Source organism: Hemibagrus wyckioides, linkage group LG16 (assembly GCF_019097595.1).
Source record: "Hemibagrus wyckioides isolate EC202008001 linkage group LG16, SWU_Hwy_1.0, whole genome shotgun sequence".
NCBI classification, from domain to species: domain Eukaryota; kingdom Metazoa; phylum Chordata; class Actinopteri; order Siluriformes; family Bagridae; genus Hemibagrus; species Hemibagrus wyckioides.
This window is the reverse complement of record NC_080725.1, coordinates 2,478,815-2,550,903: the sequence shown is the minus strand read 5'-3', so window position 1 is coordinate 2,550,903 and position 72,089 is coordinate 2,478,815. Positions and strand designations below refer to the sequence as shown.

At 38.7% G+C, this 72,089-nt stretch overlaps 2 protein-coding genes across 2 annotated transcripts; both read right to left on the bottom strand.

Annotated features, from left to right (window-relative positions):
- Nucleotides 1-20,348: 20,348 nt before the first annotated feature.
- inpp5kb (inositol polyphosphate-5-phosphatase Kb) lies at nucleotides 20,349-32,138 on the bottom strand. Its single transcript, XM_058411385.1, has 11 exons — nucleotides 32,045-32,138; nucleotides 31,447-31,555; nucleotides 30,442-30,558; nucleotides 30,147-30,322; nucleotides 29,626-29,737; nucleotides 29,370-29,479; nucleotides 25,378-25,585; nucleotides 25,021-25,158; nucleotides 24,765-24,848; nucleotides 24,576-24,680; nucleotides 20,349-22,667 (listed from the first exon to the last, which is right to left on the bottom strand). The coding sequence occupies exons 2-11, from the start codon at nucleotides 31,519-31,521 to the stop codon at nucleotides 22,596-22,598; spliced, it is 1,197 nt and encodes a 398-aa protein (XP_058267368.1). The 5' UTR covers nucleotides 31,522-31,555; nucleotides 32,045-32,138; the 3' UTR covers nucleotides 20,349-22,595.
- A 6,228-nt stretch (nucleotides 32,139-38,366) lies between these two features.
- pitpnab (phosphatidylinositol transfer protein, alpha b) lies at nucleotides 38,367-71,775 on the bottom strand. Its single transcript, XM_058412734.1, has 11 exons — nucleotides 71,582-71,775; nucleotides 68,229-68,259; nucleotides 55,956-56,101; nucleotides 55,699-55,790; nucleotides 55,189-55,196; nucleotides 55,006-55,080; nucleotides 54,821-54,904; nucleotides 53,028-53,105; nucleotides 52,832-52,942; nucleotides 50,238-50,360; nucleotides 38,367-41,111 (listed from the first exon to the last, which is right to left on the bottom strand). The coding sequence occupies exons 1-11, from the start codon at nucleotides 71,596-71,598 to the stop codon at nucleotides 41,064-41,066; spliced, it is 813 nt and encodes a 270-aa protein (XP_058268717.1). The 5' UTR covers nucleotides 71,599-71,775; the 3' UTR covers nucleotides 38,367-41,063.
- Between the last annotated feature and the right edge of the window lie 314 nt (nucleotides 71,776-72,089).

The following is a 72,089-nucleotide window of genomic DNA, read 5'->3' as shown; positions in this document are numbered from 1 at the left end:
CTTCCAGACCTCCACCGGGATGTTGTCTGGACCAACTGCCTTTCCACTTTTCATCCGCTTCAAAGCCTTCCTGACTTCATCCTTTCTAATCTTATCTACTTCCTGTTCCACAGAGTTCACCCCTTCTACTCTTTTTTCCCTCTCATTTCCCTCATTCATCAGCTCTTCAAAGTACTCCTTCCATCTCCTCTGTTCACTTTCCTCACTTGTGAGCACCTTTCCATCTCTATCCTTAATAACTCTAACTTGCTGCACATCCTCCCCATCTCGAATCCTCTGCCTAGCTAACCTGTACAAGTCCTTCTCTCCTTCTCTAGTGTCTAACCTAGTGTACAACTCATCATACGCCTTCTGCTTGGCCTTAGACGCCTCCCTCTTCACTCTGTGCTGTAACTCCTTGTATTCCTGTCTATTCTCTTCATTCCTGTCCATGTCCCACTTCTTCCTGGCTAACCTCTTCCTGTGAATACTATCCTGAACTTCCTCATTCCACCACCAAGTCTTCTTATCTTCTTTCCTCCTTCCAGATGACACACCCAGCACCTTTCTTCTCGTCTCCCTGATCACTTCTGCTGTAGTTTCCCAGTCATCTGGCAACACTACCTGACCACCCAGAGCCTGCCTCAACTTCTGTCTAAATTCCTCACAACATTCCTCCTTTTTCAGTTTCCACCACTTGGTTTTCTTCTCCATCTCTATCTTTGACCTCTTCTTCTTACAGACCATCAGATTCATCCTATACACCACCATCCTATGCTGTCTGGCTACACTCTCTCCCACTACCACTTTACAGTCACTAATCTCTTTCAGATTGCCTCTTCTACATAGGATGTAGTCTACCTGTGTGCTCCTGCCTCCACTCTTGTAGATCACTCTATGCTCCTCCCTCTTCTGAAAATAAGTGTTAACCACAGCCATGTCCATCCTCCTAGCAAAGTCCACTACCATCTGTCCTTCAAGGTTCCTTTCCATAACTCCAAATTTGCTCATCACCTCCTCATCACCCGTGTTCCCCTCACCAACATGTCCATTAAAATCTGCTCCTATCACCACTCTCTCACCCGTGGGAATACTCTCTATCACCTCATCTAATTCACTCCAGAATCTCTCTTTCTCCTCTAACTCACAACCTACCTGTGGGGCATTCCTCACAAACTCCTCCTTCAGGACCACACCTACCCTATTTATCTTACTATCCACACCATAATAAAGCAGCTTGAATCCTTCTCCTATCCTATGAGCAGCCTTCCACCTGGTCTCCTGTACACACAGTATATCCACCTTCCTTCTCTCCATCATATCAGCCAGCTCTCTACATTTCCCTGTCATAGTACCAACATTCAGAGTTCCTATTTTCAGTCCTACACTCTTACGTTTCCTCTTCTCTCTCTGTCTACACACTCTCCTCCCTCCTCTACTTCCTCGAACAGTAGCCCAATTTCCACCGGCGCCCTGAAGGTCAATGGCGCCGACAGCGGTCATTGTTAACCCAGGCCTTGACCGATCCGGTATGAAATTCAGAGTACTGACGATTCGCATGATTAAATTTGCCAATGTTTTACGCCGAATGCCCTTCCTGACGCAACCCTCTCTATTTATCCAGGCTTGAGACTGGTACAGAAGTCACTGGACTGTGACCCCCATGGCTAGATTATGCTCCTGTCTCATAACCATACAAAAAAACTTGATGGGTTTTTTAAAAATTCAGTTTTATTTTATTTTACAATGACAGTTTGGGGGATTTGATGTTATTGAACATGGCTCAAAACAATGTTTATTTAACCGTACTTTACATTGATTATGCTTTCTTTCTGCTTTGTGATTTATATTACTTTAAAAAGTGTGGTATCAAATGCAACAGAAATCCAACAGGTATGCTACTTATAAACTTTCTTAACTGTGCTTTATGGACAAGGTAGCTGTTTGCTATTTCATATTATAAGATTTAAGAGAGTTACATACACCAATCAGCCATAACATTATGAGCAGTGAGAGGTGAAGTGAATAAGACTGATGATCTCCTCATCATGGCACCTGTTAGTGGGTGGGATATATTAGGCAGCAAGTCAACATTTTGTCCTCAAAGTTGATGTGTTAGAAGCAGGAAAAATGGACAAGCATAAGGATTTTGAGAGTTTGACGAAGGGCCAAATTGTGATGGCTAGACCACTGCCCCTGTGGGGTGTTCCCGGTCTGCAGTGGTCAGTATGTATGTGGTCCAAGGAAGGAACAGTGGTGAACCGGAGACAGGGTCATGGGTGGTCAAGGCTCATTGATGCACGCGGGGAGTGAAGGCTGGCCCGTGTGATCCGATCCAAGAGACGAGCTACTGTTGCTCAAATTGCTGAAAAAGTTAATGCTGGTTCTGATAGAAAGGTGTCAGAATACACAGTGCAGGACGGGTCAGGGCTGTTTTGGCAGCAAAAGAGGGACCAACACAATATTAGGCATAATGTTATGCCTGATTAGTGTATGTCAGGTATCACCCCATAGATGTGTCCCCAGCAGCTTGCGTTGTTGCTGGCTGAAACGAACCCTTGTTAATTACGATGTTCATCCCTCTCAGAGCTGCTGCATGGATGAGGAATGAGCTGTCTGAGAAAGACAGACAAACTGCTGTGGTAATTATAATTATGCCCTCATTATTAAAGTCTGATGAAAGACAGTAGCAGTTATTAAACCTATAATTATGTGTTTGCCGCTTATGCTTTTGAAGTCTCTTGTAAGGGAAGTAATGATGAATGAAAGTAGTGATACATTTGAATAATAATAATCATCATTATATGTCAGTCTAAAGGTGATGGAGCTCTTCGGTTGTTGTTCTGCTAAAATATCATTTCTTGTAGTTAAAAGATCCAGCTAAATTCAGGCGAGGTGCAGTGCAGCTGACGTTCATAATTTTAATTCAAGAACCTTGAAGATCTGTCCACATTAATTAGAAGTAATTTGATATTGTTTTCAATTAGTCTCTCCAGTTAAAAATAGGGATTTGGAGAAAACTGCAAGTAATCAACTGCATATATATATATATATATATATATATATATAAAGCACAGTTCTGCATTTAGTCAAATTATGGGCAATGGTGTACTGAAATAATTTATCATTTGGTATGTGGTTTGGGACATGAGCCAAGAAAAAGATGTTTGTTTCAGCTTCCTAGGTATACATCAATTTTATGTCTTTTAGAACAGACATTTTGTGTTGACATATAATGTAATACTCCTGTCTGTGAATGACCTATTAGTTCCTCAGGAGCTCTTGGTTCCATGATGGCACTTGACTAAAAACAGTTGTTTAAAAAAAAAGGACATTATTTACATTTACATTATTTAATGTCACTCAAATGAGGATGAGATTCCCTTCTTCTTCATATCATCTCATCCTCACCACTATCACCTCAGCCTTGCTCAACAGGGATACATGTTAGAAATGAATAATAATTTAATTTGAAACTTTTTACTCATTTTTATTCCATGCAGCTTTGGGACAATGTCCATTGTTAAAAGTGCAATACAAACATATTTAATTGAATTTGTGGCATTGTATGTAATTATCACTATTACCTATATTATCGTTATCTCTGTATTAGTATTATAGCAACGTTATGAAAATAAAAAATGAGCATCACATTTGCCTTTCAGCTATTGGTATGCAGATAGCAGGATCTGTTTGCATACCTACTCACCTACTCTGCCATGTAATTATGTTCAGTCTGTACAGTACAGTTCCACAAAACTAAACACTAAGGATTCATTTTGCCTTGCTTGCCAGGATCCACAGTAAGCTCAGAGTCAAGTTGGCTGATACTTTAACTTTTTACTTTCTTCAGGCAATGCAGAACTTGATCTATATCTGAAAGTATGCATCTAGTCAGAAGCTGTTGCCATTAGAACGTATAGTCAATTAGCCACCAAAATTCTGTCACTGATGCACAGTATCATGGTATATACACCGATCAGGCATAATATTCTGAGCAGTGACAGGTGAAGTGAATAACACTGATTATCCAAAGTGTGCCAAATTGTGGACAAATTGTGATGGCTAGACCACTGGATCAGAGCATCTCCAAAACTGCAGCTCTTGTGGAGTGTTCCCGGTCTGCAGTGGTCAGTACCTATCAAAAGTGGTCCAAGGAAGGAACAGTGGTGAACCAGCGACAGATTCGCATGACTGCGACAGTCATGGGTGGTCAAATCTTGTTGATGCACATGGGGAGCGAAGGCTGGACCGTGTGATCCGATCCAACAGACGAGCTACTGTTGCTCAAATTACTGAAGAAGTTAATGCTGGTTCTGATAAAAAAAGGTGTCAGAATACACAGTGCAGGACGGGTCAGGGCTGTTTTGGCAGCAAAAGGGGGACCATCACCATATTAGGCAGGTGGTCATGATGTTACGCCTGATCGGTGTACACATGAACCCTAACGATCATTCTTTTTGTTCTAACACCATCTTCACCCCATTTCCTCAAGCATTAACACTGTCTCCACCTCGTTCCCACGTGCCCTAACACTGTCCCATCACATACTTCTACTGTCAGGACATCACTGTCAGCAAACTCAGTTTCCCAGAACCAAAAGGGCTGCTATGGACTAAGACAAGATTGGCTCTTTGTATGTGGCACATTTATAGTCACCTGATTTCTAAACCATGCACCATGCAGCTGTCACTGATCATTACTGGCACTACATAATGGACTTTTACACACACTATCACCACGAATAAATGCTCGGTTTGTGTACTCATGTGCACTTTACCAAGCCTTGTATCACTGTGTTCGCTGTTCTGTTCTGTTTTTGTTTTTTTCTTGACCTTTGCTAGCTTTTTGACCTTGTGTTTTGTCTAAGCCCTGGTTATCCTATTTGTACTCGTCTGACCTAGACTGTGTTTGTGACCCTGTTCTTGCCTTGAGTATTAGAATTGTTCGCCTTGTATTCCAGTTAAAAATCAGCCTCAACCTGCGGCTACAACTGTCTCAGCCTCCTACCTTTTGACATGAACAATATCTAAAATATGTAATTATCATTATGCATCAGTTATCATGTATATCCTCATCGTCATGACTAACACGTCAGACTTTCTGTGTGAAATACACTCTGAATCTCATTAAAGTAAAAAGACTAAAAGAACTGCACTGGTGTTTGGCAATTATATGACAAACTTTGAAGATGAAACCAAACATCTCAATAAAGGCAGGGCATGCGGCATTTATTTCTGTTCTCTATCTATGTTCTCTAACTGTTTTACTAGGGTAGTAAATGTAACATGCAGATATTGCAACTGAAGATCAAATTACTATAAACATGTGGTACCACTGAACATGATGTGATCATTTTTCATAAATGGCTTGGCATATTTCAAACACTTGACATATTTAAATCATCACAAAACATTCCATCTGATAGTAGATATTATTTAATGCTATATAAGTGTCACTTATCTTACAGAAATGTAACTGAAGTATAATTTCACTTTATCGGGCAAAGGTGCTCTAGTAAAAGAAAATGAAGCTAATTGTGTGTTTCAGTGACTTAAATTGCTACATAGTGCATTAACTTACTATATTAAGTCTCTGTTATCTTGAGAATTTGTCTCTTGGAAGAGGTAAGATGATTGATTGAGAATAAACATACAATCTTGAACACATCCCTGTTAACCTTAGCCATGTTTGGTGCTATGATAAGCCGTTTGAGTCTGCATTTAGAGATGTCATAGAGATGTGGACCCACTGACCTTGAAATGAATACAAAAATAAATAAAATAAATGGACCAGAAGATATCACACTCCTGATTGTGTTCACCATTCACAAGTTGTCTCGATGGTTCTCTAGTCCTGGATGCTGGCTGTGTTACAAAAACCCATGTGTAGATTATTTATTTCTGTGTGGAGTTTATGTGCATGTCCATGTAGGTTGCTGTCTGATAGACTGGCATGTTATCATGGATTTATTTCCAGCTCACAGTCAGCGCTCTAGGACCTAAGTGAAAAGCGGTTATTGAAAACATGAGTGAGCTGGTTTCTACAAGAAATAATTAGAAAATAATTGACCAATGCACTTCAGTTTCATTTGGATTGCTTTACGATTCAGATAATACACCCTGGCAAAATCAGCTGGTTGCATGCAGGGGCTTCATGTAAATGTATTTGACTGGGAAAACGAGGAACATTTATAAATGAGTTATTTGTATCAGTGCTATAGTCGTTGCCAGCTCTATACACTTCATGCATTCAGTCACAGATACAAAGATACAAGGAAGTGTCATTACATAGTGATTAAATCTCTAGTGATTAAAGTGTTACGAACCAGGCCAAGAACAAAGTAAAGTTATCTAATAAACAGAGCCTGCATGATAACAAGGAAGAAAAACAGATGCAGTAATGCATGTCATCTTTGCATTCTAATTATTGCATGTGCCACCTGACACACCAGGGCTAATTTGGAAAGATGTAGCAAGCAGGAATGAAGGCTGTTCAGGCTTTCTCCTTAGCCACAATATGAATATTTGTTCTGTTTCTTTTCAAAAAAAAAGAAATTTTATGCTGTGATATAAATAGGATCGGCTTGTCACATTCACCTTTAAGAATTGTCAGCTGTAATTTTGATGGAAGAAGGTAGTTTCAGTTTATTATAAACTCTCAAGTCTTGCGTCTATAAATATGCGCCGAATGCATCGGTGGAATGTGTTTCATAAAACTAACAGCACCATTTGTGTCAAAGGCAGATATAGGTAATTAACTTTTCCAAAACAACTTGTCTATTTAGATACTTAGGGTGTTTTTTTTTTGTTGTTGTGGTTGTTTTGTTTATTTTTTCCAGCTCACTTTACAAGTGTTTAGCTTCAATTTTATGCTCAATCATGAAATTATTTTTTGGTGTCTATTTCGCCCTAAATAACCCAAAGAATTCTTGTCACCATCCATTATGTTATTAATTCCCAGTGTAATGCATATCTTGCTGTGGCGTGTTACTGTACATCACTTAATACTACTCACCAGCTGTCTCATAAATCTATGCACACATCCTCAAGAACATTTAGAGATCCTCCCCGTCAAGTATGTCTTCTTCCATGGTGAATATGTTTTCAGTTTGCATAACTTATCCTTTTAACATTTCCAAGGCAAGATCCTTACATCAAATGCAAAGAACAATGATTGAGAGAACAGGAACCTGAGGCTGTCATTTGAAATTGTCAACAGTTTGGTGAGTCTGTGCCCATGGTAGCCTCAAATTCCTGTTCTTGTCTCACAGGAGTGGCACCAAATGTGATCTTCTGCTGTTGTAGGCCATCCACCTCAAGCTTCGAAGTTTTGAGATGCTTTTCTGCTCTTTCAGTTAGTATATCTGCCCATTTTCCTCTGACCTCAACAATTATCACCAAGGCATTTCCACCCACAGAACTGGATTCCTCTCCAGTTTTTTTCCCCCTCCTGTCGCCCTCACAAACAAGGTGATGATACACAAACAAACCCAGACAGACCAGTACTCAGATATAAGTCTTAGTGGGGCACAGAAAAACTTCTGGAACATGATGTTATGTAGTAAGGTGAACTGTTTTGTTGTTGTTGTTTTATCCCATTTGACAGTTATTCATTTTGTTTTTAATAAATATAGTTCTATTTCTCAAAATATAACCAAACTAGAAGCCTAATTTGAAGCACCAGGTCCCAAGCAGTTAATATTTTTGCTGTAAATCCCTGCATGAAAGTAAAAACTCTCCCACTCATGCAGTTTTGTTGTGTCCCGTGGGATCCCAGTCTACACCTCTAGTGTCAACCTTTGTGGCAAGCTTTGATTAAAACTAATTAATAGTATTTTTATCTGTGTTCATTAATTATGGTGTTAAGAGGCAAATGTGCTTGATCAGAAGTCCAGTAAGTATGAGCAAAAAGATAGGTCGACAAGGAATTTGGTGATCATTTATTTAATGAGGCTTGGTGTTCATCAACAGACAGAGACACAGGCTATGAAGTATAGTGTGCTGGTTCTTTGGGCATAGACTCTCTTGTGACATAAGATTAACATATCTGTTGAGCTCGGCCTATGAATCACTTTGCAGGTACCATTCAGGTAGGATTAATTGTTGAACGGTATACATGCTTCAGCTTTTATTCCTGCCCACTTGTCTGTGTAAGAATATGAGAGAGTTTGTGAGTTCATGTGAGCTTATTTAGGCTGTGATGACTACTTGCAAAACAAAAGTTTTGTTCTACAAAATTGCACACAAACATGTTTGACGTTTTTTTTTTTTAAGTGGGTTTAATGTTTTTGCGGTAGCAAGGAGATCCAGGGTGCCCCATCTCCCACTTCCTTTTTCTATTTTTGTTCATCACCATTAAAGACCAAACCAGATGCAAACAAGACAGCAGGTTTGTATATATATTCCTTAAATTATCTTTAACCTCTCTCTCTCTCTCTCTCTCTCTCTCTCTCTCGCGCTCGCTCTTTCACCCTCCCTCAGAAATAGAAAAAGCAAACCGGAATGAGAATGAGAAGGCTTGAGGTATCTGGTGCATGTGAGATTACATGTAAATGCGTAAGAGGATTGAAAAATTATGGCTTTTAGATCTTTTTCTGATGAGCTTGTGGTTGATCGCTGCAGCACTTCTGACAATTGCACCACAACGAGGGGGGATAAAAGAAGAAGAAAAGAAAAACACAGAACACAGAAGCTGTAGCTGGTTGATCAAAGGAATGAAAGAAGTTCTTTTGCTCCCTTCTGTCTGAATCTATAAAAACATCTCAAAGCGAAGTAATAAATTAATGACAAACTAACTGAAATACCTGGAAACCATTCCCACGGCCTGAATGGCAGCTGTTCATACATCATATATGGATCATACAGGTGTGCTTTAGTAGAACAGTTCAATTTTTAATTCAGAGTGAAGGGAAGGTTTTGCTTAACACCTGTCAAGGAAAATGCTCAGATCTATGCTGAAGGACATTGAAAGTGGTAGGTGAACAACTCAGATGAAGAATTCCTGTGCAGTAAGCACAAATGACTTTGAGTATAAATATAGAATTCACCCAAACTGTTCCTTGAAGAAGTGAATTTCTGAGCTGGTTTATGCATTTTTTAATATTCTCTAAGATTCTGAAGTCTTTTATATATGTATAAGTATGTGCGCACAGGTTGGTGGAGAAAAGAGGAGAGCCCAGTCCTGTACTAGAACCAATGTGTGTAATGTTCTTAATGTCCGTGATTAATTACACCTTGCTCACTGGTGACTGTGAAGTTGGTAATGGTTTGCGCTGTGCGATTATTTACTGATTAGTCCACTAAAGGTTGCTTATGCACAGAATCAATGAGCCTGTTGACTGTACTTTGGCTTAGGTGCCTTTTTAACAGATCTGGCTAATCACAGCAGGCATTTTAATTAAACAAATGTAACTCTAGCTAAATGCCTACACATTCATCTTGAAGACACTCTAGAACACATTCAGTCCCCACTCTGTCTGTGGAACGATATACATATTCCATTCAGTTTCAATAAAATCGGATTTATATAATAAAGGATATTGTCATTAGGAAGTTTTTCTGAGATCCTGCTATGGATTTTGGTTTATCCAAAAACCTGAAAACCAGAGGTGACAATGGCGAGGACAAACTACCTGAGATGAAATGAGGAAGAAACCTTGAGAGCAAACAGACTCACACTCATCCTTTTCTGGGTGACACCAGATAGTGCAAGACTGGATAGTTTTTATTTATCCACAACTGCATGCTCTAGTGTTTTTAGCTTTAACTCTATGTTGTCTAAGTAACATTATCTACTGAAGAGACTCGAGATTTCCTAACTAAAATATCTGGATTATCCAAATAGCAATAAAATGCTTCTTATGACTGCCTAGTGACATTAAGAACAGAATTTTCTTGCATACTCTCTTGCATAATCTTAAAGAATATTAAATAAGTTATAGAAAAGATGGATGTTAGATGCAGAAAATGTGTGGTCTGTAAAAAAAAAGAAAAAAGAGTAAACGTGCAGTTGTATGTGTAATGCAGTGCTGTGCAACATCAAGCTGAGGTAGTTGCAATAAAATAGTTAACGTATAATACATATTTATAAATATGGCATAATACAGCTATATTAAATGGAATATGGGTGTTGTGCTGCTGATCATTCTCTTTGCGCTTTCCTAACCACAACAGAAACAAGAGTCAATTGTTCAAATGGCTGAGGTTCTTCCTTGCCTTTGGCTGTAGATAAACTGCAGGTCAGGAAGCTCTTTAGAGCTCACCTATCCTGCTTGGTGTTGTTCACAAATGAGGCTGTGATGCTTCCCATAAGGATGCTCTTGAGTGTGCAGGTGTAGAAGTTCCTTAGCACTTTAGGGCATTTTAAAATTTCTTTAGCATCTATGATGGTAAAGATATTGCTGACCCTTCACTAGGACCCAGACAGGTACTGTGTGATATGGACAACAAGGTACAGGAAACCGTCTATTCGCTTCACTCGGGCACCGTTAATGTTAAGGTGGTGAAGGTCTCCTGTTTCATGATGAAGTTCATTATCAACTCCTTTGTCATGAGGCAGAAGTTTTAATGGCACCAGTCCTCCATGCTTTTAATTTCCTCCAAGTAAGCCTTCTGATCTTTATCAGAGATCAGACCCACTACTACAGTGTCATCAGTAAATTTGACAATGGTGGTAGAGTTGGAAGTGGCCACAGTTGAGCAATTGGGACAGTTTGCAATCTGTAATGGGTCAAGTGTGTCAGGTAATGAAGAGGTTATGAAAGCTCTAACCAGTTTTACAAAGCATTTTGTCACAACTGATGTCAGGGCTTCTGAGGGATAGTCACTGAGACAGGTGGGCTAGGGTTTATTTGAAACAGGAATGATAGTGGACTGTTTAAAGCATGTGGGAATTTGGCATTAAATATAAGCAGAACGAATTAGGCATTATAGGTAGCGTGAAAGAGTGCTGCAGAAGGTTATACCCACCCACACCTTAAGAGAAAACCAATTAACAAAAGGCTTGATTAAACAGGTTTCAGCCTAAACTGAACACAAATTGCACCATAATAGTGGGCCCTGCTATAGTCCTTATTATTCTAGTTACTAACAGAGCCTGCATTTTCTGATTGAAGACCAAAAGTTTGCCCAGGTATTAAGTGTAAAATTAAGTGTTCTGCATCATTACTATTTTTATATGTATTATTTATAGTCCACAGAGAATTTTACTGTCACCCAGCAGATTGTGGATAATAAAGGGGTGATGTAATCAAAACGTCTGATTTTGATTTTGCTTAATGCTGCATTCTGGGCTAACAGGAGCTTGTTCATGCTAGTTGAACATCTGTATAGCAAAGCATTACAGTTGTGTAATCCAGAGGTAATCATGAACTATTTTGTGTGTTATGCAGTATGTTACAGTATGTTTATTATAGTATTATTTATAATAATCTGAGATGAAAGAGGCTGTACTGGTATTATTAATTATGTGAGCTTCAAATGAAAGACAGCAGTCAATAAAACCACATGTCTTTTACATAAACTTAAAGTCTACATTTAGCTACCTGTGGTCCTAGCAGAACTACTTCTGAATTGAACAAGAAGGCATTACTCAGCAACCATCCATCCATCTGATGTCCTTTACAAATTCCTCAGATTTCTCCTTTATTGAGGAATGTGTGCCCCGTTTGTTATGTCATCTGGCTTTGCTGAAACTCAGCTGTGTGTCTTCAGCATAGCAGTAGAAGAGAGAATGATGGTTTAAAATTCGTTAAAATTTGTTTCCGGGGCTAGCATATATAAATTAAAGCACAATGGGCCTAGAACAAAGCCCTGTGGAGCACCACACTTTAGTATGCATGGAGGAACAACCATTTGCATCTGAATACAATCAGCCAGACCTGAGCCCAGAAAGAAACATTCCCTTAAGTCCAACGTTTTTAAGTTTATTTAAAAATTATTGTGATCTAAGGTATCAAAGCTGCACTAAGGTCCAGCAAAACTCTGTTCAGAAGCCAGTAGTAGGTTATTTACCACTATAACCAGTACTGACTCACCACTGTGATTCGGCCTAAATTCTGACTGAATAATTTCAGGAATGTTACATCAATATATGCAAGTATATTGGCATATATTAAGGCCAAGAAATATGTTGATCTAGCAGTGCTAAGAGCCTTTGTACAGCCGAGATGGCTTTTCTTCCACGAGTCGAGAATAAAATGGTCTTGTGTATTAATAATGTCCCCTAAATTTCTGCTTTTTTCTCTGGAAACAACCAAGTTGGAGACAAAATTGGCAATTCCATGTAGAAATTCAGAACTGGCTGTGTGTAAATACTAATTAGTGACTGAATACTAACTAATGTTTTAGTACACCTATTTTTTGGCTATGGATTTTATGTCAGTATAAAGAATATAAATGAATTAAATTCATATCCAAATTTTTGTGTGGTGCTTAGAATATTGTTATAAATAACTGATGCTTCTTCATCTGCCAGTTTGATAAGGACAGTGTATATATTGCTGTACACCAGCTTTCCAAAATCTGGTCATGTTTCCATAGGAACCCTGTAAATCTGCCATCATTGGATCAGCAATCATCTCTTGCTGGTGTCAGAAGCTCGGGTGAAATGGTTCATTGGCATGGGCTGCAGGGATGGAAGACCTTGTGGATTCCAGCCTGGTTAATGAAGTCATCCAGAAGTTCCCTGAGGAAATCAGCATCTACCTGCTCCACAGAAGTGCCCCTTCCCACCCATCTCCACACACACTCTGGACTATTCAGGAAACTTGGGCCCATACATAAATTTTTTTTGTTGTTTCTGTTGCTGTTGTTAAAAAAAACTGTTTAGTACATAGTCTGTACCACATCCAATCAATGCCTGGCTTCCAGTGCTTTTAGCAGACCCAGTACAGCACAAACCCTCGCTTTTACGCTTTTTGACATACAGTATGGTCACCAGGGTCAATAAAGAAGATGGCATTGTCTAACTACAATCGTCTAGATTGCTCGCTGTTTCATAAAATCTGGCTAGTTGGTGAGTTTAAACATCTAATGACCAAAAAATTGCAGTACTATATTTCTTTCTCTTATTTTTATTTTTGCCTTGCATTAACTTATTAAAAATATATACAGAATATTCATTAATATAGAATTGGTCATGTTTGGTGTATATTCTCAAAACTTCGAACAGACAGCATTTTAGCTCAGCAAAAAACTTATAGTGAGCAAAGTGACCAGTGAATATATGGGTCACAACAGGAGTCCAGACTTAATTACTGCTTGGAATGTTTAATGCTGTTTTGCTTCAACAGAACACTAAAAATGCAAAGTGGCACCAAAAACACAAACATTACACAGAAATAATTATTTATTAAATCAGCGAAACCATCATCTCTTTTGGAATTGCTCTAAAAAGTTTGCGAGATATCTAAGCGGTTCCTGGTGAACTACATAACTTTTTTGTTGTTAACGGCAAACAGTAATGTAAACGCAGAATAAATTCCAGTCATGTTACTGAATTTGGTGTCATCAGTAGTAAGAAATCAAAAATATAATAATAATTCAAATAATAGTTCAGAGATTGAGAAGAGCATTGAGGGCAAATATTGCTTGCTTGTTTTGAACAATTATTAAGAAATTTTACTTGTTCACATTAGCTGCCTAGCTAGCAGACTATGGGTATTATTAGCTTTTTTGTGTTTGTTTTTAATAGCGGCTGTTTGTCTGGCTTGCTGTCCTAGTTATCTAAGCCTCTTCTGTGTCTGCTGAGTCAATCATAATTCATGTGTATTTTTCTGTAGTCTTGTGCTCCACTCAACAAGTTGATGGTGAGTGGTTTTGGTCTGCTCTTATCCCTCAGATTTTTGTTTATACATGACTGCTCTGAGCCCCTGCTTCTGACATACTGTACTTGTGTTTGCTTGACCCGTTGGTCTGTGTCTCTAGAGCACAGTGTTCATTGTGATGGTGTTTCTGTAATACTGAGGAGACTACCAGAAAAGAAACACATACTAACAATCGTCCAAAGACATTCTGTTGTGAATTCTTGAATAGTGGCTGGAGGTGTATCAACTCTGGTGCTCAGAATTACTGTATCATATTAATCTGGACAGAGGACTGCAAATATTATAAAATATTCATTAGCTCAGTAGAAACACTATAATGCTGGGCAAAGTTTTACATTTTTACTATTTTTTTATGTGTTTCAGATACAATTCCCTTCTGGGTTCATGCCATGTTTCCAACAACATAAAAGTTGTGTTAAACCACTTCTCTCTCTCATTGTATTTTCCTCATTCAGAGCTTTTATGTTTTGTCTGAAAATCTGACATGGCCAACCTGTCCCAACAATCAGTATATTGCTTCAGTGTATATTCTTTTCTTTTTCACTGCGAATCCTGTCACTATTTTGCATCTAAATTGCTTCCTGATTGTTGTTTCATGCATTGACCAAAAAGTCTCTGTGTTATGTTCAACCTTTGTCCATAATCGCCTACCCACACCCCCTCCAATCTGCGCCGCTCAGTCACTCATAAACGAAGAGACGATTTTAGATTCCCTTTCACTGTTAAAAATAGCAGAACTGGTGATAAACACCATGTGTTTTGGTAAAATTGTTCCAAACTTAGCATATGAGTCATGAAGTATGCACTGCATTTTTTAATTTGTCATCTGCCATATATCCATAACTTTGTAAACAGACTATTTGGAGAAAAAATAAAATAACAACTTTCTATAGACAGCTATTTAACTTGGTGCAAGTACCGAAAATGCTAGAAACCTATTGTCTTTGTTAGGGTTTTTCATCATCATCATCATCATCATCATCATCATGGTCATCATCATTATCCTATTCTGCTTCTTCTGCACTAAAATAATCATGCAAACCAAACCATAAGATGTACAGATGTAAAATGTCAATCTTTATTACTCGTACCCAGGTAAGCAAGATGGGTCAGATTGGCCTGATGGTGGTGCTATAGTGCAAGCTTTTATTTTTTGGACACGAAGTCCAACAAGTTTCCTGTTATTCCTTTCTAAATTGATCTCTGCTTGTGTGAACTAAGATTTTCACAAACTACTCAGCAGAGAGTGAAACTCATTCATTATCAAAAGCATCTTGATGTGTAAATAAGAGGTCCAGAAAATCAATCACTAAATTCTAACAAGATGATGCCTGGTTTGCTCAGACAGATGTTACATATACAAATATACAAAGGGTAAAATTCTTTATATGCACAGTTTATAGCTTATAGCTTAGGACAGATGAGTCAATAAAGCTGTAATAGAAACATTTCTCAGGATGAACACTGAGCTATCATTACAAACCTTGGTAGGTTCATGTAACGAAACCATTTCCATCTCACTCAAACTGGCTACTGGTGGAAACAATTTATGTTAATGCAAACAAAAGAAAGAATATGGAAATGGAAAACCATTAAATTCCCTTCTTAGCCTGATTCTTTTGCTGAAACCATACACAATTGCAGAAATCAACTGCATTTAAAGGATTTAGCCCAGTTTTGCACTGGTCACTAATATACAATCAATCTACAGTTAATGTTTCCACCTGCGCTGACTGTAGCATTGGTAATTTAATTGTTTGCACTGGTTCACTTTTTATACATTATAATACTGCACTATTACACCATGTATCTGGCCTCCTGGTGGTCCAGAGGCAGGATCCAGCGCTCTCATTGCCGCGGCCTGGGTTCAATTCCCGGGCAGGGCGCTAAGCCAGTCACTGAAGAGTTAACTCCCAGTGTCAGTCACAAGCTTGGATGAAATGGGAGGGTTGCATCAGGACGGGCATCCGGCATAAAAACCTGTGCCAAAACCATTTGTTTATGATTACAAACATTTTTTAAAAAGTTTCTTGCCATGTTGTTATGAATGTTATTTCAGCTGCTCCCTGTTCATGCCCTTTCTGACACAACCCTCCCATTTTACCTAGGCTTGGGACCGGCACTATTCAGTGGCTTGATTAGCTCCCTGCCCGGGAATCGGACCCAGGCCATGGCAACGAGAACACGGGATCGTGCTACTGGACCACCAGGAGGCTTGCTCTTAGCCTATGAATATCTTCAGCAATTTTAGGCACCAGTTCAGATAAACTGAACCAGCAAAGTGGAGCTGCAGGTAAGCCCCTTAAATTTTTAATATATTTACTCTGCTATGGCATACGTTTTGGAAAGAAACAAAACCTAGCTAGCTACACTTTTTAAAATTTTAATAATCATGGAAAATATGTTACAAGCAAGTTGCAAGCTGCTGCTCCAACTGCTATTCTAATATTAACGTGTGTGTAAGATGGGCTAATGGGCCACTTTTACATCATAGGGCCTTTTTGTTGAGTACAAAGCAACAATAACACTAAATCACTGAAATATATATAAAATGTGACCAAATTAAAATGCGTTGTGGCTAACTTACCAGAAAGATAAACTAACTTACTAGCTACCTAACTAGCTAAGATAAATTTGTTGTAATGTCTTACTGGATTTGTACTCACAGAATTGCCTGAAACACAGCCACCTTCATCCCATCAGTTTTCAGCAGACGTTTCATACAACTATTCATTGTTTATTAAATATATTGTTCAGTTTAACTTGGCAAGAACTGGCCACTGGGTATTTTTTAAGTGTGCTCAGACCCCGCAGCCACGTGTTGAAGTTGTTAAGATTTTAAGTATCTGCATGTTTAATTTAGTACCTTCAGCTTTTACCTTTAAATACATTAATACATTAACTCTCTCTCTCTCTCTCTCTCTCACACACACACACACACACACTTTCTCATCTTCACCTCACTACAATATTCATTAAATATCTTAGGTCCATAAGTATAATTTAGTGCTGCATTAATAGTTTCTGCAGTGACCTCATAGTGCAGTAAAATCCTTTTAGTGCCCTAGGCTTTAGGTTTTTTGTAAAAATGGGTGTTCATTTTGGATAAGAGAACTCTGCCAAACAGTAATGGTGATGGAGCAGGAGTCCACCTCCCTCTTAATCACTCTAATGACCAATTATTAATTATTTGTGTCTTTAATTCATTTAATTGCAGTGCTTTGGAATTATGTATTGCAGAGCTTTCATTGTACCCAAGCAGTCCTCTCAGGTATTTTGACACTAATGGTTGTTTTCATCAACCTGCTGTGAACTATATCCTTAAAAAAATCTGAAGGTGTTTAAGTGATCTCTATGAATCATGTAAAGACTTTTGTGTATCCCATAAGTCTAGCACGTAAAATGAAATGTGTGATTTTTGTGACTTTATGATTATACTTTATAGGCTTGTTGAAGTGTGTGTGTGTGTGTGCACTCTCTGTGCATTTTATTAAGAACACCTGTACACCTGCACATTTATGCATTATGCAGTTATCTAATCAGCTATTCATGCAGCAGCACAATGTATAAATCATGCAGATACAAGTCAAGAGCTTCAGTTAATGTTCATATCAAACATCAGACTGGGGGGAAAAATGTCATCTCAGTGACTTTAAACATGGCATTGTTGTTGGGACCCGGCAGGCTGGTTTGAGTATTTCAGAAACTGCTGATCCCCTGGGATTTTCACACACAACAGTTTCCATAGTTTGAAACAGAATGATGCAAAAACAAAATACATCCTGTGTGCAGAGGACCTGCTGTCTGAAACACCTTGTTGATGAAAGATATCAGAGGAGAATGATCAGACTGGTCTGAGCTGACATGAAGTCTATATTAGCAGAATTAAGCAATCTTTACAACCAAAAAGCATCTCAGCGTGCACAAAATGTCCAACCTTGAGCTACGCCAGCAAGAATGTGAGGCTATAAGTGCATTTATAAACCTCTATTAAGCTTTAGAAAATTGATAGAATGTGTAAAGTACATTAGACAGTGGATGCTTACGAATATCCTCCTGCTTAATTCTGACAAGATAGAAGTGCTTGTCCTAGCACCACATGCAGCCAGAAGTAAGCTTTCTGATTAGAGTAACGGTGGATGGTCTTTCTGTTTCATCATGTACAGCAGTAAAAGATCTTGGTGTGATTATTGACTTCAGTCTATTATTTAAAGCTCATGTAGATAATATCACCAGGGTAGCCTTCTTTCATCACAGAAATATTACTAAGAAAAACAATATAATGTCACTTCATTATGGAGAAATTCTAGTTCATGCTTTTGTTACCTCTAGGTTTGTTGTAATGCCTTACTGTCTGGATGTTCCAGTAGGTGTATAAGCAAGCTCCAGTTAGTCCAGAACGCAGCAGCTAGAGTCCTAACTAGAACCAGAAGATATGAACACATCACTCCTACCTTATCCACACTGCATTGGCTCCCAGTCAAATTTCATACTGATTCTAAAATACTATTACTGACCTATAAAGCAGTGAATGGTCTCGAGCCACAGTACCTGAGCGATCTTTTGGTGAATTTATGATCCGCCACGCCTACTTCAATCAAAAAGTGCAGGCTATTTGGTAGTAATTTGGCAAAGGTTACAGCAGGGGGCAGGGGTTTTTCTTACAAAGCAATAGTTATGGAACAGCCTTCAAATTTGTGTTTAAGTCCAGGCTGAAAACACATTTGTTTAGTCAAGCTTTTTTTGAATAGTTTTTCTTAGGTAAAGGAGCAGATCTGATGGGTTCATGAACATAGAGTGTCTGATGACCTGGGATGTTTGGATGATGTAGCCTTACCACTTAGGTTTGCTGACTGTGGACTGGCTGGACGGTTTATGTCCCAGCAAACCCTCATGTCTATGTCACTTTCTGGCTCTCCTTTTAGTTATACTGTTATTACTAGTCTTGCCAGAGTCCCTGCCTACACTTTGCACATAATGTACATTGTCTTTAACCATTACATGATCATGAGCATAACTAATATTTCTCTCTCTCTCTCTCTCTCTCTCTTTTGCTCTCTCTGTTGAGTTACACAGGCTACTCCTGAGCTCCCAGTGTTTCAAGTTACCAAGTGACTACTACTTCTTTCTGGACCTGCCTGATCTATCCTGATGCCCATCTCCTGGTCGGAGTCTCGTTCCTCACTCATGCTGGGGATGGATCCACGTGGACAGCCTGGAGACACATGGGACTGCTGTGAATAGGCTTACATGGAGACACCAACTTTGAACTGCTATTGTGGTGCTTGGTTTTGCACTCTGGTCTTCATCAGTGAACATTTGAAAGCTTCAGCAGGAAGGAATTAGTGTTAAATCTATAATTAGATCAGAAATTATGTTGGCCTATAGGTTGCACAAATCCTTTTTACTATAAATGGCTGTTGTAAGAGCATTATTTATAATCACACTCTCTTGTCACCCAGATGAGGATGGGTTCCCTTTTGAGACTGGTTTCTTTCATGGTTTTCTTCCTTATGTGGTATTTTTATTATCCCTGTTGCCTCAGGTTTGCTCATTAGGGACAAACTTTGTAAACTTTGGAAGAAAGAATTTCACTGTGCAGTAATGTATATGTGACAAATAAATAAAGACAAATAGGAGTGAGCTGGATAACCACCAATGAAAGGACAATGAATCAAAGGGGTAATACTTGTCAATGAACTTGGCTAGCTATTATAGGAAAATAATTAAAGATTGGGGTAGTGTGATGTAGCCCAGTGCATAGCAGAGTCAATGTTACCAACATGATGATTATTTTCCAATAACATCAGCTCCCTACTAAAGCAATTATCTTTTCTTTTTTTTTTTAAATCTAATAATCTATTACATGTCATCCTTTTTCAATAATTTCTATTAAATATAATATTTTGGAATCTCAGCATGCAAGTTAGTTAAGTACAGCAGTTAAAACCATTCCCATAACAGCCTCTCATTTTTCTCATTCTTGGTGTTAATAAAACACAAAATTAGAAAACATAATATTTCAGACAAACCAGAAAGCATAATCTTTCCCATGGAGGAAAACTTACTGACTGTAAAGCTAGAAACTTTTAAAGAAACTTTCAATTTTAGTACAGTCCTGTGTAAAGTAAGCGGCTACCAAGTTGCACAGTTAGGACATGCACTTTTGCTTGTATTTTTTTTTTTGCCCTGTAGTAATCACATCTTGAGCTTTAAACAGTATGAAATGTTTTGTGTGCAACATTTTCAACATTGCAACATTTTCTTTTTTACTACTTTATGGCTAATATAGCTATAATGTATTTAAGGAATAGAGTAGAAGCTCCCTCCATCTCTCTGCAAAACTCTAGGGATGTCAATTCATGGATAATAATAATGATAATAATTCATAATGAAGGTCTTATTGTTTACAGCAGCTCTCTGTGTGTGTGTGTGTGTGTGTGTGTGTGTGTGTGCGCGTGATAAAGCTCTGATAGATCTAACAGCCTCAGCGCCCTAGGGAATGAAGGAATAGAGCATAGCTTCAAGTCTGCTTGTGCTGATTTGCTGGTTATTGGGCAGATATGCAGGCTTGAGGTGAGGTATCTGAGCTTTGCTCTCCTGGCTGCGTGTGTTGAGGAGCGGAGCAGGTGCCTCAGGCTGATTTATGGCTGTAATTATGCATGAAAACACTCCCAGTTGGTGCAACACACCATCTCCACAGCTCTGTGTGTGTGTGTGTGTTGAAATCATGAAGGTTAAATCACACCAGAATTGATCGAGTGCTGGGTTTTCTGGAGCACCTTACCCGTCTGGGTGCTACATCTGTTTGAGAACATTGATTAAAAGGGCTGCTGTTAGAATATTATTTATTTCACTAACTACATGGACAGAAATACTGGACTGTGAAATGAACAGTGCTTTAATTATGAACAACAACGTTCGTTCTTTCATGTTTCGGCCATCAGACATACCTCATCCTGCAAATTCACCACAAAGACTCTGTGATCAAGCTAAAAGAAAAAAAAAGTTCATGATAACTTATCACACTTAATCCAACTCACACAAGGTGGCACTGTTACAGGTTGCGTCTGCCCTTCACCATCACCTACATCATCATATCTATGTGAGTCACAACAACTGAACTAGAATCCTTCAAGAAATAAGGTCACTGGTTTTGGTATCATCGACTTGGTCATGATTTGTACGGTAATAACGATCTGATATGGATTGGATAATTATTCAAGTAGCAACACTGCCATCTGTGGGAGTAATGAACAAGACCTCCTGCTATTATTGCTAGTGGTAGCCTATACACATTCTAAATTAGCACTGTTCCTCATAACACACCAGGTCCTGTTTGATGAGATGAGAACAATTTTTTGATTTTTAGATTCTTTATTAGAGCAGACAAATGCATAAAGTATAAGATACGTACTATTTATCCATCCATTTTCTTAACCACTTATCCTACTCGGAGCTGTGAAGAACCTGGAGCCTTTCCCAGGGACCTGTGGGGCACCCAAAAGTTATCCCAGGAGATGGAAAAATCCCAGGGGATGTGTGCCAAGCCATTGCAGGGCACAAGCACACACACACTCACAAACCCATTTGCTATGGACAATTTAGATATGTCAATCAGCCAGGATTGGGAAGGAAACAGGAATCCCTCGAGGAAACCCCCAAAAGCACTGTGGGGAAAATGCAAACTCTCAACAGCAGAGGTGCAAATTTGCCCCTAAAGATACACACTAATCTGTCTAAAATGTAAAAATAAGACTGACTGTGCATTATGAGGAGATTTGTCTCAAGCTCTGTGATTCACACACTAAGAAAAAGATTACTGAGTATTATCCTATACACTACATGCTGTTAATGTGAGCTTCACATGTGAAGTGTCAGAAAATGTCTTTTCTTTTTTATTTAATTCGATAATCTGTGGAAGAATATCTTGTTTATGACTTTGCAAATCAGAAGTAACTATTTTACCATCTTGATTGATTATAATAACCCTGTTCAGCATTGTTTACCCCAGGACGCTGGATTCGGAATTACTGTAGATTATTTACTCTAATTCAACCCATTAACTTTAAAGGAAATGGTAGCATTCTATAAAATGATCCTGTTTTAACGTCTTCAGTCTCATATTCAGATGAATAGGCAATGTTCCATATTCTAATAAGTAAGAAAGATTTTCACTGCATAAAAAAAGGCCAAATCAGCTTGATACAGCATGAACTGAGCAGATGCCTAATTGGGCATTTTTTTTTCTGCTTGAGTAATAGAGTGATGTAGACTGCATTTTTTTTTTCAATTAGTAATGTTTTGGTTTTCCTAATTTCTTCATTTGTTGGCTACTGTACATGACAGATTTGCTCAGATTCCCCCTTGTACTGATTTAAGAGAACTCTGGCTAGGAACTAGAGGGTGTCAGCACAACTGAAACTCCTTAAATTAGAACATTAAGTTCAGCTACTCAATTATCTACAGGCTAATTTTCAACAGTAGTATATGATTCAGTCATCTCATCTTTGGTCAGTGAGCTTTTACCCTGTTTTTTTTTGTTATACACAATTCCATGTCTATGGATTGAGGAAAATTTGCCCTAATGTCACTGACTGTCGTTTGACTTATTAAAAAAGTGTGTTGGTGCACAGGGAATGTGGCTTGTGCACAATGTAGAAGGTACCATATGGAATAAAAAGTAGTGGTGTGATCAGCTTGCCATGCTTGAAGCATGTACAGTACAGTAACGAATTATTTTCGTCTGAGAGTTTTGTTTCAATTAAAGGTTCGGTTCTGGATAAAGTTACTGAGACTGACGTCCATTAGCATGCTCAGGCACCAAGTCTCCCAGTAGAGCCAACCTAGACTCCATGATCTGAAACACACACACCAAAGCATGGCATGAGCTTCAGCTCCGTAACTGACTGCAAATCCCACATTAGACTTGTCTAAGATGAAAAATGAACCTGAACAGGAGGCTTATTATATTTGTGAAATGCACACAGAGATGAGTATTATTCAGCTGGTTTCTTTTTTTTCAGTATTATTCAGCTAGTTGGTATTCAGACTTAAATATGATCAAAAATAATCTCAGCTACATATCCTTTATCCATTATTTGCAAGGCAAATCACAGGTTATTATATAATATATTAATGAGCTCATTCTAATGCCTTATCATTTCTATAGTGCACCGATCAGGCATAACATTATGACCATGGACAGGTAAAGTGAATAAGACTGAGTATCTCCTCATCATGGCACCTGTTAGTGGGTGGGATATATTAGGCAGCAAGTCAACATTTTGTCCTCAAAGTTGATGTTAGAAGCAGGAAAAATGGACAAGTGTAAGGATTTGAGAGAGTTTGATGAAGGGCCAAATTGTGATGGCTAGACCACTGGATCAGAGCATCTCCAAAACTGCAGCTCCTGTGGGGTGTTCCCGGTCTGCAGTGGTCAGTATCTATCAAAAGTGCTCCAAGGAAGGAACAGTGGTGAACCGACGACAGGGTCATGGGCGGTCAAGTCTCACTGATGCACGTGGGCAGCGAAGGCTGGCCCGTGTGATCCGATCCAACAGACGAGCTACTGTTGCTCAAATTGCTGAAGAAGTTAATGCTGGTTCTGATAGAAAGGGGTCAGAATACACAGTGCATGACGGGTCAGGGCTGTTTTGGCAGCAAAAGGGGGACCAACACAATAATAGGTGGTGATAATGTTATGCCTGATTGGTGTACAAGCTATGCCTAATATTAATCTAATTAAAATAATATGATAACAAAATAATAAAGAAAAGCATGACATGGTGAATTTTTTATAATGATACATTTGGAAGTATCAGTAACTGTGTAGAATGATATAACTTGTTTCACGGAACTAAATGTAACCTAAACGATTAAACAGCACAGAGAAATGTGACTGTAGGATGTGCACATGATATGAATCACAGTGTTGCTGCAACATCAATAAACACCATTTATGTTTTATCAAATAATCATACACGCTTGCATAAGTTTTTATTTTCCCCTTTGGGTAAATATTAAGCTTTCTTTTTTTTTGGCCTGCTTCCTCATTAGTAGTACAGTCTGCTGTATATGACAGTATATTATTTAATTGGATAATTAAAAGAAAGATTGATTCATAGAATGAAAAAAAAAATTGTTTTTGCAAAGATAAAAAAGTATAATTGCCATGATTGAGAGATTAATTTACAGTATTTAAAAACTATTACGTCATATTTCGATCTTAGCCTTCCTATCACTTATGGGTTTTTTTTTGTTTGTAGTTTTATTCTGATTTATTTATTTTTTAATTGCTTTTAGGATATATCATTTGCACAATATCACAGAAAAAAAGAGCTGTAATTTGGCTGTAGACAAACTATTGTTCTAACTGGAAATGTATTATGTATTTATGTATTAAACACAGATAAGTTGAGTGACACAAGCACTGAAATACACCACTGCTTTTATACTAAATATTAACACTTTCCAGAAGTAACTGTTGTGTAAAGTGCAATCGATAAAATGTCAGGCAAAAAAACAAGCACTCGCTGTAAAATGGGAGGCCTAGACACAGCTGAAAAACTCCAGAAATGCAAATATGCATTTTAAGCGATCTAACAGTCCACAGAGAAAGTCAAGGTAAGCACCTGCTTAGCATAATAACTTCTGATGTGTATCTATTGACTTATCTTTTAAACTTAAGTGGCCTAGTTAAGTCGGCAACTCTGAAAACACTCCTTACTTATCATGATTTGTAAGTATAATGTATAATAGATCCTACCTGAAAAGTAGGGCTTAGGCCCACCAGGGACTGCATGTTTCTGCTGTAGTAACCCAGAATGTAATCCCCTGCCAGCAAGGGGAGGTCATCTTTATTCATTCTTAACTGGTAATAGTAAAACAGATGCACAGATGCGTCATTCAATAAATACGCACAGGTGAAACATTACAATAAGAGTCTCATGAATACCTGGACCACTTCGTTGATTTCAGCAATCTCATCCTCCTTGACCCACACGAAGGCAGTGTAATCAGAGGGACTCTTGAAGTTAGTCTAAAGGGAAGAAATATTCAGCAGGCTTCAGCACCCACTCCCAATTAGGAGAAATGCTAATTCTATCGCTCTTTTTTCTCTTTCTTTTTGCCTTTTTCTTTTTCGATCTCTTTATGCATCTCAATCTGTCCTGTTCTCTCTGTTTATCTGTTTACACGCCTCACTGTGTGACCTTGTAGAGGCCGATCCAGTCCGAGGTGCAGGCAGCAAAGTTATCCTGGATGGTGTACGTCAGGATTGCATCCTCATCAGCGCTCCAGTGGCTCTCAGCGCTCACACACACTAAAGGCTTCTCCACATCCTTTTGCATCTGGACACAAAACGCCAAGCTCTGATGATGAAGGCTGGAAAATGAAAATATCAATACACACTCTTCTGCTCCTTTGAATACTGAATATTTCATTTATACTAATATTACACTAACTAAGGGACATATTTGTCTAGCAAATGTTTCGATTTTGCAAATAAAAGTTGAAATATCAAATGCTGTAACTAACATAACACAAAGTCCAGTGAAAACAGCCCTTACCTCCAGAGTAAAAGTCCCGATGACAGGCTTATGGTCACTAACACCATATGATGTGTCACAGGTGTACTTTTGCTGTGTCACCTTTAGAGATAAGTCTTTTTTGTCTGCTGGTAATGATGTTGAGCAACTCTCTTCCTCATCTTGTGAGCATTTAGGTTTTATCCTCCACAGGATACGATCGGTCCAGGCCGGCTTCCGTTTCTTTCCGCTGAGCAGTTATAGGCATATAACAATGTTATAGTGTTATAAATAACGTGTATAGATTAGAATCCAGGACAGACTGCTGTAGCCAGTCTGCAGTCAGACATGTTCATTTGACCTTTCCGTATGGGATCAATTCAAAATCAATCAGATAAAGAAAAAACACAAAACGGAGCGATTCATTACATCCTCGTGTCTAGACACAGCTTTAGAGGTGAAGAACCCGAGCCAGACCTTCTTTATGGCAGCCTTTGAAGTGAGTTTATACTCCAGCACTTAATGTTTCTGCTGTGAAAACTGACAAAACACTGCCCCCTGGAGGAATCTACGGAGTAAATTGCCATAAATGTGTCTGGTGTAGTCTGTTTTTCAGCTAATGTAGAGCACACTCTGCATATTCAAACGCATCACGTTTACATGTGGTTCCTCTTACAACCTATCATTGTATTATATTACAGTGTAAATTATCAGGGCAGCGTGCTTAGTTGTTTGGAGCTTTGACGTTTTTGAAAGACAAAACCAAGTTCGAACCAAATTTAGGTGTTCAAAAACATACATATTCAATGGTTCACATGTATGTTCAAATGCACATACATGCCTCTTATACAGAAGGGAGACACATCTACACATACATGCACAGTGTGTTTAGTGCGTTTAGTGGCTAGAGGTATTGGCTAGAGACACATCATGCCACAGATACACATGAATTAATAGTTTGTTCATGCACTATGCAATTCCTGTTTAAAAAGAAAATAAAGAAAAAACAAGAACTGCATTGTAAAATAATTACACTGGGCATGTAGTAGGCTTACTGCATAATGAAAGATATAATATTTAATCGTCAAAAATTTTATATAGCTATATCTGATGACAAAAATGTTGGGACAAAGCTATTTATTTATTTATTTATTTATTTATTTATTTAGTTGTGATTTTTTTTTTCTTTTTTAAATTAAGGAATGATATGCCATACATTCTAACCATTATTTGGTATGCTAGGTTTGATAAAAGAAATAAAAAAAACAAACAACCAAAAAAAAAAAAACAATTGCCTGATCTCATAAGCTTGTTTTCCATTCCTTTACTATATTCCTTTCTCAGACTTTAGCCTCCTCACTATAAAGTCTAAACTTAAGCCCTTGAACCGTGTGCTACAGTTTAAAGCTACATTCCAGTGCCCAAGGAAACAAAGACTTACTTTAGCAAATACACCCACACCTTTTTCCATGGGCAGCATAAAATGGAACAGTTGCAAGAAAATATGTGAGACTCGGATCTCTAAAAACATCCTCGTATTTTAGTCATGAATTAATTAACCAACGTGGTCATTTTTTTAAATCTTTTTTTTATTTGAAGGTTACCTGCAGGCTAACACATTCATAAGCACTGCATTAATATTTTATAAAGCAATTTCTGAAAGATTAGGTCAAAACTTGTGAGGTGGATTTAGGGGATAGACAAAAGAGAACAGTTCTCCATTATTATTATTATTATTATTACTATTATTATTATTATTATTAGTATTATTATTATTATTATTATTATTATTATTATTATTATTATTACTACTATTATTATTAAGATTGATTTTCTTCTGTTATTAGTTTGTTTTTAATAAAAATACACTTTAAAAAAGGTATATAGAAGTTCCTATTGTGCTTCATAGCAGCATCATAAATGCAAATTTGATTACCACTTTAGTTTAAGGGCATTAAAATAATTTTTGGCTGCCATATGGAGATCATAAATAAGTGAAGTTGTATTTTAATAATGCTGCATAATGGTTTTGCATGCAAATGGGTGAACAGCCCAACAGCATTCGATTCTCTGCTCCTTTCAGAGGTAGAGGCAGTAAATATATCTTCAAAAAAGGTAAGAAGACAGAATATTACATAGGAAATTTCTCAGTACTTCATGAATATCCTTCATGAATATGAATCATGTTCAAGATAAATTGTAAAAGATTACACATACAGTCTCAACAACTCAACCTTTAAAGTAACTAAGGGTTTATCCTTTTTCTCTCATTTTTTTGTAAAGTCAAAGCAAAGCATTATGCTTCATAAAAGCCTTTAGGTTTTGACATCAGCCTTACATAAATCCTCCGGTATTGCATTATGAAATATGGATGCGATCCTTGTAAATTAATTATAAAGGCAGGTAGGATGCCCTTCTAATAAAGTGTTTCCAACGTGATCAGTGCTGATACTGTTGAGCAGAGCTGCAGGAATCTTCTCGGGTGATGTTAGATATTAATCTATCTTTATCTCTCTCCAGTCGATTAAATCATGAGTGCCGTGTTCATTTTTTTCAACTGTCCAACCAATCACAACACACTCTACTCCCAAAAATGACATAAATGACACCATTGTTGGTGCTTTTGGTGGTGCACAGGGGTCAGCATGGGCATCCTGAGTGGTCTGCTGCTATGCGGTCCTATACACAACAAACTGTCATGTACTGTGTATTCTGACCCCTTTCTATCAGAACCAGCATTAACTTCTTCAGCAATTTGATCAACAGTAGCTCGTCTGTTGGATCGGATCACACGGGTCAGCCTTCACTCCCCACATACATCAATGAGCCTTGACCACCCATGACCCTGTCACCGGTTCATCACTGTTCCTTCCTTGGACCACTTTTGATAGATACTGACCACTGCAGACCGGGAACACCCCACAAGAGCTGCAGTTTTGGAGATGCTCTGATCCAGTGGACTAGCCATCACAATTTGGCCCTTCATCAAACTCACTCAAATCCTTACACTTGTCCATTTTTCCTGCTTCTAACATCAACTTTGAGGACAAAATGTTGACTTCCTGCCTAATATATCCCACCCACTAACAGGTGCCATGATGAGGAGTCTTATTCACTTCACCTCTCACTGCTCACAATGTAATGCCTGATTGGTGTATATAAGATATATATATAGAGTATGTATAAGATTTATCATGTTAATATGAACCTGTGATTTTAATTATAGCTAGCACTACTGTTAGAGTTGATGTTGCTGTATGTAAAATAATTGAACACCTTCTGACCAATCAGATTCATGTTTTGAGGCATACGGTTGTGTAAAATATTTTGATAAATCTACTGACATAAAAAACTGCATGTTGGTAAACTGTTTTGTTACTAAACTGAACAAATAAGATAAGTTAGATTGTTAGAACATTGTCTGTCTAATGTTGTCTTCTAAACATGTTTATGCAAATTTTCCCCTAAAAATGCTGTCACAGTGCAATGCAGTGTTACTAATGGAATTTCTGGATAATATCATACAAATATCATATGAATGATTATTGACACATGATTATTGACCCCACAGAGACATACAGCCACTCTGCACTTACGGCTTAATACCTACTGCAGTGGAACTAATACGCACTTTATAGGTCCTAGCACAGAAAGCGGATATAGCATCCCTAATCCTACTTCAGTAAGCCTCTTACTGCATTGCAATATTATACAATGTCCAAATAAACTGCGGTTTCTCTTGGAGCTCATCCTGTAGAGCCAACAGTCACAGTACAGAGAGCTAGAGCTTAGTTTGTTGGAGCTCTGTGAATGAGGTGGGAAAAGAAGGGTTAGGTTTCTGGTTAGAATTAGTGAGGAGTGTAGGATGGAAAAGTGTCATCTTACGTAAAACCAAACCATGTCTTCTCCAGGCTGCAAGAGAAATGAAAGGAGAAAGGAGTTTATTGGCTCTGAGAGAAGTCTCAAAGCTCTGAAGGGAGGCGTGGTGTGTGAGAGTGTGTCGTGTATATTTGCTGCGTGACGAGGGGCTTTACCTCATGTCATAGGCTTCAGAGAAGCGGCTAAATTTGTACGTTGGTTTGAACTCTAGAGGTCCTTCTTCAAACTCCTGCAGTAGTGGCTCCTTCTTTTTCATCATCATCAGCTAACACACACACACACACACACACGCATACACACATATGAGATCATCTACAGACATGACATGAAAGATCAAACACAATACTCGCATAACCACACCACCCCCAGGACTTTTAGAGAGTTTGGTGTGTGTGTGTGTGTGTGTCTCACTTGGTCTTTATCCCACAACAAGTTGAAGCGACCGCTATTGATAGAAGTGCGCAGGAAGTGCAGGCCATGATCTGCAATGCGGAAGTTGAGATCACCAAACCAAAACACTACCCTGCACACACACACACACACAAATATACTCACAATACAAATAATCAACGTAATCAAATCAAAGAAAATAATCAACAGTGGAAATGTCTGTTGCATCTGTTACCAACTGGGAGTGAATTATTTTCTAAATAACTAAGATTTTTTTTATTATTATTATTCTTATATCACAGAAAAATAACACTTAAACAGTTGTAATTAAATTTTCTTTATTTATTAAAAAACACTATGCATATTTTTAAAATCCACAAAATACAACTAAAAAAGTTGTTCTTCATCTGGCAAATATACATATACCAGTATAAAAAACTGTGCTTGTGTGTCTGTACTGTGGTGCATTTGCATTATATATAGGAAGGTGATAAAAAATATAAAGTGTGTGTGTTTGTGTGTGAAAGTGGTGCAGCACTGACTTGTGGTCCAGCACATGTTGTGTATTGTCGAAGTCGAAATCTTGCGAGCTTAGGATGTACTCGAACTCATGCACACGCTGCATTGCATAGTTCATGTGTGCAGCTAGGTGGCAATTTAAGAAGCATAGCATGTGACCGTAGAAGGAGAATCGCACCGAAACACCACCTTTATTCCCCTGCGAAGGTAAAATGATCATTTAAATGCATTATAGAATCCAGACTTTATGATGATAATGATATCCGGAATAGTTTTAAAACATAAGATCGTGGCAAGTTATGCATGTGAATATAATACCCAGTATCCAAAGAATCCTGTGCGGGTGTATGTGGTCTGGAGATTACGGATAAAAGGAAGGTGGAGCTGTTTAGCAAACAGGAGGAGGAGAAGACCCTGCATCCTCACAGAGGTCACCTTAAATAACAGGAATGTGAGTTAATAAGACACTTATTTGCATAAACTGGAGCTTATCCTAGGCCTAAACCTGTTAATATTAATATCAATTCAAGTGGGTGGTTGTAGTAAGTGGTTAAGGCTCTGGGATGCTGATGGGAGGTTCAGGGTTCAAGCCCCAGCACCGCGCTTTTTTTTTAAGCGTAGGTTATATAGTGAAGTAATTATTACATTTATTATGTTGCCTTTATGTTATCCCACTTCACCCTTATTTTCTTAGTAGGTCTTTTTGGTATCTGTTACGTCTGTAAATTCCATTTGTTCACATTTGTACTGGAATTAAAAATCTGATTCAAACTATATTATTAACATTGTTAGTATGCTGTATGCTATACTCTAAACATATCCTGTTGCCACGTTATTATTAGAATTATTAGACTTAGTGCCAATACTGTCAGCCTATATGGTTCACACAATAGGAGTATGTTTATTCTGGCTATAGCAGCATCACAGTACATATTCAGTTAAATTTACATGCATTTGGATACCTGCTCTTCATACAGCATTCCAATGCATGTGTAGTCATTTTGATCCAGAAGTTGAAAGTCACTGAAAGTTTTTTTCTCTATAGGGCTACAGTAAGAGCAAAATATTATGGTGAAGGAAACTGGCCTGCCCTTACACCAGTTTTGTTAATAACTCTACTTAGAAATAGGTCAACCATTTAATATCCTGATTCCATCACAAATCTCCTGGTAAAATACAAAGAGGCCTCTGTTCTGTCTTCTTCTAATGAGGGGCAGCATGAAACCGTCTATTGTTTTCCTAGTTCGTTTTCGACTGAGAATAACAGCAGAATGTCATAAACAAACTGAATCATGTAATCATTCCCCCAGTCGAGTGCTGTACCTTGACAAAGCCATTTGGTGCAAGTGTATCCATGAAGAGATGGCTCCATGAGTCTTCTACCATCAGATCGGACATATATTTCACCGGAGTGGCTCTCACCTCCTGCAGACTGCAACGTGTGTAACTACAGAGTCAGCTTGTAAAAGCAGAGTAGGGTCAATATCACCAGAACTTTTACAGTTACGCTAACTGTTAGTTAGCGAGGGAGGAAAGTATTATATAAATATGTCAGTTAATAAATGTTATTAGCTTTGTTCTGTTATACATGTAAAGTCACTTAAATAGAATGTCCTCTAAAAATGTCAGTACTTTTCTGAGCCACATCTGGAACACAAATACGTACATGTCCATTTATGTAAAGAAATGATATTGCAGTCTAGTTGTAAAATATGTAAAAGATATATAGATATATGTTTATGTGTAATTACACAGTTATTACTGGAGCAACATACAGTACATAAAGATACCAAGCCACATATTTCCTTGTCGCTGTGGTGGTACCATCAAGAATCCTTTGTACCTGTAGTGTGTATCTTTATACCTTTGAAATATGTAAGGTATATATATATATATTTCTGTGATTACGTGAATATCTCACCCTATCACATAAAGATCAGTCTCCAAGTCAAGCTGTAACAGTGACCTCACATCTGTTGGAGGATCTGCCGTGCCAATGTTCCATGTCACTATATGTAGTCTTAGAGAGAGAGAGACAGAGAGAGAGAGAGAGAGAGAGAGGGAGAGAGAGAGGGAGAGAGAGAGAGAGAATAATATGGAAAATTAAAAGACAAGAAAAGCACTAGAGCTATATAAAGGTTCAAAATATTTTTACCATAAAATAAAAACTGAAATCCTTCATTTAGACATCTCAAACACACATACACTGATCAGTGTATCACATTATGACCACCTGCCTAATATTCTGTTGGTCCCCCTTTTGCTGCCAAAACAGTGGCACTGTGTATTCTGACACCTTTCTATCACTTTTGATAGATACTGACCACTGCAGACCCACCCCACAAGAGCTGCAGTTATTCACTTCACCTGGCACTGCTCATAATGTTATACCTGATCCATGTAAGTACCAACATGTCAGGTTACAGAATTTGTGTCAAAGGACGATCCTATAGTTTATTAAACGCAGTGAAAATGTCCAAATGTTGAAGACCACAAAATGATAATGAGTGCACATAAATGGAGCACTGAAATGATCAGACTGGGTTGTGTAGAAGCAAACGATTCATTTTCGTACACTGAACAGTATTTGCTGGATTCTTCAGTATGAAACTTTTGCTATGCATGATAATATGTTTAAATCAGATAATTACATATTTATCATTCACTGTAAAACATTTCACAACCTGCTTCAAACGTGACTAAACTCAATTAAAAACAACTCACAAGCAGATATGACAATATATTACTAAGTTTACTTTTGGAGTTAAAGAGAAGAAATTGGAGTTAAAGAGAAGAAAAGTTCTAGTAACTTATAGCTATTATGTTGTACAGTGTTTAATCTGAAGAGTGTGAATTTGAAACAAGACTAATAAATTTAAAAGAGGATTGTTTGCGTCCATCTAAGCTATTCTCCTGTTATTACTTCTAGAAGCAAAGTATAAAACAAACTGTGATAGCCTGATCAAGTGTCTATTCTCCCCTCAAGCACTTTTGAATATAGTTGGTTTGCTTGTATAATCTCATCCATCCATTTCATTAATAGTGCTAAAAGAAAGAAAAGACACCCCAGTCAAAATCAGGCACCTGAAAAACTCCCTGCTGTGTCTACCACAGAGCTGGAAAGCTTGGTCCAGGGTTCGGGACAACTCCTCGGTGGCTTCATCGTCAGAGCTGAGGTCCTCCACACATGTGAGCAGCTGTAACAGGCTCTGATGTAAACACATCCTGTTTGACCTGGTGCTGGTGTTGCTATCTGAACGCGACCGAGAAATTTCCATCGCCATTTCCCTACCACTGCCGATCCTCTACAAAATAAGCCTATACGCTTTGAGATAATCCAATATTATGTCCAATATTATTTCAGGAATCTGTCCTACTTTTGACAAAAATGCCACAGAGGATGTTCCGAATAAATGATAATGTTATAGATAATTAATAATGAGGCTGAACGGGCAAAAATGGAAAGGTCACTCAGATCTCAGGAGACCGAAGTCTTATAATTTTCCTAATGCAGGTTGCTCTTTTTGCATTTTTCCTTCACATAAATGCTAGAACAAGACAGAAGCCTCAGGTTACTTCCTGATTTTGCACTCCATTTGGTCGCAGCAGGTGTCTGTGTAGCTTCACCGAATTTGCCACACACTTAGGAAAAAAAATATTCCAAGAAATGTGGTGTACGGCAGCTTTCAGGCTGAGACTGACTTCACACTACCCCAGCTCTCTTGTGGCAGTTAAGATACAGGAGGCATTTGGAAGCAGGTATGTGAGAATGAGTGACTGAGATTAGTTGGTCTAATCTGTAAGAGGTTCAAAACACACAATGATATTTATATTACTGAGTGTTTTGTTTGTTTGTTTGGACATGTTAATCCGTTTTATTAGAATATTGGCACTAGTAATGTGATTATTTCCTTTCGGCTCAGTCAAAGAGAAAACAGAAAACTCATCCTTGTCTGGAAAGATGGACCAAATGTTGAATATGAGGCTTGAAACACCAAAATAATACCTGCTATTGTCACTTGGAGATTCTGGTGTTGCTGTTGTTGTTGTTTGTTGGTCTGTTTTAATTTTTAGTTTTTAGGCATTTTTATTCAAATTGAGCAGCTTTGTTTATAGTGGCTATGATTGAATACTGGAGATTTGGGAAGAGATTTGGATTCTGTACGAACTATAAGGTCAGACAAAATGATATTTATTAACACAAAAATTTTGTTAAATAGATTAGATTTCAAATTTCTCCTCATAACATTTACAGTGAGGGAAAAATGATTTGATCCCCTGCTGATTTTGTACGTTTGCCCACTGACAAAGAAATGATCAGTCTATAATTTTAATGGTAGGTTTAACTGAACAGTGAGAGGCAGAATAACAACAAAAAAAATCCAGAAAAACACATTTCAAAAAAGTTGTACATTGATTTGCATTTTGTTGAGTGAAATAAGTATTTGACCCCTTTGCAAAACATGACTTAGTACTTGGTGGCAAACCCTTGTTGGCAATCACAGACGTCAGACATTTCTTGTAGTTGGCCACCAGGTTTGCACACATCTCACATCTCAAGGAATTTGGGCCCACTCCTCTTTGCAGATCCTCTCCAAGTCATTAAGGTTTTGTGGCTGACCCTTCAGCTCCCTCCACAGTCTGGAAACTGGCTAGGCCACTACAGGACCTTAATGTGCTTCTTTTTTCTTTTCTTCAACCACTCCTTTGTTGCCTTGGCCGTGTGTTTTGGGTCATTGTGAGGCTGGAATATCCATCCACGACCCATTTTCAATGCCCTGGCTGAGGGAAGGAGGTTCTCACTCAAGATTTGATGGTACATGGCCCCGTCCATCGTCCCTTTGATGCGGTGAAGTTGTCCTGTCCCCTTAGCAGAAAAACACCCCCAAAGCATAATGTTTCCACCTCCATGTTTGATGGTGGGGATGGTCTTCTTGGATTCATAGGCAGCATTCCTCCTCCTCCAAACACGGCGAGTTGAGTTGATGCCAAAGAGCTGGATTTTGGTTTCATTTGACCACAACACTTTCACCCAGTTCTCCTCTGAATCATTCAGATGTTCACTGGAAAACTTCAGATGGTCCTGTACATGTGCTTTCTTTAGCAGGGGGACCTTGCGGGCGCTACTGGATTTCAGTCTTTCATGGTGTAGTGTGTTACCAATTGTTTTCTTGGTGACTATGGTCCCAGCTGCCTTGAGATCATTGACAGAATCCTCCAGTGTAATTCTGGGCTGATTCCTCGCCGTTCTCATGATCATTGAAACTCCATGAGGTGAGATCTTGCATGGAGCCCCAGACCGAGGAAGATTGACAGTCCTTTTGTGTTTCTTCCATTTGGGAATAATCGCACAAACTGTTGTCACCTTCTCACCAAGCTGCTTGGCGATGGTCTTGTAGCTCATTCCAGCCTTGTGTAGGTCTACAATCTTGTCCCTGACATCCATGGACATCTTTGGTCTTGGCCATGATGGAGAGTTTGGAATCTGATTGATTGCTTCCTTCTGTGGACAGGTGTCTTTCATACAGGTAACGAGCTGAGATTAAGAGCACTCCCCGAGAGTCCTACTGTAATCTCAGCTCCTTACCTGTATAAAAGACACCTGGGAGCCAGAAATCTTTCTGATTGATAGGGGATCAAATACTTATTTCACTCATTAAAATGCAAATCAATGTAGAACTTTTCTGAAATGTGTTTTTCTGGATTTTTTTGTTGTTATTCTGCCTCTCACTGTTCAAATACACCTACCATTAAAATTACAGACTGATCATTTCTTTGTCAGTGGGCAAACGTACAAAATCAGCAGGGGATCAAATAATTTTTTCCCTCACTGTATATTTCTTGGACAGGCTCACAACCTTTCTCCTTCCTGTTACTGACACATTTAGACAAATAAAAATAGATTCAAAGGAAAATGGTGGCGTTTTTTAAAAGCATGCAACAACAACAAGTGGTCAGATATGACCAAAATTATCTTCAAGTAATCTTCATAAACAACTGGAAATCCTTTTTGAAGAATTGCTCCAGTGTTGGTCTAAATCTCTTAAAGAACCCACGAATATGGTCCTACCTGTATGCATGATGTCTTTGTCTTCTCTGCAGTGTTCCAGCATTCATTATCAAACAACGAACACAGCTTCCCAAATGCTCTCTAAAGCTTTTTACACATAATTCAGCAAAACAATTCAGCAGGAGCTGACCACAGTGACCACCCTGTCAGATATCCTGAATGCTAAGTGCTGCTCAAATGTCTTCTCTCATTGGTTGTTGAGGGTCGCCTTTGAAACAATGGGCTCTGTTGGATGGAGTTTCAGAATGGTGAGAAACTGGTGTTTGTCAGTGACTGACATTCCTGGTTATAGACCAGTTTGTAATCAAAAAATCAGTTAAGAATTAGTCTATTCATTGGCAAGAAAGTGTTTTGATTGAGAAGAAAATGCATGAAAATAAAATGTAAAGTAGTATGGACTAAGCTTCTTCTTTTTTTTTTATTAAACTAAACTTTCATTTGTTCTGAGATAGGAACATCTAAATCGAGTCACAAGGGCCAGGTTCCAAATACTGAACACTGGATTAGACTAATCTGACCTTGTGAACACAGGTTTAAACTAATCTTACTACATCTATCCAAATCCTGAAGAGGCCAAGAGATTTCACAGGGCTTTTTCCATGCACAGAACCGGGCCACTCACTCACAGCAACCCTCTCTACAATCCCCAAATTGTTAAGAGATCTGATTAGGTCATGGTATTTCTTTATGTATTCCCTATGGTATCTTCCATCTCATAGACTTTGCACCCTGACAAGTAGCAGGAGATTGCAAGTTCACATCTCAATTTCAACCTTTCGTGTCCAAAAGCAAAATTGTCTGTGTTTTGAAGGTGGGTATATTCTCTCTCCTCTGTCAATCACGGAAGCAATAGTTATTTTTTGCTGTCTGTGAACTCATGTACACAGAAAAGGGTAGACAGCACTTCTGTGTGAGTGTGTGAGATTGTGGTACAAGCTGAACAACAGTTTGAAAGGATGAGGTGATTGGCATCACGTGTTTCAGATGAATCTTGTGTTAGGCTTCACCTGTTGGTAGCTGGAGATTTGGTAAATTGTCAAATTGGGGAGAAAATGGAGGGGAAATTACCAAAAATCTGTACAGTAGTTTGTAGGTTATAATACTTAATTTGTCAGTAAGTTTTACCGAGATGGAAAAAAAAATTATTATTTAATTCATTGAATTGAACAAGCACTAAGAAGATAATACAAGGAAATTCATGAAGACACAATGGGCACTTTATGATCATGTCTCATCCTTCATCAAACTCGCTCAAATCCATACACTTGTCCATTTTTCCTGCTTCTAACACATCAACTTTGAGGACAAAATGTCGACTTGCTGCCTAATATATCCCACCCACTAACAGGTGCCATGATGAGGAGATACTCAGTCTTATTCACTTAATGTTATTAAATTTGCCTAGTTCATTTCATCATAGTATCATGACTGCATCGAATATCAATGTTTCACATCAGCCCCTTCACAGCACCTGAACCCCGACACATGACGCTTTGCACCTGAATCATATTGTTGCATAATGAGCGCTAGTATTCATTTCATGTCTAATAGCACTCATTGTCTAGCTTTTATGTTGCAACTTTTTCTTCTCTACTTCTTGCTGTGTTTCTGAGTTTTGTTTGTCTTCAGATATAATAGATTTATCCCAGCTCTTGTAACTGCGTCCTTTACCACATTTTGACACATAGCCAAATAATACACTTCAGAATGGCAGCATGTTCTGGTCTGCTCAGAAAGAACATAGTGTAACATTGGGGTGTTATTTCAGTTATATCAGTCATCATGGTGACACAATAGTGCTGGTGGAGATGTTGATGAAGGTCTTCTTCAGTGTTCCCTGTCGTCACTGGGGTGGTATAATTTGATGAGCGACTTTAATGGAATTCCCTTTCCATCAGAATTGCAGCAAGATGTTGACATAAATACACACGCACGCGCACACACACACACACACACACACACACACACACACACACACACACAGTATAATGTATATAATTATATATAATGTATATAATGTATATAATTATTTATTACCTAGATAAACTAATAGGAAACTAAAGCTTTAGTTTTCATGATCATATTTTTCCTGATCATAATGTTGGTAAAGTCAGTGAAGTCATAACGGAAAAAAGTAAAAACTCTGTTGAACTCTTTAAAATTCAAGACCAACACATTTTTTTCCCATATTTATTTGATTCACATCTCCATGTAGTCCAGAAGATAAAATGACAAAAGGCACAAATTCACAGTAAAAGAAACTAAAAACAGATGACAAGCAAGGGAGTGACATTCAACAAAAACATTGAAAAATAAACCGTTTCTAGTTCTGAAATAGCAGATTTTGTAAACCTGACGACGAAACGAGAACTGTACTAACAACATAGCTATATGAGAGTCTCTTCGCACAATGATCTGGTTCCTGTACGGGCGAGGAATCGGATCGTTTGATGTTCTGCTTTTTAAGCCACCTCTTATTCAGACTCTCATTTTTATTACAAATGTTCTGGATAGAAGCTGCCCTTTATCGGTCAAAGACCAGTTCCTCTGACTTGAATCACTCCGGGTTTTTTTTTTTTAATCATTTTTATAATAATAGCCAAACTGCTCTGAGATCAGTAAAAAGTGGCGGTGACATCTCTGAAAGACTTCACCTTTTAAAAGAGGCAGCAGCAGAGCTCAGAGACTTGATGACATACTGCAGGTACGACAACAATAGGGAACAAAAATATATATTTTTCAACACTATCCTGCCAAATATGTGGAGTCTGAGGACACTGAGACGCCGTTATGTTAACAATGTTAACAAGTCTATGATTTCAAGGACAGAAAAGTTCCGAACCAGCTGTTTGTCCTGAAAGAACAGAACCAAACTGCACTAAGTAGTGCAAAGAGCAAATCAGTGCATTTACTGCAATTCGGATTGGCCTTGATGGAGCTACAGCAGCATTGGATTTTCCTAAAAATACACCATCCTGCAAACAAAGTACGGTGTAAGTGTAAGACAAGTGCTGATGGATTGGCAGGACAGTCTGACCTATATATAGGTGTGTATTCATCTACATATATTTATATACTATGTACAATTCAATACATACATCCAAACAGCTCCATGATAGGGTTCTTAGGGCCGACGTAGTGGTGGAGTATTGCTAATGGGATTGTACAGTGTTGAATGTGAAACAGCTACATGGACAAAGTGCGAACCAACGGTCCATCCATATTTTAAACATCTCTCAAACACATAACATAACTTCAGACACACACACACACACACACACACCCATTGAGTTATATATATAGAAAATACAGTCAGACAACCATACTCAATTAATCCTTGTTTCCTGAAGCCAGTCAAGGGCTGACACTTAGCTTACTAACGTTCTGGGGACAATATGAATTAATCAGCGAAAGACGAGTTTTAGTGTTATGGAAAACATGTTAGATGAGATGGAAATGTGAGCATTATTGCTAAAATCCGGATAAAAGTTTCCTTTTATCAGTTAGAAGTGTGAGAATGTGCAAACAACAAATCTTTCAGACATAGTCGACAACCTTCTCAGAGCTGCTTAGTATACAGCAAGCAATGGCAGAAATTATTATTATTACACAGAAAGAGATATTTTCCCTGCGGCGCTGTGAAAATCTGCCATGCCATCTCAACAAGAAATGGTTCGAGACTAGACGCTTGAGCTATGTACGTTCTAGCAAAAATCTGCATGCGCGCTCAGACTTACTCAGACTCCGTAACTGTCTTCTGCCCTCTCTTACATACGCACGGGGGAAAAAAATAAATGACGAGGGTATGACGACAGAAACCAAGCGCACACAGAATGACTAAGCACAAACTGTGCATACAGAGGACAGAACAAGGTTGTTAAACATCCTAAACGATCCAGAGAGAAGCACAATGTACTGAGCAACACTTTCTATGAGACAAAGGATATGCTGGTGAACTTGAAATAACTTCTGAAGTTCAAGAAGCACAGAACAATCAGTGCAGTGTTCGTATTTTACCGACTTTCTTTGCCTTATGATGAATAATAATCTATTTAACATAATAGTCTGACGCCCCACCTCGACCTCTGAATACACAAATGAGCACCGGTCATTCTGCAGGCCCACTTTACAGATGCGCTCCTGCTTCAGTGGAGGATGATGAGATGAATGTAATCAAATTTTAAAATAACAATAAGGACAATCACAAGAAGTTCAAAACAGAACACTGAGTCAGCTTGGTCCGCAAAACACATCTAAGATCGGGTTACTGAGAGTAATTACTGGAAAAACAGCTCTGTTTATACAGCTCTGAGAATAACTCACCTCCCAATATGTAGGGAATATATACAGAACCACCATCTGATTTTGACATAGTAATCATTTTAGCATAAGTGTCTCTCTGTGGTGTGTCAGCTGTGTCGTTTTTTCGTGATGGTGCATTATTTTTGTTCTTTATGAGTACGTTTTATTAGTTATTGTGTGTCTATTTCTCATTCTGTATTATCAGTCTGGTTAGCGGGGCAGAATTTTTATCTACATTTATAGATTGTCATCCAATTTGTTTGCAAATTGATGCAGAAGTGAGCGAAAGAGGGAGACGAGGAGAGAGATTGTAACTTAGATCACATTACTTATCGAGAAGTAGGAGGTGAAAGACAAAAGGTTTAAAGAAAATTTAAAACCTCACACCAGTGTAACATGAGGCCAGTAATTAAGTAGAAGTAAGTCGTTTATAATGTATATTTCGAGGGAATTTTTCCTAACAAGTGACGACAGGGGAAGCCTATAATTTCACGAAACGGCAATGCGGCCGGCACCTCTGTTACACACCAATATAAACAGCAGCACACTCCGTCTATATACAGGAGATTCAGTCCTCGAGAGCCACCATCCCTTTTACGGGGTCCTTCACTCTCATCTGTGAAAGAGAACAACAGAGAGACAGACAGAAGAGAAATTTTGTTATTCCTTTTTTTTAGTAATTCTCCCATTAAGTAAATTGTCAGGAACCACTGGGACAGTTCCATGCCAGACCACTGGAGGGGGTGCTGGCAGGTGAATCGTCATAGCCTGCTTTGTTGTTTGTATTCCTCATGTATTTTGTGCCACGCCCCTCCTATTGTTCTGCCTTCCCGCCTTGACACCTGTTCCCTATTTGCCCTGATGTCCTGACCTATATATATATATATAAAAGCCCTTTTGTACCTGCCGGCGTCAGTCATTGTAGGTTTATGCGTCAGGATGTTTGTTCGTTTGTTGTTTTGTTTTGTTCTTTTAATGTCCTGGTTGTCTGTGCTTACGTCATGTCCTGTTAACCATGCTTAGTTCGCATTATGTTTTATGTGTGTACCCCTGTGAATAAAGCAGCGCTTGTTTAATCCTGCGTATGGGTCTGATCCATGCCGTCTCACGGAGATCCCGGGTTTGAGCCCCACGGGGTGCCCGGGGCCTGGATGTTAACTAAATAAAGTTTGTGAAAACCAGCTGGGGTTTCACTTAAAATCCACATTCTTTCTTCTCATAGCGTTCCTAAAATGTTTGCATCATTACTCACAAACCGTAGAGATATATAAGATCCCTGTTGAGACTTTCCAAAACAAGAAAAATAGAAACAGCAAATTTAGGTTGAAGTTTAGAAAAGTTTTCTACATTTCTTAAACTGTTTTAAAAACTTTGTTAAACTATACTTACTTAGATAATCAAAACATTCACTAATCACAGTTTCCACAATAGGAAGATGGTAATTAGTTGTGGTTGTGGAAAGTGGGTTAAATATTTCAGACCAGTCGACTGGACAAAATGCTGAGAAAAGTCTTCTTCTTATTTCTTTTCACTTTAATGGATCAATAACATTTTGTTATCACTTGGTATGAAGTGTAGAGATGGATTCTTTTTTTAATCTTGTCCACTTCTGGAAGAATTCCTCCACGCAGTTATTTTTTGCTCTTTAGATCTAAATAAAATGTAAATAAAGTCCTCGCACTGTGACAGATGCAATTCACTGTGACCAGAGCTGTGAAAAAAAATGGTTTCTGCAATCTTCATTATTTTCTGTGTTGGAAAAAAAAACCCTCCCAAGACGCTCCTGCAGATATCGTATCCTCCACCCATCATTAATCTGCATTAAACATCTGCATTACACACTCTCAGCAATTCACCTTCTCATCCATTTTTAAAAATGTGCACATCCTTCAATAGTGTAATATGAAACACAGACTTATTATATTGCACATTTTTTGACAGCAGTTTATTTTGTCAATAAGTTTAGCTTGAAATTTAGCTGGAAATGTCATTTGTAGCCTTTTTATGGCTCTTAATTACAGTGTGTTTTTGTTGGACAAATAAAACAGTCTAAAAATGGAGAATCCTGAAATTTTTTTTTGCTCTAAATTTTTTGCTTTAAAGAAAAGACGACTACTCGCCCACCGTGTTAGACGAGTAAACATTACAGTCACGGAATCCTTAATACATTTTGTTATACTTCAATATTCTATATTCTGTCCACATTATGTCTATATTCTGTCCACATTATGTCTATATTCTGTCCACATTATGTCTGTGTTCTGTCCACATTATGTCTGTGTTCTGTCCACATTATGTCTGTGTTCTGTCCACATTATGTCTATATTCTGTCCACATTATGTCTGTGTTCTGTCCACATTATGTCTGTGTTCTGTCCACATTATGTCTGTGTTCTGTCCACATTATGTCTGTGTTCTGTCCACATTATGTCTGTGTTCTGTCCACATTATGTCTGTGTTCTGTCCACATTATGTCTGTGTTCTGTCCACATTATGTCTGTGTTCTGTCCACATTATGTCTATATTCTGTCCACATTATGCCTGTGTTCTGTCCACATTATGTCTGTGTTCTGTCCACATTATGTCTGTGTTCTGTCCACATTATGTCTGTGTTCTGTCCACATTATGCCTGTGTTCTGTCCACATTATGCCTGTGTTCTGTCCACATTATGTCTGTGTTCTGTCCACATTATGCCTGTGTTCTGTCCACATTATGTCTGTGTTCTGTCCACATTATGTCTATATTCTGTCCACATTATGTCTATGTTCTGTCCACATTATGTCTATGTTCTGTCCACATTATGTCTATGTTCTCTCTACATTATGTCTATATTCTGTCCACATTATGTCTGTGTTCTGTCCACATTATGTCTATGTTCTCTCTACATTATGTCTATATTCTGTCCACATTATGTCTGTGTTCTGTCCACATTATGTCTATATTCTGTCCACATTATGTCTATATTCTGTCCACATTATGTCTGTGTTCTGTCCACATTATGTCTGTGTTCTGTCCACATTATGTCTATGTTCTGTCCACATTATGCCTGTGTTCTGTCCACATTATGCCTGTGTTCTGTCCACATTATGTCTGTGTTCTGTCCACATTATGTCTGTGTTCTGTCCACATTATGTCTATATTCTGTCCACATTATGCCTGTGTTCTGTCCACATTATGTCTATATTCTGTCCACATTATGTCTATATTCTGTCCACATTAAGTCTATGTTCTGTCCACATTATGTCTATATTCTGTCCACATTATGCCTGTGTTCTGTCCACATTATGTCTATATTCTGTCCACATTATGTCTGTGTTCTGTCCACATTATGTCTATATTCTGTCCACATTATGCCTGTGTTCTGTCCACATTATGCCTGTGTTCTGTCCACATTATGTCTGTGTTCTGTCCACATTATGTCTGTGTTCTGTCCACATTATGTCTGTGTTCTGTCCACATTATGTCTATATTCTGTCCACATTATGTCTATGTTCTGTCCACATTATGTCTATGTTCTGTCCACATTATGTCTATATTCTGTCCACATTATGTCTATATTCTGTCCACATTATGTCTATATTCTGTCCACATTATGTCTGTGTTCTGTCCACATTATGTCTGTGTTCTGTCCACATTATGTCTGTGTTCTGTCCACATTATGTCTATGTTCTGTCCACATTATGTCTGTGTTCTGTCCACATTATGTCTGTGTTCTGTCCACATTATGTCTGTGTTCTGTCCACATTATGTCTGTGTTCTGTCCACATTATGTCTGTGTTCTGTCCACATTATGTCTGTGTTCTGTCCACATTATGTCTGTGTTCTGTCCACATTATGTCTATGTTCTGTCCACATTATGTCTATATTCTGTCCACATTATGCCTGTGTTCTGTCCACATTATGTCTGTGTTCTGTCCACATTATGTCTATATTCTGTCCACATTATGTCTATGTTCTCTCTACATTATGTCTGTGTTCTGTCCACATTATGTCTGTGTTCTGTCCACATTATGTCTATGTTCTCTCTACATTATGTCTATGTTCTCTCTACATTATGTCTATATTCTGTCCACATTATGTCTGTGTTCTGTCCACATTATGTCTATATTCTGTCCACATTATGTCTGTGTTCTGTCCACATTATGTCTATATTCTGTCCACATTATGTCTGTGTTCTGTCCACATTATGTCTATATTCTGTCCACATTATGTCTGTGTTCTGTCCACATTATGTCTATATTCTGTCCACATTATGTCTGTGTTCTGTCCACATTATGTCTATGTTCTGTCCACATTATGTCTATATTCTGTCCACATTATGTCTATATTCTGTCCACATTATGTCTGTGTTCTGTCCACATTATGTCTATATTCTGTCCACATTATGTCTATATTCTGTCCACATTATGTCTATGTTCTGTCCACATTATGTCTATATTCTGTCCACATTATGTCTGTGTTCTGTCCACATTATGTCTGTGTTCTGTCCACATTATGTCTATATTCTGTCCACATTATGTCTATGTTCTGTCCACATTATGTCTGTGTTCTGTCCACATTATGTCTGTGTTCTGTCCACATTATGTCTGTGTTCTGTCCACATTATGTCTGTGTTCTGTCCACATTATGTCTGTGTTCTGTCCACATTATGTCTGTGTTCTGTCCACATTATGTCTATATTCTGTCCACATTATGCCTGTGTTCTGTCCACATTATGCCTGTGTTCTGTCCACATTATGTCTGTGTTCTGTCCACATTATGTCTGTGTTCTGTCCACATTATGTCTATGTTCTGTCCACATTATGTCTATGTTCTGTCCACATTATGTCTGTGTTCTGTCCACATTATGTCTGTGTTCTGTCCACATTATGTCTATGTTCTGTCCACATTATGCCTGTGTTCTGTCCACATTATGTCTATGTTCTGTCCACATTATGTCTATGTTCTGTCCACATTATGCCTGTGTTCTGTCCACATTATGTCTGTGTTCTGTCCACATTATGCCTATATTCTGTCCACATTATGTCTATATTCTGTCCACATTATGTCTGTGTTCTCTCTACATTATGTCTATATTCTGTCCACATTATGTCTATATTCTGTCCACATTATGTCTGTGTTCTGTCCACATTATGTCTGTGTTCTGTCCACATTATGTCTGTGTTCTGTCCACATTATGTCTATGTTCTGTCCACATTATGTCTATATTCTGTCCACATTATGCCTGTGTTCTGTCCACATTATGCCTGTGTTCTGTCCACATTATGTCTATGTTCTGTCCACATTATGTCTATATTCTGTCCACATTATGTCTATATTCTGTCCACATTATGTCTATATTCTGTCCACATTATGTCTGTGTTCTGTCCACATTATGTCTGTGTTCTGTCCACATTATGTCTATGTTCTGTCCACATTATGCCTGTGTTCTGTCCACATTATGTCTATGTTCTGTCCACATTATGTCTATATTCTGTCCACATTATGCCTGTGTTCTGTCCACATTATGCCTGTGTTCTGTCCACATTATGTCTATGTTCTGTCCACATTATGTCTGTGTTCTGTCCACATTATGCCTGTGTTCTGTCCACATTATGTCTATATTCTGTCCACATTATGTCTATGTTCTGTCCACATTATGTCTGTGTTCTGTCCACATTATGTCTATATTCTGTCCACATTATGTCTATATTCTGTCCACATTATGTCTATATTCTGTCCACATTATGTCTATGTTCTGTCCACATTATGTCTGTGTTCTGTCCACATTATGTCTATGTTCTGTCCACATTATGTCTGTGTTCTGTCCACATTATGTCTATGTTCTGTCCACATTATGCCTGTGTTCTGTCCACATTATGCCTATATTCTGTCCACATTATGTCTATGTTCTGTCCACATTATGTCTATATTCTGTCCACATTATGTCTATATTCTGTCCACATTATGTCTATGTTCTGTCCACATTATGTCTGTGTTCTGTCCACATTATGTCTATGTTCTGTCCACATTATGTCTGTGTTCTGTCCACATTATGTCTATGTTCTGTCCACATTATGCCTGTGTTCTGTCCACATTATGCCTATATTCTGTCCACATTATGTCTGTGTTCTGTCCACATTATGTCTATGTTCTGTCCACATTATGCCTGTGTTCTGTCCACATTATGCCTATATTCTGTCCACATTATGTCTGTGTTCTCTCTACATTATGTCTATATTCTGTCCACATTATGTCTATGTTCTGTCCACATTATGTCTATGTTCTGTCCACATTATGTCTGTGTTCTGTCCACATTATGTCTATATTCTGTCCACATTATGTCTGTGTTCTGTCCACATTATGTCTATGTTCTGTCCACATTATGCCTGTGTTCTGTCCACATTATGTCTATGTTCTGTCCACATTATGTCTATGTTCTGTCCACATTATGCCTGTGTTCTGTCCACATTATGCCTATATTCTGTCCACATTATGTCTATATTCTGTCCACATTATGTCTGTGTTCTCTCTACATTATGTCTATATTCTGTCCACATTATGTCTATGTTCTGTCCACATTATGTCTGTGTTCTGTCCACATTATGTCTGTGTTCTGTCCACATTATGTCTGTGTTCTGTCCACATTATGTCTATATTCTGTCCACATTATGTCTGTGTTCTGTCCACATTATGTCTATGTTCTGTCCACATTATGTCTATGTTCTGTCCACATTATGTCTGTGTTCTGTCCACATTATGTCTATATTCTGTCCACATTATGTCTGTGTTCTGTCCACATTATGTCTATATTCTGTCCACATTATGTCTGTGTTCTGTCCACATTATGTCTATATTCTGTCCACATTATGTCTGTGTTCTGTCCACATTATGTCTATATTCTGTCCACATTATGTCTGTGTTCTGTCCACATTATGTCTATATTCTGTCCACATTATGTCTGTGTTCTGTCCACATTATGTCTATGTTCTGTCCACATTATGTCTATGTTCTGTCCACATTATGTCTGTGTTCTGTCCACATTATGTCTGTGTTCTGTCCACATTATGTCTATGTTCTGTCCACATTATGCCTGTGTTCTGTCCACATTATGTCTGTGTTCTGTCCACATTATGTCTATATTCTGTCCACATTATGTCTGTGTTCTGTCCACATTATGTCTATATTCTGTCCACATTATGTCTGTGTTCTGTCCACATTATGTCTATATTCTGTCCACATTATGTCTGTGTTCTGTCCACATTATGTCTATGTTCTGTCCACATTATGTCTATGTTCTGTCCACATTATGTCTGTGTTCTGTCCACATTATGTCTGTGTTCTGTCCACATTATGTCTGTGTTCTGTCCACATTATGTCTGTGTTCTGTCCACATTATGTCTGTGTTCTGTCCACATTATGTCTGTGTTCTGTCCACATTATGTCTATGTTCTGTCCACATTATGCCTGTGTTCTGTCCACATTATGCCTGTGTTCTGTCCACATTATGTCTGTGTTCTGTCCACATTATGTCTGTGTTCTGTCCACATTATGCCTGTGTTCTGTCCACATTATGTCTATGTTCTGTCCACATTATGTCTGTGTTCTGTCCACATTATGTCTGTGTTCTGTCCACATTATGTCTATGTTCTGTCCACATTATGCCTGTGTTCTGTCCACATTATGTCTATGTTCTGTCCACATTATGTCTATGTTCTGTCCACATTATGCCTGTGTTCTGTCCACATTATGTCTGTGTTCTGTCCACATTATGCCTATATTCTGTCCACATTATGTCTATATTCTGTCCACATTATGTCTATATTCTGTCCACATTATGTCTATATTCTGTCCACATTATGTCTATGTTCTGTCCACATTATGTCTGTGTTCTGTCCACATTATGTCTGTGTTCTGTCCACATTATGTCTGTGTTCTGTCCACATTATGTCTATATTCTGTCCACATTATGTCTGTGTTCTGTCCACATTATGTCTATATTCTGTCCACATTATGTCTATGTTCTGTCCACATTATGCCTGTGTTCTGTCCACATTATGTCTATATTCTGTCCACATTATGTCTATGTTCTGTCCACATTATGCCTGTGTTCTGTCCACATTATGTCTATATTCTGTCCACATCCATCCACCCATCTCACTGTACATTTTATTATCACTATTCTGCTTATTCTGTTAGTATTCTATTCTATTGTTGTTTATTTTTATTCTATTTTTTTTTTGTATATTGTATAATGGTAGTCTATTTTATATTATATTTTGTATTATATTCTTATATTTTTTATCCTTGATATTCTTTTTATTTTAGATTCTTGTTTTCTTCTAGTGCATTTCTCTTATTGTATATTCTAGCTTTACATTTTTATTTTAATTGTATTTATTATATTTTATATTCTAGTTTTACATTTTTATTTCCAACAAAGGACAGTCGTACAAAAAACATTTCACTACATGTTGTACTGTGTATGTATTGTTTATGTGACAAATAAAATTTGAATTATAATTAAAGTAGACGAGGTGCTAAGTAACCTCTTCCTATGTTTTTATGTGAACACATTTCTGCCTTCAAATCACTTTAATCAAATGTATTTGATTACTTTTAAATGTGATAATAAACAATCAGTCTAATCAGACAGGCAATGACAGAATAAAAGCTTCACTACACTTTCAGACCAATTCATTTTGTGTGGGTTGTGGATGTGAAAACTGATACTAACTTCCTCGCATAATCTCTGCAGTTTCATTCTGATTGTCACATATGAGCGCTCAAATCACATGCTGTGTCATATAGCATGTCCATTTGCAGATTTCACCCAGCTGCCATGTACACGACAAAGTCTCCACACAACATCTGTTGTTCGTCTCGTCTGCAATTATGTCATATTATTTGCCAAAACCACAGGATCTCAGCATTAAGGATACTGAGGCTGTAAGTATGTAAGGAATGCAGCACAATTTTGTCCAAAACTAGTTTTACATTACAGTAACTATGCACAGTGGTTTGATCCTGAGCTTAGGTTTATATCAGACTTCATTTTCTTCCTGCATCCATGTGGTTTTCCTCCATGTTCTCCAATTTGCTCCTATCTCTAAAAAACATGCCGCTAGACTAAATTACACATCGGTGTGAATAAATGTGTGCCTGTGTGTGCACGGCATCCTATAATGTTCCTGGATTACACAATGACCTTGACCAGAATAAAGCAGTTACTGAAAATGAATGAATAATTGAATGTTTACAGAGCCAGAGGAGCTAACAGTGACATTTTATTGACCGTTGCTACAAATGTGAGGAGAACATCTGACTAGTGTAGCCTTGTCCTGCTCTGCTTGGCTGCTGCTTTTGTCCTCACAGTCCTGCCTCATTATCAGCATCACTCAATAATTTAGCAGCCATGAACTTGTTAGTTAGAGCCATACTAACAAGAAATGTATTTGTGTTTTATCCTTTCTCTGTAAGAAGAAGGCTTATGAAGAATATATGAACGTATGTGATAAAAAGGATAACATGTTCATTACACATTAAGAATATGCATAATAAAGAAGACAAACAGTATCATAATGCTACAAAGATACAAACAGATGGCAGAGAAACGGTCTGGTGATCAGCGTATTTCTCTCCCTCAGACACATTTTCTCTCTCTCTCTCTCTCTCTCTCTCTCTCTCTCTCTCTCTCTCTCTCTCTCTCTCTCTCTCTCTCTCTCTCTCTCTCTCTCTCTCTCTCTCTCTCGCTGTCACTCACCTCATCCAGCTCCTTCCTGGTCTCCTCTTCCATCCTACGAATGTCATCCATGTTCAACTCAATCCAGTTATCAATCCAGCAGAAGAGTTGCCGGTGGAAATTAGTAAACAAGCGTTTCTCTTGCTGTCGACAGACAGAAAGAAGAAGAAGGTGAGAGATGTGGTAGCTTAGTGGTCAAGGGGTTGGCCTAATGATCAGAAGGTTGTAAGTTTGAATCCTAGGTCCACAAAGTTACCACTACTGGGCCCCTGAGCAAGGCCCTTAACCCTCAGTTGTATAAAACCAAATAAAAATGTAAGTCACTCTGGATAAGGGCGTACGCCAGAAATGTAAAGGAACTCTTAATGCTTCATACCAAGACATTTTGCACAATTTCATGCTCCCAGCTTTGTGGGAACAGTTTGGGGATGACCCCTTCCTGTTCCAACATGACTGCACACCAGTGCACAAAGCAAGGTCCATAAAGACATGGATGAGTGAGTTTGGTGTGGAGGAACTTGACTGGCCTGCACAGAGTCCTGACCTCAACCCCATAGAACACCTTTGGGATGAATTAGAGCGGAGACTGTGAGCCAGACCTTCTCGTCCAACATCAGTGCCTGACCTCACAAAGACCATTCTAGATTCTATGAGGAAAATATTGACACAAAACTTACATTTTATGAAATGGCATTAAATGAGTTTAAGTAAATAATTTAGTAACACACTGTAATGTTTTGGAAAGGTAAAGCTTTCTTTTGGATCTTTCTCATCCTAAAACCTTCCTGTACAGAAGGAATTCAGCATTTACCCCTATGCTTTATTTACAACTGCATTTCTAGTAAACAGGTTTTCCATTTTTGTCTCATTTATAAATTACTGCCCAGGAAAATTGCACATACAGATGCTGTAGTAAAGCTAAGATTGACAAACACTCAAGGATTTCAAGTTGTTTTGCTGAAAATAGCATGCAGTGCTTCTTCTGCTTGAGTGCACTCTTCTCTTCACTAAACAGCTCTCTAATTGCTCAGGAATCACAAACTGTATCTTCAGATACTTCTGACTGTAAAATATGCACTGCATGAGCTCATTGTATATTGGCTGTCTGACATCCCACTAGTCTGAAGTGGAGAAGTTTTGGCTAATTTTCAAAACAAAGAAAGTAAAATCTGATATTAAACAAGGAGAATGTCCACACCATTTTAATTCTGTTAAAAAATGTACCTGGACCAATGTAGTTTATTTTCTAAACCATAACTATTAAAGATACCTAGCAGATAGTATATACACTCCTTGTGAGCTAACATAATGAACACTACACCAACCAGGCATAACATTATGACCACCTGCCTAATATTGTGTTGTTCCCCCTTTTGCTGCCAAAACAGCCCTCATGCACTGTGTATTCTGACACCTTTCTATCAGAACCAGCATTAACTTCTTCAGCAGTTCTTGAGCAACAGTAGCTCATCTGTTGGATCGGATCACACGGGCCAGCCTTCGCCTTGGCCCCCCATGACCCTGTCACCGGTTCACCACTGTTCCTTCCTTGGACCACTTTTGATAGATACTGACCACTGCAGACCGGGAACACCCCACAAGAGCTGCAGTTTTGGAGATGCTCTGATCCAGTGGTCTAGCCATCACAATTTGGTCCTTCATCAAACTCGCTCAAATCCTTACACTTGTCCATTTTTCCTGCTTCTAACATCAACTTTGAAGACAAAATGTTGACTTGCTGCCTAATATATCCCACCCACTAACAGGTGCCATGATGAGGAGATCATCAGTCTGATTCACTTCACCTCTCACTGCTCACAATGTTATGCCTGATCGGTGTATAAAATGAACTATGGGCTACTATCTAATGTAATTCCTAAATATTTTACTTCAAATTCATATAATTATACACGACTTTGTGTTAGATAGTAGCTTTGTACAAGACGTAGTGAGAACTTGGCAGCTAGACCTGAGCTATTTTCAAATTAACGTAGTAACTAGTGAGGTGCGAGTAGCGTTGTAGTATAACAAAATAATCTAATAAACATTTTAGATTTTTGTGTGTGTGCATGTTGCATCTTGTAACTGTAACACAAGAATTTTCCTCATGGGATCAATAAAGTAAATGCAAGTAAATGCAATAAAGTAAGCATCTATCCTTATCTATCCATCTATCCATCTATCCATCTATCTATGTGCATATAACTAACTTTAATGTAGTTAGTTACTTTTCCTCTGTAGGTAGTTCAGCTGTAGCCTAACAATTTTACCCATTTTAGTCTGGCTTCTAGCTTAAAAATTAAATTTCCTAAAAGTAACTACCCCAAAATTGCACAGACTGATGGAATAAAGTTATTTTATTTATGTTGTTTTCTGTCACTAGACACTGCCTACTAGTTCAAGAAGCTGGACCTGAAGGTTTTGTTATTACTCTGCTGAGATCATGAGATTTTTTTTCTGAAATATTTAAGAAACAACTTCAACGATTCCTAAGAATTTCCCCTGTTTTCGAATGCTTCCTAGTTGATATCAAGCCTGAATGGATGCAGGGTTTGAAAATGATAGTTTGAGGCATAAACATGCATTGCCTCGGCATTAAATGCAGTAGAACTCACCTTCTGAATGAAGTTCTCCACTTTGTTTTGAAGTCCCCACCACTTGAACTTCACTGTTACCAGTTTATAGGCGCACATGTGTGGACAGTCTGTCTTTTTGGGTAGTTCTTTCTGCAACCACACCCAGACACAGAAAGTATGGTCAGAAAGCAAAGTCAGGTTAAAACAGTAGATATTAAAGGAGTATATTGTGCACCTTCCAGTCAGGCCCCAAGGGTCCTCGGCCAGTCTTGGCAGATTTAAACTTGGACGGATCTTCCTCTGGCTTGTAGTCCTGCAGAGGGCAGCATCACATCACATTACAACTCAAAATCACACGTCCACTTCTCCAATTTTACTCATTCAGCTGCAAAATGACTGAGTGGGGACAACCGAATGCACTGAACCCTTGAGCCCGACACTTCATTCTCTGTCTGGTGATTTATTTCTGTGGCTCTGGAGTCCTCTCCTGTACAGGTTTCTTATTTCCTGAAAACAATACTTGCTCATGAGCTGGGTCAGTTGTGTTATACCCGGAAAGACGTGTGTAAGCACCTGAACTAGGACTAAGACCTAATAGCGCATCAGCACAATGTTGTCTACAAATAATTTTGTACAAATTTTTTAAAACATATCCAAGCTCATCAGCTGCTTAGGTGTACAAAAATCCTATTGTGTATTTCTAGTATTGTGTACTAATTGTAATTGGTAATGAGGCTAATGGATTGAATGTAAATTCAGATAGCTGTGCAGATTATTTTGCTATATGATAATGATAATAGCATTTTAAAACAACTGAACATGAGAAAGGTCTGAGATACGCTGTGGTTATCTCATTTTAAGATGAAAAATATCAGCTCGTTTGCAAGCTATTAAGTGATGGAGACTATTATAAAACACCACATAATGCGTGTCAGAGGACAAAAACTGTCATCTTTCAGTGCAGTCAGTAGTAGAAATGATGTATTTTCTTACAGTATCACTGATAGGTGACATGGTCTATAATGGAGCCAAGAAAAGGTTGTATAAGATATGAAACGCTAAAGGAGGAATAAGCGGAACTGCAGTGAGTGTTAAGTAAAATTACCTCTGTGTTTTCTGGCAACTTTACTCAAACTATAGTGAAACTGTAAAAGTCTCCTGAGCCATGATGATTTGTGTTTTTTGATGTACACTATATTGCCAGATGTTTTGGGACACCCCTCCAAATAATTGAATTCAGGTGTTCCAATCAGTTCCAAGGCCACAGGTGTATAAAATATAATAAAGTGGAAGCAATTAGGAACAACAGAAACTCAGTCCATGAAGTGGTAGGCCAGGTAAAATCACAGGGTGGGGTCAGCACATGCTGAGGCACACAGTTCGGAGAAGTCCATAACTACAGACCTCCGAACTTCATGTGGCCTTCAGATTAGATCAAGAATACTGTGCAGAGAGCTTCATGGAATGGGTTTTCATGGCCAAGCAGCTGCATCCAAGCCTTACATCACCAAGTGCAATGCAAAGTGTCAGATGCAGTGATGTAAAGCACGCCGCCACTGGACTCTAGATCAGTGGAGACATGTTCTCTGGAGTGACCAATCACACTTCTCTGTCTGGCAATCCTATGGATGAGTCTGGTTTTGGTGGTTGCCAGGAGAACGGTACTTGCCTGATTGCATTGTGCTGTATAGTGTATGTATTTTTAGCCAAGCCAAAATGAATTCAATTCCAGCTGTGCTGACTCTTCCTGAATGCATTTGAATTTGTATTCTGTATGCTCAATGGGAATGTGGTAGCTTAGTGGTTAAGGTGTTGGGCTACTAATCAGATGGTTGAGTTTGATTCCTAGGTCCATCAAGCTATCACTGCTGGGCTAAGCAAGACCCATAACTCTTAGTTGTATATAAAACGTAAGCTACTTTGGATAAGGTCGTCTGCCAAATGCCAAAAATGTAAATATATATTCAAGGGGTCAAAATGACAAATAATAACCTTTTTTATTTAAGCAGACAAGAAACCCATTCTTACCTTTTGCTCCACCTGACTTCTGTCAGCGATGTCAATATACACCACATCGACCTTCTTCCAAGTGTCAGGGTCCAAACCGTGCACCTGCGCAGGCCGGGGCGAAACATACACTCAAAGTCACATTCAGTTCCTCTGAGAAACAGTGACCCCAGGAGTGACCTTTCAGCCAAATAAAGAGTACTCACATTCTCCTGATGACCCATGTCAGGTTTATGCCATGTTTCTATCTTGATGAGGAAATTCTCTTTCATGTACTCGTTCTAAAGGAAAAGTGCATCGTTATAATGCAGCGTATTTAATAAATCAAAAGTGATATTTTACGGGGGCGGGATTGGGGGGGGTTGAAGTATATGTGGTCATCTACTCACCGTGATGACTGTAGAAATGGAAAGCAATGACCAGGAAGAAGAAAGGACACATCAGTTATAATATATTTGATAGTACAGCACATTTCTCTATACAGTACATGTTCACACTATATACTAAACAAAAATATACAAACCAGTTATGTGTTAGCAGAATAAGAATTACAGTTTTGAGGGGAAGTTGTGGGGAAGTTTGGCTGCCCATAAGGATTTTTTTGGAGTTAAAAAAGTGAGAGTCAAAAGGTTATTAAAGATAAAGTTAAGACTAGGTTTTGGTGTAGTATAACGTTAATTAGCTGCGTTAATTTAATTATGTCGATGGAATTTTCTCACAAGGATAGCAAGACAAAAATGTGTGTGTGTGTGTGTGTGTGTGTGTGTGCCATCAGGGTAACCTCAGTTCCCTGTGCTGTAACTCCACTCCCACTCTGCTCAATCAGTTAATTATTTAACAGAGAGATAGAAGTGGGTGATTGTGTGTGTGTGTGTGTGTGTGTGGTGTCTGTGTGTTACCTGTGCGGCAATATGGGTAAGCATTCCAGGCTTTCTCATGAATGTTGAGAGCTGATGCTGGTGCTAGCATTCTCACAAAAGATGGAACTTTACTAAAAACAAAATAAGAAGCTGGTGCGTTACAGCATGTCTCTCAGGTGGGGTATATGATGTAGTATACTATACGTATTTATGTCTGTATTTAATACATATTTATGTCTCTGTGGTGTGTGTGTGTGTGTGTGTGTGTGTGTGTGCGCGTGTGTGTAATAACTCACCTCTGCAGGTGGTAGATTTTGTGTGTGTATTGGCCTTTTTCTCCATCTTTCTCATATGGTTCATTCTTCAAGACCTCCACACCCTCTCCGCCCCCTGTCTCATTCTTACTCGCTTCAGCTACTGAATACAGCTGACCTACCTGGTACTGTACAACACACACACACACACACACACACACACACACACAAATGAATAGTACAACGAATGCCAATACAACGATTTCAGCTCAAAATAATGAAAGAATCTATGAGGCATTTGGAGTTCACATAATAAATAGGTGACAGTGGTAGCTCAGATGGTTAAGGTGCTGGGTTGTTGATTAGAAAATCAGGGTTCAAGCCCCAGCACAAGCTGCCACCGTTGGGCCCTTGAACAAGGCCCTCAAACTGCTCCAGGGGTTGCATCATGGCTGACCCTGTGCTCTGACCCCAACCCTCCAAGGATGGGATATGCAAAGAAAGAATTTCACTGTGCTGTAATGTATATGTGACAAATAACAGCTACTCTATACCCCCCAAAAAAACTTTTCAATTAACATAATGCCATCATTTCAGTACATCTGCTGTTTTTCTCACTCTCTTCATCCCCCGTTCTCTTATTTCTTCCCTTCTGCCATTATTTCATGTAGTGCACACACTGTGCATGCTAAACAAAGGCTTCTTTCACTCCTTAATCACCTCTAACATTGTGCAGAAGATCCTGAGATCACATACAATACACTCCCCGGGCACGATTGTTTAAAAACTAACGCAGAAATAAACACGAAGAACAGAAACGTAATTGTGTAAATGAGTTCAGGCATATTAGTGAGGGAGCTTTGTTACAATAAGCTGATTTCACTCTGCTGTAACATTTTGTAATTAGTCCTGAGAAAAATCTTACAGATGTTTTACACCAGCTTACGCTGAACTTTGAGAGGCAAAGAGTGTATAGAGTTTTTAGTGTGTAAAGTAGAAATACAACAATGGCATCAAAGCAAATGACATTTCCATATCGTTCTATATAAACCAGCTAACAGTTGCGATTGTGATAGAAAACCAACAAATAAATAGGGATTTTCATGAATGATCCCTTAATTTTAAACTGCTTCTAAACTAAAAGCACCTAGCACTGATTCAGCATGTGATTTAGCTACATTTAGGCTTTATTCACATTCCCACAGCCTCATTGCCCAACATATTATTTTGCTTAGATCTAAGAACAATTCAGATATCCCCTATATGTTATAATCTAAACAGACCTCAGCTATGATCCAACCTGACTGATTCCAAATCAATAACCTACATGATCCAATCAATAAAACAATCAATAAAATAAACAACCTAACAACTTATGATAATTACTTTGAAGGTTGGCTGACACTTGAAGTGTACAGTAAATACTGTATACCAATTTATTTGATATACCAGTGTCCCATTAATCAGGTGTGAGAAGTATTCAGCAGAATCAGCCGCATATGGGTATAGATTATACTGGTTTTGGAATGTTCTGTAAAAATTCTATATGAATAACAAAAGCACAAGATTTGATTCTGGTGAATGAGTTAATGAAGAAAACACATCAATAAAATGCAATCTAAAATACAAAAAAGGTTCAAACTAAAAACCTTTTAATCAACTTGCTTACAATTGTCTGTACTCGGGTAACAGAAACGATCCAATCAAATTTCATTTCCTTTTTCATTGCATCCTTACAGTGTGTGGACTATCTTGCATATGGTTTGTTTGTGGTAGTAATGATAAATGAGAAATGAGGCTCATATTTGTACCAGAGCATGCATTAAGCTCTTCAATGTCTGTAAACAATGCCAAGTTCCTTCTGCTTCAGTTAATTGCATTTGATTCTGGAGTTTCAATGCAAACTTGCAGACCAGAATGCGCCTGTTGTGAAGACTGTTACTGTGACCATGATGTATTTTTTTTTAAATAGCCACACATACTTAATGTACAGGGATTTCAATCATATCAGTTTACTATTATCATTTGGTTAGAGGTTGTTTTATCAGTGGCTAGGTTACTGCTAGTCAAAGTTATGTAGCTCTTACTTGACGTCTCACCAAGACGTCTCCTTGCAAGTCGTTCTGGTGGGTAAGCCAATTTCATATTTTTTCACTGAACGTTCCTTCCGAAAACATAGTAAGAGTTATGTATTCAGTTCCATGGAGTTCCTTAACTATAGTGAAATATGAAAATGTGAGCACCAAGAGGAAAGGATTTTACCAAATCTCATCTCAAAAGAACACACAGTGTAGCAATAATGGGAGTTCAAATAATAACTTTGTCGATTATTTAAAATATTTGACTATTTTCTAATTAGTTTATTTAATAAACTTTATTTAATTGCTGAAGTGAACTGAATCAATATTTGTTGTAGCCCTATCTCATGTAACTAGAGTTGACCCTTCGGAAGCACCAAGGGGGGAGGTGACAATGACCTAGATAACCCGTGCAAGGAACAGGACTCATTTTAAAGTATAAATAATTGAAAAGGGTACAGTAGGGAAACACGTACCAGGCACAAAACAGAATGCTCTCTGGGTTTAGCTTCATAGGAACAGTCCAAGGAACACTCCAACACTCCAAGGAAAACTGACTGATTCACAAAACTGGGCAGTATGACCTTGGGCAGAAATCCCAGTTTCAAAGTCAGTGTATAGTCATCTGCTTATTACCAAAGCATGCAGCCCACCCACTTTTTGGTAAAGTTATCACTAGCAAGTTTCAGTTTCAGAGGCACTTCTTACAGTTTCATAGTCTTGTAAGAATGGGCCCTAAGGGATGCCAGCACATAAGGGAGATCACACATGACTCTTAGATGATCATGGTACATTGAGGTCCCTTGCCCCATTAACAGAGACAGTAGCAATTTTATTAGACTCTACACCAAAGGGTATACGAGACATAAACACTAGTGGCTCTGACAATACAGACGTTTTAGCCAAAGCCACATGGACATGTGTCCTGGTTGAGAGAGCCAAATATTTCAGACCATTTGGGATAGCAGATCTGTCCAGGGATGAAGCTGCCATGGAGAAGTGACCACAAAAAAAAACCTTAATGGAAAACAATGTCTTGCCTACCATATCAGTTATTCTGTGCAATGCTGCAAGAATCAGCTTTTAAGGACAAAGTGTGCATAGTGGACGGTGAGGATAGTCTGAATGAACTGTCCTGCTCTGTCAGGAAAAAAAACACAGTCAGCAATGTGGCAAAGAATGATCACCTGCATATTGTCAAACATTTCCCAGATCTGGGCTACCGATTCTGGGTGCTCGGCTCACTGAGACAAGGACATATTTTGGCTCGTTATCTTGGTGGCTGATGAATTGGTGTGGCTGCCTTGAAACCAAGCCATAATTTGTTTGAGAAAGCTTGGGTAAAAACTTTGTGGGGGCTAATCTTGCTATGGCTTTGAGCCCCGAAAAAAGTTCAAGCCCAGCACTGGAACAAGGACAACAGGGCAATGTCAATTTCTGTTGATTGGACAGATTGCTCTAGTGCTAACAGTGTGCCTCCTGGTGTGCCTAGTGTGCCTCCTGGTGGTCCATGCTCTCATTGCCGGGTCCCGAGTTCGATTCCCAGGCAGGGAGCTAACCCATCCACTGAAGAGTTAACTCTCAGAGCCGGTCCCCACCTTGGATGAAATGGGAGGGTTGCATCAGGAAGGGCATCAGGAGAAAAACTTGTGCCAAATCAAACATGCGGGAACCGCTGATCTGCTAATCTGTTGACCCCGAACAGGGAGCAGCCGAAAGAACAACAAAAGCTCTAGTGCTAACAGTAAGACATGGTGCATTAGCATTGTGTGTCACACATGATATTGTACATTGTCACCTGAAAATCAACATGCATCATTGTGCATCCTGATGTACAGTTGTCCTAGCATGGGGAATGAGATGTAAGCATTGCTTACCAAGCAGAACGCAAGAACTACACAGATCATAGAGGACTTCGCGAACAGCGGGGTGTGTGTTAGCTAATAAGGCTAGCAATGCTAACAGTTGCCACTGAATTTTGTTCTACCAAAAAAGGTGCTAGTTATAAATATAAAATATACTCTGCAAGGTAGAATGGATGATACACTATATTGCCAAACATTTTGGGATGTCTACCTGCACATGAACTTTAATGTGCAGTTGCCCCGCCCTTTGCAGCTATAACAGCTTCAACTCTTCTGGGAAGGCTTTCCACGAGGTTTAAGAGTGTGTTTATGGGAATTTTTGACGATTCCTCTAGAAGTGCATTTGTGAGGTCAGGCACTGATGTTGGACGAGAAGGTCTGGCTCACAGTCTCCACTCTAATTCATCCCAAAGGTGTTCTATGGGGTTGAGGTCAGGACTCTGTGCAGTCATGTTGGAACAGGAAGGGATGCATCTGAAGCATTAAGAGTTCCCTTCACTGGAACTAAGGGGCCGAGCCCAACCCCTGAAAAACAACACCTGAACTCAATGATTTGGAGGGGTGTCCCAAAACTTTTGCCAATATAGTGTATGTGAGGATACTAGCCCCATCTTTAGGGTACAGGAAAACTATAGATCCTACTGTACTCACTGGCTGCAGAGTGGATAGCTACGTTGTACATGTAGACTGATATATGAGCCGAGAAGAAGAAATAGAATGGTGAAAACGGGGCATCATTTGTTCCTATGTGATATTGTTGAAAGATCTTGGTATCCAGGTGATTCTCACAGTCCCTGGTGGTTAGGATGAGTGAAAAATAGAACACTTTTGTGCTGCTCAAATCAAGCAAATCTCTCAATGAGCTATACTACAGGGTGTTCCAAAAATTCTCCACACACAGGGGAAATTAACTCTTTTCTGTCAAACAGAAGAACATTAAAAAATAAAAAACAGAAGAACATATTTAAATCATTCTTAAGGCTGGATCAGGAATCTGTCACGATGGACATGCAATTACATGCATAACACTAGGTGTGTTAACACAACCCCATCATAAGTGGGGTTGGCAATCAGACAAAAAGAGTTAATTTCCCCTATGTATAGAGACTTTTGGGACACCCTGTAAAGCAGAGAGAAACAATTTTTGTGTACGGACTTAGATCTGACCTTGCCTTAAAAGCCCTGAAATGCATACATTAAAAAATAAATAAATAAATGCAGACAATACAGCTGTGTTAGGGTGCATTAAAGGTGAGATTACTCTGCACCGGTCTGTCTGCAAGTAAAGTTAACAGACAATTTTAATCACTGTGAATAAATATGAATAAAGGGAATGGTTTATAACTGATTCCACCATATCTGTCTTTCAACAAAGATGGAGGAAGAAATGGCTGCTTCGGAGGCTTTACAGAGGGAAACCTCTCACCTTCTGAGTAGTCAAGTCATGTGGACATGCTAATTTTTGGACGTTTTAGACACTCATATTTTGATGGGTAGCATACATTTTTATTGCAACGAATAACTCAGTCTTGTTTAACTATTAGTTAGCTTAATATGTCATACAGTTTTGTTGACTTGTATATTTACAGAGCTGAATATATATACAGAAATATGAAATAATTTACAAATTACAACCCACAGAAATAACTGACTGACCATGTTTGTGTTGTTCTGGTTTTGGTCTTCTTCCCTGACTGCACAGTTTACGCTAATCCAAGGGCAGTTCATGTTAAACTTGTGTGGAGCAAACAAAAATGATTATTAAAGGAAGAGAGATATGCAGATACAAAAATGCTGAGAGATGTGTGAGTAGCTTTGATGTGCAAAGGATAGTCAATTAAAAAATACAATTGTAATGATAACAAATGAATCGTAATTACGGTCATGCATCAAATCTTCATATGGTATGTGTGCATCTATAACATAGAGAAAGAGGAAGCAATGCAGACTAGACTATTTTTAGCACTAACATCCACACTACACTGGCCAAGGAGAAAAAAAAACAGGAGGAGTGCAGAGAAGCATCTTCAGTTGCCTTTATTTTTAGTGCTGTGTCAAGGATTATATGACAGGAAGATGGGAAAGTGTGTGTGCGTGTGTGTGTGTGTGTGTTTGTGTGAGAAAGAGTGAGAGAGAGAGAGAGAGAGAGAGAGATATCACTGAGCCTGAGATATTACACAAACAGTATTCTCTGCATCATCCTGTCCTAACCAATCATAGGCTACATCTTCCAACCAATCCCAGTCCACTCACACTCTATGTCACTGTGCAGCACACACGCACACACACACGCACATATATATATATACATATGTGTGTGTGTGTGTGTGTGTGTGTTTCAGAGAGCATGTATAACCACAGACAGAGGTATAGACATGGCTAGAGGGAATGAGAAGCAGCAGTATAAGAATGAAAGGTACAAGAACTGAGAATGAGAAATAAGGAGGAACACGGATATAAAGAGCAGTGCATCTGCAGCCTCTTCTTCAGTCTACAGGACCATATATCTCTCACATGAATGATTTATTGGTTTAATATGCTGCTTTCACTCCTAAGAAAAAAGATCAGGCTTTGGGGGTTTGGCTCCACTGCTGTCAGTTTCATTACTCAGATGGAAAAAAAATTCTGTCACGATCAGCTGAATGAAATGTGCAACTTTGCTTTCTTGCGCAAAATATGCTTTTGCTTACAGTATATGAGGATTATTGCTACTATGAATGAAAAAAAGATGAGCCTTTGATTAATGTTGGAAGATGGCAACATAATCGAAATTATCACTTTCCCACAATGTTATTATTTGATGTCAGGTCATTTTATTTTATTTTATTTTATTTTTTATTGTGCATATGAAAAGGCAACAAATTAAAAGATCAGATATTTACGATGTCGCCACCAGAACCAGAAGAGTCAGCTTGCCTTGCATAGATTCTACTGGAAGAGTCTCTGGATGTGATTAGTAGCCAGAATAACTTTGCACTGATTTGCTGTTACTCTTCGCACTAATGGACCAAACAGGAGCAATGCCTTTATTACCATTTTAATTGAAGTTACAGAATAATTCAGTTGCTGTGTCCAAAACTATGCCCTATTCACTAGACAATGCATTATTTAGGGGGGGGTCTGCCATTTTGCTGTAGAAAACATAGTGGGGAAAATAGTGCATTTTTAAATCTCATTATGTTATAATGTATCACGATATGCAGAGCCCAATAATGAATAGCAATCCGAAAAGCAACAAAATATGTCATGTTAATGCGAAAATGTAGTGCTTGACTATATTACCCATCAGCCCCTCGCTCGTTGTCATTTTAACGTAAGTGACGAAACCTATATTGTGATGTTTAGTTTGATTTAAACGCAGTTTCACAGAGAAGTACAGCAAGTTCATATGGCAACAGCCCTTAAGTCCTCAGACATCTTACATACACCGATCAGGCATAACATTATGAGCAGTCAGAGGTGAAGTGAATAAGACTGATGATCTCCTCATCATGGCACCTGTTAGTGGGTGGGATATATTAGGCAGCAAGTCAACATTTTGTCCTCAAAGTTGATGTTAGAAGCAGGAAAAATGGACGAGCGTAAGGATTTGAGCGAGTTTGATGAAGGGCCAAATTTTGATGGCTAGACCACTGGATCAGAACATCTCCAAAACTGCAGCTCTTGTGGGGTGTTCCCGGTCTGCAGTGGTCAGTATCTATCAAAAGTGCTCCAAGGAAGGAACAGTGGTGAACCGGCGACAGGGTCATGGACGGTCAAGGCTCACTGATGCACGTGGGCAGCGAAGGCTGGCCCGTGTGATCCGATCCAACAGACAAGCTACTGTTGCTCAAATTGCTGAAGAAGCTAATGCTGGTTCTGAAAGGTGTCAGAATACACAGTGCAGGACGGGTCAAAAGGGGGACCAATACAATATTAGACAGGTGGTCATAATGTTATGCCTGTTGCCAGTGTAGGTAAGGAGTGGTTTATACTTTATTCACTGGACAGTTAAAAAAAATCTACAAATAATTCATTCTTCACTGTTCTCTTTAATAACATTCTAATTAATGCTCCCAATTTTAGCATTTCGAGAGTCAGATTTTGACCTTGGCGACTGAGTAGTTTGTTGAACAAAAAAATTGATTTGTATTCATTAGCGTTCAATATATCACAATAACTTAAATTTACTATTTCAATTTCAATCTCTTTTTTTTTTCTGGATGGTTTCCTGACCGCTCACACAGACAAAACAGTAACAGACAAATCAGCACCCTGAACAAACTAGTCCTTTATTAACCACGCTGATGCTTAGAACCCGTTTTAACATTACAGCTTAAAACAGAACCACTAGACAAAAATCTGCTTCTGTGAAGCAAAATCTTCAATTAACACCTTTAAATAAACTGCTCTCCAAAGTACACTGGGTTCCAGCTCTCTCCAGTCTGCTCCAGAGGTGTTAATTTAAAGCTGCTGATCTTACAGTGTGAGGTCATTGCACACTGGTAATTTGACCAACTTCAAATATGAAAATAAATGCAAACGTTTTAATATGCCAGTTGAAAGCAGTCCATTAAGACTACACAGATCCACTACAGGAATACACAGTAAACACTGTTGTAAATTTACAGCAACATTGTGCTTTGAACTGTTGGGAATTTGTTTTCGAGTACAATTCCAGAAAAAGTCATATAAAGATTCTCTTTGTGTTGAATTCTGAAAATACGGTGGATCGTTTTTTGTGCTATTTATCGTAACAACTATTTTCGGTGAATGTATAAATCTTTTGTTTTTATTGGATTTTTATATGACAACAGTCTTTTAGTGAACCAGTGCACACTGGTTGAGGGAAGTAAGGGTCCATTTGAGGTTGGTTCTTGAGCAAATACTGTATAGTTCATTCATTTTATAATTCAGATTGGCTGTTTGTAAATGTTTACAGTTCCACAGTATTTTTACAGTGCAGGAGTAACAGATGAGACTAGAAAGTGTGATCAACCCTTACTTTATATCCCTGTTCCACATATGTGCATGCAGTGAGGTCCTGAAATTAAAAATGAAAATCTCGAGTCTCACCCTACAACTACGAGTTACACTTGAGGGAAATTCTAGACCAGTCAGCATGCTTCTATACCGTCTCTTTTACACATTTAAAGAATTTAGCAAAAAATTCGGCAAAACGTCGGCTTATGTTACACAATCATTCAGAACAAGACAACAGCCACACATCCAGACTCATGGACCATATCATTAATTTGAAAAATATTCTTTTTATAACCCTTCAAAAAAAATAATCACTTAGTGGATAAGCCTGCCATTTCACTAGGAATAAAAGCTATTTAGCTACTTTCAGGGTTTTTTTTCTTCTGAATATCTAGTATCTGTTATTTTCATTCGGGTTGTCTAACGTGTAAATTCAAATTTTGTATAAAACTCCATGCATGAGATTTAGATACTCCCACGCACATGTTCAGGCATTAGCCTTGGTATAAGCAGCTTAAAGGGGTAAGCATTCTGACATAAAACTTGCATTTGATAGGTTATTTGTCAGGTTATTTAGCACAGCATTGCATCGCATCTCTCAGCCTCAGCATCTTATAATTTTGCAGAATTCACAAGTTTCTATAATTATCACACGATATATGCAAATATATGGTACGATCTTTGGGAGTCCTCTTGGGAGAACGGTGGATTAGTGCTGAGCGTGTTTGCCTCACACCTCAGGGGTTGGGGGTTTGAATACTGCCTCCATCCTGTGTGCACTGGGTAGGAGTTCCTTCCAGTTTCCTCCCCAGTCCAAAGAGATGCATTGATTTGCATTACTAAATTGTCCATACAGTGTAAATGGGTGTATGAGTGTGTGTGCAATTTTGCCCTGCAGTGTGTTGGCACCCTGTCCACGATGTCCCCCTCCTTGTGGCCAGAGTCTTCTGGAATTACAGATTTTCCACATCCCTGTGTAGGATAAGCTGTACAGAAAATGGATGGATAAATGGGAATCTCCACCATAATCCTATCTCTACAAATGTTGTGTTACTATTTATTGTTATCATTATTTTGGGTGTTTTCTTTTCAAGGAGAATTCATCAAAGTTTTTTTTTTTTTTTTTTTTTTAAATATGCCTCAGCACACACAGTTATGGCAAATACAAAGAGGTGTTGTTTTGTACTGCATCCCAGAATGATGAATGAGGGAGAGATCACAAATACAAATCCCATTCATGCCAAAGCCATCCATGGCCAGGAGCCAAGTGAGCAAAATTCACTATGCTGTCTGGTGAGAAGGGAAGATATACTTTTTCTCCCCTGTCAATCACAGAGACTCCAACCAATTAAGCCCAGCTGTAAGCTCATATATATGGAACAGGGCAGATTTCCTCAGAGCAGGTTACACTGCCCTGTGAGCAGCCATTCAAAAACATGTGATCAGATGGCGTTGTGTGTCTCAAAGGAATCGCATGTTAGCCCTTACCCTGCCCAGTTGGTATTTATTGAAAAAAATATAAGGTGAAGGGTAGATAGCCAGCATTCGTATACCATGTAACTGCATTTCATTGTGTAAATACATCCTGCAACAGGTGACACTGTCTTTGTCCTTCTTTAGTGTACTCTTTCAGCTGGATACCACTGCGCAATAGCTAAAAGTAAAAACTCATTTCTTTTTGCGCAATTAAATCGCATACATGGACAATTGAAATGGACAAAATTATGTATCTATATTTAATAAGATTTTTAGTTTCCTGATCATATCTCTCTGTTCCATTAATAACTGGATTCCTGAGCATTAGTTAGAGCAAAAACACCTTTCAGTTATACTGGTACATCCCCAGGATGGTATTTCCCAGTATACAATCCGGTAAATATTGTTGTGTTTTTGTAAGTTCACTGTATTGCCAAAAGTTTTGGGACATCTGCCTTTACATGCACATGAACTGTAATGACATTCCATTCTTAATCTGTCGGGTTTAATATGGAATTAGCCTGCCCTTTGCAGCTATAACAGCTTCAACTCTTCTGGGAAGGTTTTTCACAAGGTTTCCACACCATAATCTCCCCTCCACTAAACTTTACACTTGGCACAATGCAGTCAGGCAAGTACCGTTCTCCTGGCAACCACCAAACCCAGACTTGTCCATCGGATTGCCAGACAGAGAAGCGTGACTGGTCACTCCAGTGGCGGCGTGCTTTACACCACTGCATCTGACACTTTGCATTGCACTTGGTGATGTATGGCTTGGATGCAGCTGCTCGGCCATGAAAACCCGTTCCATGAAGCTCTCTACGCATTGTTCTTGAGCTAATCTGAAGGCCACACAAAGTTTACAGGTCTGTAGCTAGGGACTCAGAAGAAAGTTGGTGACTTCTGCCCACTATGTGCCTCAGCATGACCTGACCCGTTCGTGGCTGAGTTGCTGTTATTCCCAATTGCTTCCAGTTTGTTATAACACCACTAACAGTTGACTGTAGAGTATTTAGTAGTGAGGAAATTTCACGAATGGACTTATTGCACAGGTGGCAACCTATCAAGATACTCTACCATGCTTGATTTCACTAAACTCCTGAGGGTGACCCATTCTTTCACAAATGTTTGTAGAAGCAGTCTGCATGCCTACAACTGAATTCAATGATTCATGGGGTGTCCTAAAACTTTTGGCAATATAGTGTATGTATGTTATACAATTGAAATTATCCTTAATATACTGTAAGTAATAACATAGAAAGGCAAGGATGAACGTAAAAAGAGTGAAATGATGGAAAAGTAGGGGGCATGACTGTGCTAGAGAGAGAGAGAGAGAGAGAGAGAGAGCAGGACACAGAGTGATATCAGATATCTCATTGGCTATTCAACACCAAGCAACGGCTGAACTGAGTGACATACTAAAGAATCATAGGAGATAAGGAAGAAGTGACAGGAACATAAAAGATGTGTAAGGCAGGGATACTTATTTAATGACAGGGGGAAAGGTGTGCAATTTGAAAACATGTCTCGACTAGTATACTGTGTGGCTAAATTTGGATTATTAAATTATAAAGTCAGAGCGATCGCTGAGGAGGCTGAAATTGCTGACAAAGCATTTAATATTGGCAGGCAGATAGGTAAGCAGTAATTTAGTCATTTTTTACAGTGTGTACAAAGAACACACAGCAAGACCAAGTGTAAGGGCTCCCTCCCTGTAGTGCTGACTAATACACAGCTCACTGACATGCATGAGAGCGATCTGATTCGAAATGACAAAGGCAATCCTTTGTAGACAAGCAAAGAAATCATAACTCGAAGGTTTTTTGCAGTCAGTATAAATAATGAATTCGCCGTGCAAAATCTTGCTTCACACCACAAATGCGCGCGCACACACACACACACACACACAAAATGAGTGCATACTTAGCACTTACCTCCTCCACAGAAATTGGTAGGATCACTCGACTGAAACAAAAAGAGAAAAAGATACAGATCACAAACTAGTCAGCATAAAAGTATCGATCTGATATTTATGTCCGCCACTGTTAACATGGTTACCATTGTTATAATTACATCTATCCTCGGCATTATTTCACTATTTTCATTGTTTCCATCACAATAATCACTGCCTCCTGCATCCTTTTCACTATCATTCACATCAGTACCACCACCACGTTAGTCAATACAGTTCTACAAAATACTGGGGAGGTTAATTGTATCCATTCTTTGTCTCAGGAATATCTCCTTACTGGAAGTTAAGCTTCTGCTACATTATATGTAGAGGAGAAGTCTACTTGCTTAATTAACCTTTATCTTTAGAAACTGGAAGAGGTACATTCATAATTATTTCCATAGTTTCTGCCAACCATGTTTCCTATTCTAATATGAGTGACATGAGAAATCCAGACAGGTCATGCCAGTGTGACCATGAAGTCTGGATGCTTTGCATATGCAAATGATTTATTCATCGGTGTCTGGCTGAGTAAATCTTGGTGGTCATATGCTAAACTATACACTCCATATACTAGAAGCAACTTTATCTCATTCCATCTCTAACACTTTTCTGGCATGGCCCTATTCAGTTCCACTATTACCTTTTCTGAAGTGATCTTATACTCATTAGCTCCAGTCATGTGATATGTCTGAAACTGGACTTTCAACTAATCTCTTACACAAAAAAAATTGTGAAAGGGCACTTTGTGATTCTTACTGGCACTGAAAGTGTAGCTCATTCTGTACTGCCTGCATATTTTATCAATACTCTTCAGGAGTAAGATGACACTGGTGGCTCACTGGCTTTAGACTCTTCCCATCTACGTTCCTATCTGTCTTATGACGTCAAACAACAAAAAACCTTCTTCTAGCTGTGTCTTCACTGCCACACTTCTGACACAAAGTGTGCTGTTTAATTCAGCTCCAGTTCTCATAGTAAGAGAAGGGTGCTTTCAAGGTTGTCTAAGGCTGTAGGTGTTGTGATAAAAACAGTGTAAAATATACTGTACACCAGCAGGAGTCACCTTCTCTGCCTAAGGACCTCTATAGCCTGCACAGTCACTAGCGGTCACTATAGGAGATCCGGTGTCTCTGTTCTCCTCTGCCTCCATGACAGCACAATCTCCTGCATTATGAACATCTATCTAAGTCACAGTACCCACCTGCCTAAATTCTGGATTTACATAGTGTGCAACAACTCCCTTTGATTCCATTTTGTGACTTTTGAGTCTTTTTACACATTTGTAAATAACACAGGTGATGGATCAGTCCATCAAAGAACACAGCAGGGTTCTGAACATGAAGTGGATCCAACACAAGAGGCATAGTTAGACAGAAATCTTTGCTTTACTTTGATGCATGAAAATTTCCCAAAACCACAAACATGATCACATGCCCAAATTCAAAATCCATATACATGCCTAAACATTTTATCAGCATAATATGACTATGACCTTGAAGTGAACAAAATAAAAGTGAACCATAATTCAGTCACGAATGTATGAGTTGAAATATGTGAAAAAAAATGTAACATGCTACCAACCAAGCAAAGATCTGGTACCATGGACAGCGCATGTTAGAAGCCAGTTCTAGACCCATAACCGGTCCAGTAGTTTTTTGCACTAAAACACATAGCTAGTAATAAAGTAATACAGCACTTAGATGAATCAACTGAAAAAGCAGTTACGTGTTTACACATAACCTTCAAACAGCCATGAAATACATATTCATTCATTAAATCATCTACAGTAAACCGGCCTTCCCCAGGTCAAGATCACGCTGGATCCGTGGATCATTGGGCACTAGGTGGGAATACACTCTGTACATGACTGGGCACCATGCACACAGTCCTTTGCACCTACGGGCACCCACTTACATGCACTTTTTGGGAGGTGGGAATAAACTGTAGGATCTGCGGGAAGTCCACAAAGAGAATATGAACGAGAAACTTTACAAAGATGGTAACCCAAAGTTCAGGAAATAACCCAGAACCCTAAAGTTGTGGGTGGGCAATGCCACTGGCCCATCGTAAATGTAAAAGTTATAAGTAAATCTCTATTCTTTTACATTAAAAATGTATCAACTGGGAAAATAATAGATAGGTTTTTACTGAAAATGATTCATTTCTTACTTGAAAAAGCTATAAAGCATAAAAGATATGCTTTTCTTTGCATACAACCTTTCTGTATAAAAGTAACAACTGCATATACATTCGCAAAGCTGCACACAACTCTAATCCCTATACCTTGTGACCTTTATGGCATGGATGACCAAAAGAAACTCACATCACAACCTGTACACTAGGTCTAGAAATACTGCACAGCATGTCACAGTAGCAGGTTATGACCTCAGCAGCCATAGCTTAGCACTCCGGCGGTTTCGTCGATCACGCACGAGACCGAACGGACCAATCACAGACCTGGACTGTGTGCTCCGTGCTCGAGCAGGTCTTCCTCAGCCTTCCTCACTTTCCAAACGAATAATACACAATATTGTCGAGCTGATATTATACATGGATGATACATTTTCTCGTGTCCTAATTTAGCTTTGATATTATAGATATGTGCTCGTGATTCGATTTTAGATAACTTCATCTCGGTAATGACCTTGATAAACCACTGGTAGTGTGAAGGAGGGAGCGCGTTCATTTCTACACGTCAGGATGCCGGTAGGGATGTTTGGTCCTTTAGTGCATCATTCGATGCTAAGCCAACAAACACATCTTCTCAAATTACACACGTTCAGAAAGGAGGACCAAACGCCGAAGCATTATAGGTGACTACAGGCTACAAAAAAAAGATGTATCGAAATGTAAATAAAGTTTAAAAATGAACTAAATAAAAAAAATAAACCTAAAATTAGGAACACAGTGTGCCTGTGTCAGTGTGCTAGGTTAAATAGAGATGGTCCCCCTTCTCTAACGGTACATCAGTACATTGGCATGCTCTGGAAATGAGGATGAATATAAGGGATATAACAGAATGAGGTGTCAAAACATGCCATGTCTTTACGCTAACAAGGACTGAGGAGGACAAAAATACAAGCGACATTAAAATGGACACCGTGACTGTTAGCATCGGGTCAGTAGTGTATATCTGGACACTCGAAAAGCAGGTATAAATTTTTGGCAAGATTTCTGACGTCAAAGTCAAGTTTTACAATGTCGCCATGGCCTGGATCAGAGAAACGCCAGTCTACCTGCGCTACTCAGCCGGATGAGGATGCTTCCTTTTCCTAAACACATCATTAAGACACACACACACACACACTGTACAAAAAAAACCCGCCTACTTACAATTCTTTGATGAGCATTTTGGTCGTTGCTGTGTGTTTTCGGTGAGATGACGCCGTGAAGCCGTGCTGGAGCTGGTTCCCGGTTTAGCCGCAGTCTGTCCTACAGCTCAGCGCTGCTTCTGTGTCATTCTAGCCAGCGCTTTTCTCTCCGCTCCGCTTCCTGATCGGGGCCGAGGGGGCGCGGCGCACTCGCCCTAATCACACAAGCCGGAGCCATGGCGTAGGCAGCGTGACGTCACACTACAGTGTTGGGGGGGGGGCTCTGAATAAATCTATATTCAAGCCGTATTTACTTGCATTTGGCAACATCACGTCCTTGAAATGTTCGGTGTTATCTCTAATATATTATATGTCTCAACCCGTGTGTCTGAACATCTATGGAGGATTTCTGTGTTAAAAATCTTCTGTAGGTGTAATACAGAAACTGTAGCCATTGAGGGATGGCATCTGGTTGGTGAAGCGTAAGGTTTACTGATCTCCACTAAAGAGCTGCTAGAAATCAGCCATCA

Bases quoted from the DNA above. Each gene is read 5' to 3' on its own strand.
- inpp5kb (XM_058411385.1), bottom strand. From the start codon at position 31,521: ATGTCCGATCTGATGGTAGAAGACTCATGGAGCCATCTCTTCATGGAT. The intron at 30,323-30,441 runs GTATTATATTCA...TTACCTTCGCAG, and splicing joins CAGGATTCTTTGGATACTGG to GGGAATAAAGGTGGTGTTTC. The intron at 29,480-29,625 runs GTGAGACACACA...TGTGTGTGTTAG, and splicing joins TGTTGTGGGATAAAGACCAA to CTGATGATGATGAAAAAGAA.
- pitpnab (XM_058412734.1), bottom strand. The intron at 54,905-55,005 runs GTGAGTACTCTT...CGGCCTGCGCAG, and splicing joins ACATGGGTCATCAGGAGAAT to GTGCACGGTTTGGACCCTGA. The intron at 53,106-54,820 runs GTAAGAATGGGT...TGCCCTCTGCAG, and splicing joins GAAGTCAGGTGGAGCAAAAG to GACTACAAGCCAGAGGAAGA.